This window comes from Phragmites australis, chromosome 22, assembly GCF_958298935.1.
Source record: "Phragmites australis chromosome 22, lpPhrAust1.1, whole genome shotgun sequence".
Classification (NCBI taxonomy): domain Eukaryota; kingdom Viridiplantae; phylum Streptophyta; class Magnoliopsida; order Poales; family Poaceae; genus Phragmites; species Phragmites australis.
The window spans coordinates 15,779,815-15,851,903 of NC_084942.1; the positions used below are offsets into that span (position 1 = coordinate 15,779,815).

Sequence of the window (72,089 nt, forward strand, 5' to 3'; positions counted from 1 at the left end):
TATCTATGGCTTACACTAAAGCCATTCAATCTGATTAATTTCTTTTGGCAGAATCTCCAACAATTTTAGATATATAGAGGTATTTTCTCAAGCATGTGATTGCCTTCTCCCAAAGGAAAGGGCTGAAAAGCATGACAGTAGAGATGATTTGTGATGGGAGAGGCCAATGGTCCTTCCATACCCCTGTAGAACGGAGGCCTAGCAATGGCAAACATGCCACTAACAGAACGAAGGAAAAAATGAGAGCCTGCAAAAACAAGCACCAGTCTAGTTTTTTAACCAGAAATTAGTTTAATATTTTGTTCAAAACAGTATAAAAAATTGGAACATGATGCCCAGAAAAACGTAGATCTACTAACTGCTCAAGGTTAATTCTTATTTTATTTCCCTCACAAAAATAGATTCTAACTATATCAAACTATCGTCACAAGTTACACAATAGGAAGTAAAGCCACAAGAGGAAACCTTGTTCAAAGCAACTATGTAGATAGAATAAGTTATTCAAAATAACTAATTAAAAAAGCATAAAGAAAGGCAGATATTGTTACTAAAGTCTGCATATCAAACTTCTTTTTAACGTACTCTTTCCGGTCACGAAAATATGACGTTTTGTACAAGGTTCCGTCAAACTTTTGAAACATTAATTATTCATAGCTTTTAAATTACAACACTCAATAAGATCTAAAACTTTTTATATCACAATTTTTCATTTTAATTAATTTTGATGTGCAAATAATCGTCAAAAGTTTCAGACAATAAAGGATAATCAGTGATAGAGAAGATGGTAAGAAGACTTCGTGTGAGGTGAGTAGTATTCAGGGACTGATTATCGTTATCAGTTTATGGCATAAATCGATAGTGATAATGATTATCACTGTTAATTTTATAATACCGGTTTAAAATCAGGTAATGATTGATGTCAGTTATGTACCAGCTATGATAGACTACTTTTAGTAGTAGATGCTTATGTCCGTGCATGGGACGACGCACGTACTGGTACACTGAAACAAGCCAAATTCATGCATCCTATCAAGGTTTGAGCGTTTGAGCTCGATGCGCATGAGCCTTACAAAACAACCAGCAGCTGTATATCGTCCTGGCCTGCACTGCACATGGACGTACACAAATCACACGTTCCATCTGGTCTCTTCCTTTTATTCTGATTGAATTGGCAACATTCTAAGCTAGACCTCAGATAGTTTTTCCAAGACCGCGCTGTGGACGTCGAAACTCGAAAGCGCCAGGTGTGACGAATGCAAAGTTACCGACATGCATGTGATCGTGGCCTCGGAGTGGGCGGCCTCGGGAAAACGTGTTCTAAAGCCCGGCTGGCTCGATTCCCTGTAGAGGATATTCACACATGTATCATGTATGAGCATGACTGAAAGGTCAGACGGCTTCTACGGCTTGCAAGTTCAGAAAGTGCTACCACAAGAACAGCGCTGCTCCGTTCTGTGCTGTTGCGCCACCAATCACCTTTACGCTTCTGCGGACCGGCAGATGGTCCAATGGCAACACCTCCATGAGGGAGGTGAGCCAGGGGTTCGATTCCCCCTCCCGCACCCTTCCTGTAAAATGTCTTCAAAGAAGGCTCCAGATAAATCAGGCCGTGTAAAAAAAAATCACCTTTATGCTTCTGAGTGCCACTATATGCTCACTGTACTTCCCTATTTGGCCGCACCACATAAACTCCGTGTTATATTGCAAAAGAACAGACAGTGCCCAGTATATGCTGTGATTCTTTTAAACCAGGCATGATCTGATTCTGAGGGCTATCCTACTCTTGTCCAAGCTTGATTGGTGCTTTAATTTTCTGCTTCTTAAATTTGCAACAAGCAGAAACTTCCCCAATTACGATGCATGTATTAGCTCTTTGGGAGTGAGCGGTCTCAAGAAGACGAATCTGACATTAGTTTTTTTTAAGGATGTATTTGACATTAGTTCGCACAGGGTTAATGGTGCTCGCATCGCATGCTCCATATTTTTTTTAGAAGAAGGTCCTTTACCCAGGCTTGTTTGAAGTTCGCACGGGGATCAAACCCCGCCGGCTCAATTCACCCTTGAGTGCTTTGCCATGGGGCTTCAAACCCATCTGCACATGCTCCATATTCGACGATGCCAAAGGCTGAATACATGGAACTATACAGTACCGAGGACAATCAGCTGACCACCCTCAAAGAAAAAGGAACCATCAGCTCATCACTCGTATTCTTTGGCCGCACATATCTTTCTTTACAGTTAAGTTTTCTCTCTCCTATTTTCTCTTTACTGAGTGACTCATTCATTTCAATAGTTGCTGCTGCGTGAAAGAGTGTAGTCCCAGCACACAATTCTCCATTAGTGCTCAGAAAAGACAAAAAAACAAAAACAAAAAAACTTCCCACAGCATTAATCTGATTGCGCTCATCCGATCTAACTTGTTTCATTTCTGTTTGGCTTTTGAAGGTTAAATCGGTCTCTGATGATGAAGTATATATACGGTGATGTTTGCACCGAGTGGCATCAGAATCAGCGAAAAATGGTTTGCGGCACAGCGAAACATCGTACGTAGTTGTTGGAGATATTCATAACCTGCACGATGCTCACTGACACACGATCGGCGAGTTTCATCCGGGCATTTTGAAGAAACTGTTTGATTTTTAGCTCAAAAGGATGAAATAACTGGTTGATGTTGTGCTCAACATGAAGGAAGGACGACCTCTCCAGCTCATGTCTTCCGCCACGCATGACACAAATCGGGTGCGTGCGTGGGGTGGGGATGAAATAGCTTCAGATAAACCATAAGCTTGATTGGTAATTAGGAATCTGATTGAGGATCACTGATGTTAATTCATGGGTTGTACAGCAAATTAACTCATGCATGCTTAAGAAGATTGAGCCATCAGGCTGATTTACTTGTCACATATTGGTTCCATCCTACCGAAATTGAGTTATATCGATCGATCTGAGCCTTCAATTCCGAAAGCAGCGGCCATACGACTTCACCAGTTGTACATGGGCTAATTTGTACGCTGCTCTGAGCCATGGCCAATATTCATAATGCAAATTTATGCCCTCTACAATTCATATTCACTCTCACATGCATATATTATCCTATCCATATGTATCTTTCATGCTAGTCATTTCGCATGCCTCTATATATTTTGAGGTGCAACCATGTCAAAGCCACTACGCACTACTACAGAACTAGTCATAAATACTAACTCATTAGTGTTGGTTCAGCCAAAACCGACACTACTAGTGTATCAGTATCGCTTTATAGCAAAACCAGGCAACTAACCATCCATTCAGACAAAACCGACACTGATAAGTAGTATCAGTGCCCGTTACTACTAAAAACTGACACTGATACTATTAATACCGGTTTTTAATACTAGCTGGCACTGATACTACTTTTGGACCCAAAATTTCATTTCACTTCCATTTTGGCTCATCAATCCTCGTCCATCGGCTCTTTCTCTCCCTTATCTCTTCGCTCTCCGCCGGCTCTCTCCATTCTCTCTCTCGCTCTCTATCAGCTCTCTCTCTCTCTCTCTCTCTCTCTCTCTCTCTCTCTCTCTCTCTCTCTCTCTCTCTCTCTCAGTCTCCACCAGCGAGGAAGGAGGTAGTGCTTGCTGCGACGGCGAAGACCGCTCGAGCTCAGCCTCTCATCCCCACGGTCGACTAGCGAGCTCGCCGACGTCGCACCGTCTAGATCTGGCCGACCACGAGCTCATGGTCGCCGGATCTGGTGACGGCAAGCTCGTGGCCGCCGGATCTGGTAGCAGCAGCTTTGAGGGGCTCTGACCGCCGCATTCCTCCCATGGGTTGGCTGCTGTCACCGGCGTAAGACCAAGCGGCCGGCCGAGGTGTGACACAAGGCAAAGAGCGATGGAGACGTTGGATCTGGTAGGTCACCACGCTAGATCCATTGGAATCGGAATCCTCATGTGTGAGCGTCGGAGGAAGGTAAGTCATATTACATTATACTTATCTTCAGTGCGTACTTCATCTGCTCTTCTTCTCCGTTTCATGGGCTGATGAGCAACTGTTGTTGATGGATGTCACATGCTCCTAGAGGAACGTGATGAAGGATGGCGCCCTTCTGTTGTGTTCTTCTTTTCGGCACCGAAATTGGAAGATCAACGCGTTGTTCAGGATGGTCGATTAGCAAAGTCATATTGTAATGGACAATACATGTTGAATCAATTCTTTTGTGTGATGTTGAATCGAGTTCTTTGTGTGATATCGAGCGACAGGAATCGGCAGCAACCGCGACGGGAATGATGGCGGGAGCAACATCCGAGTTGGCTCACGGAGCCAGCTCGGATGTCGCTCCCGCCACCGCCAATTTTCTTTTTTTATTCACTGAAAATGGCATCAGTGTCGGATAGGCAACCGACACTGATACTAGCTGAGTATCAATGCCGACTAAAGAGTGCCGGTTGCAAAACCGACAGTGAAGTCATTTTTCAACCGACACTAATATGCCTTTTTGCAGTAGTCACATTTGGTCTCATATGTTACTGTTTTTTAGGAAATACAATAAGGGAGACTTCAATTGTGAAATTGATGAGAACCAACATCGAGTTGGGCTCGAACGCGAGGAGTGTAGGTGTAACAACATGCTCTGGCCAACTACGCCAGACGCAACTTCTTATTACATACTTAGATTGCATAATAAGCACTCGCATGATGCCAATGAAACATGTACCTGCAGACCAATTTCAAAATGAGCAGCATCATAGGAGCAGTGGCAAAGCATGAGCGAAGAAGATCCCGGTGTACCACTTCATCATGTATACAGCAACCATTCATTTCAAGTAGTACACCATAAAATAGCATTGCAATTTTCTTAGCACCCTAGTGCATGTGCACCATATAGCGAAAATAGCTCTATTAGACCATGATTATAATTTTGGTGATTAATGACAACATAGTCAATGAGACTAACATGTTTGTTCAGAATATATGTTAGTAGGTCTTATGGATGCAATACATGAAGAAGTCACCGTAGCCAGTATAAACTTAGACTGAATTGAAGAAGTCCCAACAAGATTTGCCTCACCGGATGGTACAGTGCTCTGGGTGTTAAACTCACTTGAGCATGTTTGACAAAGGGGAAGAGAGGCCTGAAGACGTCACCAAAGCAATTCTTTTAGAGAATGGTGTTGTGCTAAATCATGAAGATAAGATGACTAGATAGTCCAGTGATGAAGGGTATAAAGCACCGGATTAAATCTTGCAGAGAAGAATCCAAGCACAGAAGACTGAAGATCATCTCACTGGAAGGTCCGGTGCCTGCGTTGTATACACCGGATGCTTCACACCGGAGTATTTTCTGCAAAAGCATTTACAAGAGTTGAAGATCAAAGAATATCTTACCGGATGGTCCGGTGATAGGTGTTGTATACACCGGAGGCTTACATCGAAGCAATTTACATAGAGAAGCTGCAAAGGTGCAGTATAGCTCAGGATAACTCACCGAATAGTCCGGTGATGGGGACGAAGTATACTGGAGTGTCCGGTGTTCAGAATGACTTTGAGTGAAAATTAAACGGCTAGTACCACGGTGTTAAGTACTGCTGTTAACATCATCCAGTGTTACTAATTTTTCTGAGCCATTAGGTTAACAGCTAGTGAGTGGGTTTGAGATTATAAATACCTCTCTGCTCAGTCATTTAAAGGTGTGGTATGCTGCTGGAGTTCTGAGAAGTTCATGTACACCTGAGAAGACATCAAAGCCACCAAAGTGTTTAAAGTGAACATCCAAGACGATGAAGCACAAGATTAGTGAGTAATTAGTGCTTATAGGCTTACAGAGAGTGTTGCTAGGTGATTGCTGTATAGAGAGTGGATCAAGAAGTGATCCAATCTTGTACCTCTTGGTACGCTAGTACCTTAGAGTCTTAGTGACTCGCTGACAAGTTTATTGACCCTCTGACTTGGTGTGGAGCGGCGGCAAGCGATTGTGCGGGGACACAAAGACCCTTGCCTTTGTGACTCAAGCTCTGAAGTGATCACTGCGGCAAGGGATCGAAAGAGAGGCTTGTGATAAGGTCTTACCTTGGTGGCTTGGTGTCTCATCCGGGTTGAGACCTTGTCTTTGTAACATGGTAGCTCAATAGCTGTGACCGGATGCCAACCGGGAGTATATCTTTGATGGAGCTCCAACGTAGACTAGGGATGGTATTCATGCTATCGATAAAAAATTATTATACTTTATTGTTCTAAGTTTACTCTCTCTACCTTATTTACGTTTCTGCATTTAATTACTTAGAATTTGCCTTCTTAGATATGTTACAAGAACTTTGATCCATAGAGTAGATATAATAGATAAATCTAAAGTGTATTTGAATAGAAATTAATAGAAATTTATCTTATATTATTTTTTGAATCGAATAGATTCTAAGTGTCCTAATTTATCATTTTTTATATATCACCGATCCCTACACATCATGGTTCATGAACCTGGCGTTGCCACTGATGAGGAGAATATATTTGACATCTCATCAGGATACATCAAATTCTGTTGTGAATGAAGCTCCACTTGTAATTCAGCTTCATGCTACACCAAATGTGAGGACAAGACTGGAAGCACATGTTCGTGTGCAGGGATGGACGGGACCAGGGAAGATCGATGCGTGGGAGAGTTTGACGAAGGAGGCAATATGCATGTTTTCATCTTTAGCATGCGTTGATGAGAAATAATAGACATTTGTACATGTATATCAGGTAGTTTTCAGAACTAATTAAGTCCGTTCTTTTTTTTAAAAAAAAAACAAAGTCCATTTCACACTCATAGACTGGAGATGTTTAAATGTCAAATATCCCACTATACACTTGCTTGACCGCACATTTATGGTTCCCACGTGCGAAGAAAGAGAGGAAGCAACATATCATTCATGTTAGTAAAGCTTGCTGATCTAAATTAAGCATAATATTACTGATCTGAATTAAGCATAGGTGTGATTTTGCCAATCTTTTTTATTTTGATAAAAAAAGTTTTATTGACTCTCATCTTTACATTAAAAGATACAACCATGTTAAAGTTCATCCTGGCATATATGATTTTATCGATGTAAAATTAACGTGTTTTCATAAAAATTATTATTCACCATATATAGCATGCACATGTGCAATGCCAACTGCTGGCCCATGAAACACTGCCAAATCATGAATTTTTTATTTATATATTTTTATTTTTAATATTTGTAAAAATATATGACTATTTTAAAATATTAAACATCCAAACTATATCATTCGTTAGAAGAGCAACACCGAAAGCAATGGTGTCGCCCATGACACCCGTAGAGTGCATGCATGCTCCAGAAGCAAGTACGCAAACGAAAGTGCATTTTCAGAATGAAAAGAGGTCGCACGTTGAATGGGATATCTTTTCTAGCGGGTTTACTAAAGGTGTCGTTTTTCCAGCGGTCGATAATAAAGGTGTTATCTATTGATCAGTGACATATTGACTGAAATTAATTAGAGTATTTAATTTCTGATTCATTGTACATAGACTTCACAAGCTGTCACTGATGGATGAAGGACACCTTTCTCTCACCTATTCAACGGATGATAATAGTCTAAATATGCAATATTTTAAAATAATCATATATTTTTACAAATATTAATATATATATATATATATATATATAATTCACCAAATCACCGGCAGATTGCATGAGGCTGGTGGCCCATTTGCACGTGGACAGACGAAGAGACGGAGCTCAACAGTTAATATTTTTGGATTTATTTATTTTTTTATTTCCGAAAATTACAAATATTTCTGCCCGTTTTTAAAGTTGTGTTCTAATACCTCAAAATTTAAAAAACCATCAAAATAGTCATGAAATATTCTAAATAAAAATTTTGTTTTAGAGGATGCTATTATCTAACTCTCTAAAAAAATTCAGACAAAAATATGACCTATAAGATGAGAAACAAAAAGACAAATTTTAGGGATGCTTAAATTTGTCTTATTCGTTTCTCAGTGTAAAAATAATTGTTTGAGTTAAAAAATTTTAGAGAGCTAGATGATATACACCATAGATTTTTTTCAAAATTGTTTATTACTATTTCGATAGTGTTTTGAATTTTTAAATATTAGAATGTAATATTTTTTATTTTTAAACTTATCGCTCGTTGGATGTGCATGTGCTGACACCCATCCAACTGGTGAGAGCCGTATACATCTATAAATTTTCAAAACGAATACATATTTTTGTAATTTTCAGAATTAAAAAATATATAAATAAAAAATTTCGTTAATATTTTTGTGCTCTACGCACAATCTCTGAGTTATCCAAACAGTCAATAATTTTGTACGGAAGTTGCTATATAAGGATAGGTGTGATCCCTGGTGGCCTTGCCTCGATTCAGAATTTACATGTTTAGTCCTGCCTCTTTTCTTTTGATCAGGTTTTATGCTAGCTAATTAACTAGAGCTCAGGTAATTTCTCGGGTTCCATTTCATGGACGCCGAACATCGAGAGCAAAATTGTCTCTAGACGAGACCTCGGCTTCGGAACAAGAGGCGTCGGGAAAATGCGTTCCAGAATCTGGCGACCTTCTCGAGTTGTTGTTCAAGCCGATGGATGGACGATCCGATGGGGCAGCTAGCGCCTAAACAAGTGAGCTGGCGAGCGGGGACACTCGGCTTCCAACTCCAATGGCTGCTTGCGAGTAGGCTGTTGCCGCCGTCATGTACTTTTCCGTGCTCATTTGTAGAACTACAAAGGGATCGCTCGACGTGCATGAGCTGTTGCTCCATGTTATTGACCTTCGTTTGTTGGAGGGTGTCGTGGAACAATTCTTTTCTGCAGTAAACAGGTCTAGCGGGGGCCACAATTACATATTAGTAATTTTAGTCTCGTATTGCTTGGTTGACATATAAGGGTGTGATTCGTTTACTGTGTAAATATAAAGTACTGATTGTTCTCAAGCGCTTCAGTTTGTTTTTTTGTTTACTCAACGTTCGAAGTTATGAGATCAGTTTAGAGTGTAGTGTGATAACCTGAGTCATTAATCATGTTGTTTAGGTCTGTTTGGTAGAGCTCTGGGAGCTGATTTCGCGCTAGAATCGCTCTCAGTGTTGCCAAACGGGCTGGTCGGGAAGTGATTTTGCGCGGGAATCACTTTTCTGTTTTGTATAGCGAGGTGGGAGCTGAAAAAACTAGTTTCTACCTGATTTTTGACTGATTCTTTTGGATTTCAACACAATATTATATTCTTTCAGGGATCACTTCCACCACTAGCATACCAAACGATTTTACAAATAAAATCACTTCCATTACAAAATTACTTTCACCCTACTTACACCACAGAATCACTCTCACTACAGAATCAGAGCTCTACCAAACGACCCCACTGCTACAAAAATTATTTTTAGAGGCGGATGGTAACTTATTTTCACAGGCGTTTAGTGCACCCGCCTGCGATCGAAGGCCTGTAGAAATGAATGATTTCCACAGGCGCAAAAGTGACCGCCTGTGGAAATCTATTACCACAGGCGGTTCACTTAAGGAACCGCCTGTGAAAATAGGTTTTTCACAGGCGGTTCCTTAAGCGGACCGCCTGTGGAAATTGACTTACTTAAGCAGACCGCCTGCGATAATCGGTCCCTCAATCGATATTTTTTGAACAAAAAAAAAGCAAAAACAAATTTTTTTTGACCGACCAGGAACCCCACGCGGTCGCGAAATCACAAGTCACGCGTTTTTTCACGCGAAATACGCGCGCTACGTGGTTTTTGGCACTCGAACTCGAAACCTGTCGGGTCGCGTGAACCCTCCCCACCATCACACTAGAGAACGACTTCTGAACAAATGAGCATTCGTAATTCTTTTGATATCTGTAATCTGAAACTTCAAACGATTATTTAGGCATCTAAATGACTTCAAATGAAAAACTTTTTAACTACAAAGTTGTAGATCTCATCGAGGGCTACAATTTTTATATAAACTTTATCCTCATCCGACTTCGTATGAAAAAGTTATGAATTTTTAAAAATAAGCTGTCACTCATTTCTATAGGGAGTTCTTTATACGGACCGCCTGCAATAATATGGTCATTTCTACTAGCAGTTCACATAAGTAATCGCCTGTGGAAATAAGTGATATTTTATTTTTAAAAATTCATAACGTTTTCATACAAAGTTGGATGAGGATAAAGTTTATATAAAAATTGTAGCCCTTGACGAGATCTACAACTTTGTAGTTGAAAAGTTTTTCATTTGAAGTCATTTAGGTGCCCAAATAATTGTTTTAAATTTCAAACGATTATTTAGGCATCTAAATAACTTCAAATAAAAAAAATATCAACTACAAAGATATAGATCTCATCGAGAGCTACAATTTCATATAGATTTTTTCCTCATCCGACTTTATATATAAAAGTTATAAATTTTTTAATGGATGGTCATTTCCAGAGGCGGTTCCTTCACATAAGGAACCGCCTGTGGAAATGACTATTTTTAATAATCTATTATCACAGGCGGTTTCTTATGTAAACCGCTTGTGAAAATATATTTTCACAGGTGGTCTGTAACCGTAGGAGGTCCTCATCAATTGTTCAGACGATTTATTTAAAAAATTACCTGTAGAAAATTACTCTAAATATCTTGAAAAATAGTTTTTATAATACCCTTATTTAATTTTGAATCAAGGGATCACTACCGGACAAAGGCTCATCTCACACTGACTCGGAAATCCTTTGTCTCAGATGCTTTTAAAGCCGTCACAGGTTTATAGTGAGGGATAACGGATGACTATCTTGGACAAGTAAAAAGTCATGTGAGATAAATGTTATCTCAAATGATTCTATGCTGGAACCCTTAGAGACAAGACGTCTAGGATATTTAGTTCTAAAGCCTGAAAAAATGTTAAGATTTGTCAAAAAATAAAAAAAGATTGGATGATTGAAAGGCCATCTCTGCAAATCATCCACTATTTTTTTCAGCTTATTTTCTCACCATTTTCGCCATTGCGTCACAGGACTAGAATTGACAAAATTATGCTTGTTACTCAACCCTGCTATCAACTGAGCTAGCTTGTGTTTCATACCAGCATTCCAGGGTATATTCTTTTTATCTGTACGTGATGCATTCGCTTAGAGCCAAAATTTAAACACAATAATGAAGTTAAAAACAATCAAATTTAAATCATACATTCACTGAAAAAAATTAAACACAACAATCAGTATTCCTAACACAGCTTGTTTTACTGAGGAAGCTCCATTGGATCTTGTCATATGCCTTTTCAAAATCTAGCTTTAAAAAGACACCAGATTGTTTTTTTAACTCTAAGTGGATGAAGAATTTCATTAAGCCATCAAAAATGTGTCTACCAGGAATAAAAGTTGTCTTAGATTGACTAATCAGTTTGCTTGCTACAGGGGTTAATCTCAAAGTCAACACTTTGGTAGAAATTTATAGCATACCCTAGTAAGCAAATAGGTCAATATTGTCTTATGTTATTAGCTTCTTTCATCTTAGGAATAAGTGAAATCAGTCTATAGTTCAGCCTGCTTAGATTGAACTCACCTCTATGAAAAAGATTAAACATCTCTAAAGAAAGGAGATTTCATATACTCCCAAAATTCTTTATAAAAGGTTACTGAGAAACCATCTAGACCTGGAGCTGTGTTGGTTTTCATCTCCTTGAGAGTGTTTTCTAATTCCTCCATAGTGAAAGGTGCAATAAGTGAGTCTGCCTCCTCTGTAGTCAAAGCACCGTGCTCACTCTAGATATTTTGTTGTGAAGTCATACTACCTCTTGTTTCTTTACCAAACAACTGTTTATAACAATCTTCTATATGAAGCTTCAAATCTTTCTCATCTCTTTGTCACCATCTTCAGAGAAAAATGATGCACTTCCTTTATCTGCCACTAGCAACCCCATGAAAACAACTAGTGTTTGCATCACCTTTCGGGATCCATGTTTCACCACATCTTATGTTAGAAATAAAGCATGATAGGATCGAACACGAGACATGATTTTGACGTGAAAAACTTTTGTGGGAAAAAAACCACGGATGCCAATCGACAATATTTACTATATCAGAGATATGTACAATACATAGGATTACAAATGAGCGTCTTAACTCCCCTTACAGCTTGTAAGATATATTTATATAGGTGAACACATACAACTCGAGTCTAATACGGACTGTTTTAGAACGTGGACTAAAGGCGTCCCTTATATGACTCAACAAGAATTCAGATCATAATAAAAAAAACTCCACCTTGAGATGAATTTTATCTTGTAGCAAATGAAGAATCATCAAAGAACTCTCTTCAATAATAAATATCACCAGCGCCAAAATTGTCTAGGACTTAAACTATAATACCAACTAAACTTGAGCATAGCTCAAATTTAATAGTAGGAACTAGCTTTGTCATCATATTAGCAAGACTATCATGAGTACTTATCTTGCATATTTTAATATCACCTTGAACAATAACATCTCGAATATAAGTGTACCTCATATAAATATGTTTTGTTCTTTCATGAAATATCTGATCCTTTGTAAGGCAAATAGCACTCTGACTATCAAAAAAATATTAACACAAGAATTATCTCCACAAAGCTCAATGTACAAACCTCTAAGCCAATCAACTTATTTACATATTTCAGAAATATGTCATATATTCAGCTTCAGTAGTTGATAAAGCAACAGTAACCTACAAGCATGCTTTCCGACTAACATCACAATCTAGTGAAAATATAACATGCGAGAGATCTCCTCTTATCCAAATCATCCACATAATTTGAGTCAACATAACCAACAAGTCCATCTCCAGATTTCCTAAACTGCAATCAAGCATTAGAAGTACCACGCAGATATCTGAAAATCAACTGAACAACTTTCTAATGCTCTTTGCCAAGATTAGCCATGAATCTACTAACAACACTCAGTGTATGAGATAAATCAGGATGAGAGCAGACCATGGTATACATAAGTGAATCAACTGCACTTGAATATGCAACTCTAGACATGTACTCAATATCAACTCTGACTCAAGACATGACGTTGAAGATAATTTGAAATACGTAGCTAATGGAGTACACATTGATTTTGCATCATGCATATTAAAACGATGAAGGACCATTCTCAATATAACCTTGCTGACTAAGATATAACTTGCCAGCTTTCCTATCTCTAATGATCTCCATACCAAAAATTTTCTTTGTTGTACTTAAATCCTTCATCTCAAATTCATTACTCAACTATGATTTCAATTTAGCTATTTCTAATTTATCCTTTGCAACAATCAACATATCATCAACATAGAGAAGCAAATAAATAGTTGAACCATTAACAATCTTCAAATAGACACAGCTATCATAATCATAACGCTTAAACCATTAGAGAGCATAAAGAAATCAAACCTCTTGTACCATTATCTTGGGGATTGCTTCAAATCATAAAGAGATTTCTTTAATTTACATATAAGGTCTTCTTTTCCAGGAATAACAAAACCTTCAGGCTGGTACATATAAATATCTTCATCCAACTCCCCATGTAAGAATGCAGTTTTAACATCTAATTACTCAAGTTCATAGTCACACATAGCAACAATACTAAGTAAAATGCGAATAGAGCTATGCTTCACAACAAAGGAGAAGACATCATTATAATCAATACATGAAATCTAGCTATAGCCTTTTGCAACCAACCTTGCTTTATGTCACATCCCAAAATGCTAATTGCATAATTAAGCATGCATAAGCATTATGGTGTTTTAAAATCGTGTTTTAAGTGTTTAAAATGTTTTGGAGATGTATGTCTTTAGCTCATACGTGTTCCACCATATGTGTTGGGTCTTCCTAACCAATCCAAAACTCTTTAGGAAGGAATTGGGAAAAGACTCCCCGGCGGTCCAACCGCGCCATCGTCGGTCTGACTGCCAGAGGCGAGCAGAGCCATTTTGGCCTCTCTCCTGGGGCGTTCTAATCTCCCGAGCTTGCAGTTTGACCGCCACTGTCCAGAACCGCCACTTAAGTCATTGAACAAACTCCTATCCGCTGAACCACCCACTTGGTCGTTCTTCCCCATTAAAGTGAGAGATAAGGGGGGGGGGAGAGAGAGAGAGAGGATAAAGAAGGGAGAGAGAGACGAGGAGGGAAAGGAGATCCTCCACCTGAGCTTAACGAAGGTCGGAGATCGAAGGAGGAGATCGTCCACGAGTCCCTCACATCATCCCCGAGCTCACCCCCAAGCTTCCCCTTTGTTGGAGCAAGCCCCAAGCAAGAGGAGACAAGAGAGCTCCACCTCGACCACCACGACATCCGGAGATAGCTTCCCCGAGCTCCTCAGAGGCTTCCACAAGTTAATCCCCATCATCTTCTTTCTGGAGAGGCCTCCCGCATCTTCGTCCACCTTTTTGGCTAGTCTGAGCATCTCGAAGCTGATCTCCAAATCGGAGCCTCTCCGGATCGAATCCGATAGGAAGCTCCCCCGTGCCAAGGTGAGCTTTCCCATACCTTTTTCCCATTGTTCCCGAGATTGACAGATACCCTTTTGTTGTTAAAGAACCCGAGCCAAAACCCTAGTCTAGATCTCATCCATAGGGTTTTTCAAGTTTGGTCCATGTACGTCGTTCGAGCCAACCAAGAAAATGCTCCCTAGGTCTCATGGAGTGTTTCGGCACCCTTCGTGTTTGAAGGCGTCACCGGAGCCTTCACCAGTGGCCTCACCGAAGTGGCACTGCCTGTTCCCAACAGTCTGACCGCCACTTGGCCGGTCTAACCGCCAGTTCTAATTTGGAATGTCTGGTTGAACTCTACAATCAGGTGTCAGACAAACATATAGCCGATTTGACCGCTGAACCTCGCGGTCAGTACAGGCGGCCAGTCTTGTCCGATCGCCAAGCATCAAACCTCTCTGTCCGCCCATGATTTGACTGCCCAGTCACTTAGAAACCTACCGATCTGACCGCGACCCCTCCACAATCCGACCACCGTTATACCCTGGTCTAACTACCAGCTAGTTCAAAGTTTTGTGCACTTAGGTTATCTTATCCGAGGATTCAAACTTCGGAACCCTAATCATTTGGCGGTCTTTTGCAAATGTTTTTGAAACACGACACTCTATTATTATTCAAGCGTGCATCGTTTGCACATTTTTTGATCGTTCATTTGTTTATGCAATGCATTCTTATTTCGTTTAGAGAGTGCCGTGTTAGCGATCCAAGCGAATGAAGGCAATAACAATCTACTAGAGTTCTATGAGTGTTGCGCCGGGAGTATCAGCCAACTGTTGGAGCAGCAAGGCAAGCATCTAAGTATATTCCATCTTTTTTTTGAATTCAATGGAGTCTAAATTGATAAGTTGTCACTTATGTACATTTGCATGGTGAGCAAGTCGATGTCGGACTTATATGTGTAGAACCTATATTGATTTGCATTACCTCTACCTTGAGTTGTTGATTATCCATATCCTTGTAGCCTTGATCACATGGTTAATATCCAACTTACAAACTATTCAAAAAGTTTAGAAATGCATAGTCCTCGATAGAAGACGAGTAATGGTTCAACCATTGTCCGCGAGCTTAGGGTTTACTTATTGTTTACCAACACAATGACAATGATGTGAGTTGTATGATATGTGAGAATGAGGCAAGATGTGAGCGGTGTGAGTGGTATCTTCTGCACCGGAGGAGTTCCTCGGTGTAGTTTAGGAGACGAGCCGGGGTGCCATAGAGCACTTGCATTGTTTTAGCACCGTACGTCAGTGCAATTAGGTTTAGCACTTTCCGTACTTACTACATGTCGCATATGAGATCAATAAGCCAAATACCTTTATAGTTGTGGCCTTTTGGCATGTGAGTCGATGGTGTCGTGAGCATAATAGGCTTGTAGGGGTATCCAGTTTACTCCGGAAGTAGTTCTGGATGACCCCGCACCTATTGGCGCATGATCAAACGGTTAGAGCTTATTGAGAAAGGTTGACACGAGTACCCCCTTATGTGGGCATGTGTAGACATGTGAGCCGTATGGTCCTCGAGTAGTGTAGGTAAAGGAATACCCCCTGCAGGGTGTAAAAACGATTCGAATTGCCACGCTCTTGGTCATAAACGTACTTCTATTCATTTGCATCAGTCGTAGAGTTTTCGAATTTGGGGATATGGCATAGTATGTTGGGTTTGGTTGTTGGGGATTGTTGATTAGATGAGATGGTTCCATTTACATTTATGTGTAGTTGGCTCAGGGTAGGAAGATTTTTTTTTTGTATAGGTGCTCACACATAAGTGGTAAGGTTGCTTATGCATGGGAGTTTACTTAACCTTATGGACTACTCCTTGCTAATGACTTAAATGCATAATATTTAGAGTTGGGTTATTATATGTACCCATTATGGATTAAGTCTTGCGAGTATCTTCGTACTCACGCTGCTCTTTCAGGTTCTACCGGTGAGAAGGAGCTCGTGTTTGGCTATTTCACGCCCACCGGTGTAGGTGGCGAAAATGAGTAGTGCAAACTACTCGTGTAGCATGCTTTTGTGTAGAGCCTAAGGGAATATGGCTTCACCTAGCTTTTGAGTGTTGATAGGTGTTAATCTTCCACTGCATAATTTCTAATTTAGTTAGGAGGTAATCTGTTATTTATCCTCCTAGCTCCATTTTGATGTAAATAATTGTAAATGGTTAAATGCTTAAGAACTTGTAATATAATTTAATTACTTGTTCTTTCTTAAGCTTTGTTATGATGTATGTGTTGGAAAGGCATGTGTTCCAATTTTGGGCACAAAACATATGCCGGGACTATCGGGATAGTATTCCGGTTAATCATCGTGGTTGTGATTAAGCAAAGGGTCATCCTGATGATCAATTGGAATACTATTTTGATGATTCCTCACAACGTGATATCAGAGCTTTGTTTAATGAAGTAGCCTAAAAACACTTAAAGACATGGGTTAGTAAAGGGTGTCAACCTCACTAAGCAACCCATTAAATTTTCTTTGTACCTCTTCATGCTAAGGGTATAAACTTGCTATATTATTTCCCTAAGTGTAATTAACAGTTTATTGTTACATTGAGTGTTTATTTCTGCATAGTGATGTCTTTATGAATTTTGTTGCATTGACGAAAAAGGTAAGGAACGCATCTTGATGGCGGTAAATATCAGGAGCTCAACCAGTGCTAGGCAGGGGCCTGGTATGTCCCGTAAGGTGATGGTACGAGAAGTGAATATGTTAGCAATAACGTATGGACATTCACTATACGATGGTAGTTATAGTCGTCTACTAATGTGACGATTACATGGGGTGTCCCATAAGGCGATGGTACGGGAAGTGAATACATTGTAACAACATATGAAATGTCACTTGTGCAGTGAGATGCACAAGCACCAGTGTGGGAGAATGAAAAAGTAGCACGAAGGGTGATGATTGGTAGTCGTGGTATGTATGGGTTCCTGAGATCATGATGCTTGTTGCAGAGTGATGCGCCCGAGAAAGAAATGCGTAGATAAGGATCTATCGTGTGTGGAACAAGGTGGAAAGGCCACTGCTGCTGGCGCTAGACTTCTAGCAGTCTAACCGCCAGGTAGGCAGCAATCTGACTGCCATATTGCCTACAGTATGACCACCAGCAACGGACTGACTGTTGGCATTTGCATAGAAAATATTGCGAGGGTGAGCTAGTCCATATTTTTTCCATGCTCTACTAAACCTTTTGATCATGCATACTCATTACTATAAGGTGATGCTCTAGTGTGCATCGTTTGTCTTGGTTCGGCCATTGCCATTTCCAACTAAAGTTTGGATTTAATCTTTCGTCTTCTCTCATTTTTTCCATCTCCAGCAAGTTGAGAACCCGCCAAAGTCTCTTAGATCTTCTCAAGAGTTCTAATGAGAACAATCGTGTACCACCTCTACCGCCAAGCATGACGGATGTTCTCATGCCAATAGAATAAAATCGTCAAGCTCAGACGATGCTCCCCGAAGCTCTCATGCGTAACATGGCCCCTCATGGAGGAGGTGGAGCTGGACACTGGGACGACTTCTAGGATTTCCTTAGGACTCAGCCACCCACTTGCATGCGGGTTGAGGATCCTCTCGATACCAACCACTGACTCTGAACCATCAAGCAGAAGCTCACGCTTCTCCGGTGTGAGGACCATGAGAAGGCTCTCTTCACCACCCATTAGCTTCAGGGTGCTGTTGGCGCATGGTGGTGCAACTTTTTGGCCATGCACGCCACCAACCACGTGGTGTCTTGGACGGAGTTCTGTCAAGCCTTCAGTGATTATCATATTCCTAAGGGGACTATGGAGATCAAAAGACGGGAGTTTCTAGACCTCAAGCAGGGAAGCAGGTCGGTGATGGAGTATGTGTAGGTGTTCAACCACCTTGCACAATATGTGCCAGAAGAGGTCAACACCAATGAGCGGAAGCAATGCTGCTTTGTGAATGGTCTATCTTCCAAGATACAAGACCGCTTGTTAGCTCATGAGTTCGCTAACTTCAACAAGCTAGTGAGCACTCCTTCACTATCGAGTTCAAGCTGAAGAACCACCAGGAGGAGAAGAATCGCAAGAGGGTTCTGTCGCCTTCCATGGGTGGGAGCCCTCAACGTGCACGGATGGAGAGTTAACCTCCTCCATCTCACATATCAGCTTCGACTGCTCCACGAACAATGTGAATAGTGCAATGCTCATCTTTCTTCGCCCCGCAAGGACAACCTCCAAGACCCGCTAGTTCTCAAGAGAGTGTGACAGGTGGCCCCGGTGGCTCATGTTACAATTGCATCCATGTCGGTCACTATTTGTGGGATTGCCATTTCCCGAAGCCAGGAGCCATGCTAACTGCTCCAAAGCCGCCACTATTAGCTCAACCCCCTCCACAAGACTCCAAGGTTGATCAAGTTCCCAAGCATGATTGAGTCAATTACACCACCACCGAGGAAGCTCACAGGAGAGACAACATATTGATGGGGTATGTTGCTTGTGAATTCTTACCCTACAACTGTACTTTTTGATTCTGGTGCATCTCATTCATTTGTCAAGGAGAATTACGTCTCGAGTCACAACATGTTCACCACGACTCTCCCTACCTCTTAACATATTGATGCACCCGGTGCCCGATTACAAACCAACCAGCTCATTCCTTTGGCCGAGATTCTTATTGAGGGAGTTCAGTTTTCTGCAACCTTGATTTTGCTTGATACTAGGGGAGTGAATGTCATATTGGGAATGAATTAGCTTGCCAAGAAAAAGGTTGTCATTGATTGTGCTCATAGGACTGTCACTCTTAACGACATGTTCGGTACCCAAGTCCATTTGAGGCTTAAGAAAGTTAATCATTGCCTTTATGCCCTAAAGGTTGTCGTAGTCACGGATCTCTTGAACATTCGCGTCGTGTGTGAGTTTCCTGATGTCTTCCTAGGGGAATTGCCAGGAATACCACCGGACAAAGCAGTGGAATTATCTATTGATCTCTTGCCCGCTACAGCCCCGATTTCAAAGAGGTCTTATAAGATGCCTCCAATGAGTTGGTAGAGTTGAAGAAGTAAATTTAGGAGTTGCTCTCAAAGGGTTTGATTCATCCGAGCTCCTCACCCTGGGGATGCTTGATACTCTTTGTGAAGAAGAAAGATCAGACTCTACGGATGTATATTGATTACCGTTCACTGAACGAGGTCACTATCAAGAACAAATATCTGCTTCCCAGAATGAATGTCTTGTTTGATCAACTAACCAGTGCCCAGGTTATCTCCAAGATTGACTTGAGGTTGGGCTATCACCAAATAAAGGTCTGACCGGAGGATATTCTAAAGACGGTTTTCTCTACCCATTACAGGATTTATGAATTCACTGTAATGTCCTTTAGCCTTACCAATGCACCGGTATTCTTCATGTACTTGATGAACACAGTCTTCATGGAGGAGCTTGACAAGTTTGTCGTTGTTTTCACCAATGACATTCTTATATACTCCAAGACTAAAGAGGAATATTTTGAGCATCTCTGTGTTGTTCTTGGTCGACTTCGAGATCACAAACTATATGCTAAGTTCAGCAAATGCGAGTTCTAGCTCAAAGAAATCACTTTTTTGGGGCATATTTTGTCTGAGAATGGTGTTGTCGTTGATCCGAGCAAAGTATAAGAAGTCCTCAATTGGGTTCAACCCAAGAATGTCACCAATATTCAGAGTTTTCTCAGACTCATGGGTTATTACCACTGATTCATCGAGAACTTCTCCAAGATTGCTAAGTCAATGACTAAGCTATTGAAGCAAGTAAGTGTATTCGAGTGATCAAGTGAGTGTTAGCCAGTTTTCCAAACTTTGAAGAAACTGCTCACAACCTCTCCCATTCTTGCTCAACCCGAAGTGGACAAGGGTTTTGACGTCTATTGCGATGCTTCCTTCATAGGCTTCAGATGTGTCCTCATGTAAGAAGGTCAGGTTGTTGCTTATGCCTCATGGCAGTTGAAGTGCCATGAGGAAAACTACCCAACTCATGACTTAGAGTTTGCGGTAGTTGTGCACGCTCTGAAGATTTGACGCCACTATCTGCTAGAAAATCTATGTCGGATCTATACAGATCACAAAAGTCTCAAATACATTTTCACTCAAGTCGATCTGAATATGAGACAGAGAAGATGGCTCAAGTTAATCAAAGACTATGAGCTAGAAGTCCATTATCATCCTGGCAAGTCGAATGTGGTCGCCGATGCACTGAGTTGAAAGGCCCGATGCAATTGCCTTATGGTCAAACCTGAAAATGCCACACTTTGTGATGATTTTTAAAGACTTGGACTCGAAATGGTCCCAGAGGGATTTCTTGCAAACTTGGAGATCAAATCCACCCTCCTAGATCAAATAAAAAAAGCTCAAAGGAACGACAAGGGCATGACCCGAATCCAAGAGAAAATGAAGGGAGGCGAGGCCATATGTTTTTCTAAGGATGATCAGGATGTCTTATGATTTAAGAAGAGGCTAGTGGTTCTGAAGGTTGATACACTGTGGAAGAAATTTCTAGATGAAGCTCATAATTCATTGTTGTCCATTCATCCGGGAAGTACCAAGATGTACCAAGACCTTAAGCCAATATTCTGGTGGACTCGCATGAAGTGAGAAATCACTCGATATATTGCCGAGTGTGATGTCTGCTGAAGAGTAAAGGCTAAGCATCTTAGGTCGATTAGTACGCTCAAACCATTGCCTATTCCCTCCTGGAAGTGGGAGGAGATCGGAATGGACTTCACTACTGGATTGCCAAAGGCCTCTCATGGATATGACTCAATCTGGGTCATTGTGGACCGGTTGACAAAGTCCACTCATTTCTTTTCTGTCAAGACCACGTATTTGGTCAAGTAATATGCAGAGTTATACCTTACTAGAATTATTTTCCTTCATGGAATTTCGAAGAAGATCATCTCCGATCGAGGCACTCAGTTTACCTCACATTTTTGGATGAGCCTTCATGAAGCTATGGGAACCGTGCTCTTCTATAGTATCACCTACCTCCCTCAAACCAATGGTCAAACCAAGAGGATGAATCAGATTCTAGAAGATATATTGCGAGCTTGTGCTCTCACAAATGGGAAGATGTGGAAAATTTACTTACCATTCACCGAGTTCTCCTACAACAACAGTTATCAGTCGAGCATTGAAATGTCGTCGTTTGAAGCTCTCTATGGCCGAAGATGCCGAATGCTATTGAATTGGCCTGAATTTGGTGAAAGGTTTTTCTAGGCCCAGATTTGGTCAAAAAGGCAGAAGAGCTTGTTCAGGCTATTCGCAAGTGCCTTCTCATGGCTCAGTCCCAACAAAAGAGCTATGTAGACCATCGCCGATGAGAACTTGTGTTTGATAAGGAACTTTGTATATCTCAAGGTATCGCCTCTCAAATAGGTTCCACGCTTTCAAGTCCGAGGGAAGTTAGCGCCTCACTATGTAGGGCCTTTCCAAATCATTGGTCGACGTGGAAAGGTGGCCTATCAATTAGACTTAACTCCGTCCCTCTCCGCTATCCACAATGTGTTTCATGTCTTGCAACTAAAGAAATGTCTTCGAGTTCTAACCGAAGTCATTCAATTTGCAAATCAAGAATTGCAACTGGATCTCTCATATTGCGAGCGACCAATTCGAATCTTGGATGAAATGGAACGCAAGACTCGATGGCACTCTATTAAATTCATTAAAGTCCAATGGAGCAACCACACCGAGGATGAAGCAACTTGGGAGTGTGAGAATAAAATCTCCGAATACCCCAAACTTTTTGAGAACTCATAAATATCATTGTAGTTTTGTAAATATCATTGAGAACTTTTTTAGAACTTGTAAATATCATCATCATCACCATATTGATTGGAAAGTTGTCCCCAAAGGATTGCACTTAGAAACCTTTCAAACTGAGAGAACATACTCCTGGCAGTCTAACCGCTGTGGGTCTATAGGTCTGACCACCAGAGGCATTTAGAGCCCAAAACTCTCTGTATAGATTTCGGTCCAACTGCCATTTTCTGGTCTAATCGAGCCGTGGTCTGACCGGGCCTAGTTGTGGTCTGACCGCCAGCTCTTGTGGAAGGCCAATAGTTGTCTTTCCATTCCGTTGATGGATTTCGACGAAATTCATTTCCATTTATGGAAAAAATCTTTCTTGTTCCACCATCGTCACTTTCTCCCTTAGTTTGCCAAATCTCGGGACGAAGGGGGAGGTTTGTCCCATCCCAAAATGCTAATTTCATAATTAAGCATGCATAAGCATCATGGCACTTTAAAATCCTGTTTTAAATGTTTAAAACATTTCAAAAATGTATGTCTTTAACTTATAGACATTCCACCATATATGTTGGGTCTTCCTAACCAATCCAAAACCCTTTAAGAAGGAATTAGGAAAAGACCCCCTGGTGATCCAACCGTGCCACTGTCAGTCTGACCGCCAGAGGCAAGTATAGCCATTTTGGCCTCTGTCCCAGGGAGGTCTGACCGCCTGAGCTTGTGGTCTGACCACCACTATCCAGAACCATCACTTAATCCATCGACAAAACTATTATCCCCTCAACCACTCACTCGGTCGTTCTTCCCCATCCGAGTGAGAGATAAGGGAGATAGAGAAAGGAGAAAGATGGGAGAGAGAGAGAGAGGAGGAGTGAGAGGATATCCTCTACCCGAGCTTAATGGAGGTCGGAGATTGAAGGAGGAGATTATCCATGAGTCCCCCACGACGTTCTTGAGCTCGTTCCCAAGCTTCCCCTTCACCGGAGCAAGCCCAGAGCCGGAGGAGCGAAGAGAGCTCCACCTCAACCACCACACGTCTGAAGATCGGCAGAGATGGCTTCCCCGAGCTCCCCACAGGCTTCCACAAGTTCATCCTTGTCATCTTCTCACCGGAGAGGCCTCTCGCATCTTTGTCTACCTTTTTGGCCGATTGGAGCATCCTGAAGCTGATCTGCAAATCGGAGCCCCTCCGGATCAAACCAATCCAATAGGAAGTTCCCCGGACCAAGGTGAGCCTTCCCATAACTTTTTCTCGTTGTTCTTGAGCTCGAGCCAATCCCCTTTTGTTGTTAAACCAGGATGAACCCGAGCCAAAACCCTAGTCTAGATCTCATCCATATGGTTTCTAAAGTTTGGTCTGTGTATGTCGTCCAAGCCAACCAAGAAAACTCTCCCCAGGTCTCATGGAGTGTTTCAGCACCCCTCGTGTTTCAAGGCATCACCGGAGCCTTCGCCGGTGGCCTCGCTGATGTGGCACTGCCCCTTCCCAGCGGTCTGATCGCCACTTGGCCAATCTGACTACCAGTTGTAGTCTAGAATGTCCGGTTGAACTCCACAATCAGTTGACACACCAACATATGGCCGATCTGACCGCCAGACACCAAACCTCTCTGTCTGCCCGTAGTTTGACCGCCTGGCCACTTAGAAACCTACCAGTTTGACCACCACCCCTTCCATGGTTCGACTATCATTATACCCCGTTCTAATCGCCAGCGAGTTCCATGCTTTGTGCACTTAGATTATCTTATCCAGGGTTTCAAACTTTGGAACCCTAATCATTTGGTGGTATTTTGCAAATATTTCTGAAACACGACGCTCTATTATTATTCAAGCATGCATCATTTGCACATGTTTCGATCGTTTATTTCTTTGTGCAATGCATTCTTATTTCATTTAGAGAGTGCCACACCGGCAATCCAAGAGAGTGAAGACGACGCCAATCTACTGGAGTTTTGTGAGTGTTGCACCGAATGTATCAAGCAACCGCTGGAGCAGCATGGCAAGCATCTAAGCATATTGCACCTTTGTTTGAATTGAATGGAGTCTAAATTAATAAGTTATCGCTTATGTACATTTACATTTTTAGAAAGTTGATGTCAAACTTGTATTGGTTGAACCTATATTGATTTGCATTACCTCTAACTTGAGTTGTTGATTACCCATATCCTTGTAGCCTTGATCACATGGTTAATGTCTAACTTATAAATTATTTAAAATGCTTAGCAATGCATAGGTCCTCAGTAGAAGATGAGCAATGGTTAGCGAGCTTAGGGCTTACTTATTGTTTACCAACACAATGACAATGATGGAAGTTGTATGATATGTGAGAATGAGATGAGATGTGGGCGGTGCTAGGGGTTATCATCTGCACCGAAGGAGTTCCTCGGTTTAGTTCGAGAGAGGAGACTAGATGTCATAGACCGCTTGCATCGTTTAAGCACCGTTCGTCCATGCAGTTGGCTTTAGCACTTTTTGTACTTACTACATGTCGCATATGCAAATGATAAGCTGAATATCTTTATAACTATGGCCTTTTGGCATGTGAGTTGATGGTGCCATAGGCATAATAGGCTTGTAGGGGTATCCAGTTTGCTCCAGGAGTAGTTCTGGATAACCCCCACACCTATTGGCGTATGATCAAACGGTTAGGGTTTATTGGGACAGGTTGACACGAGTACCCCCTTATGTGGGCTTGTGTGGATATGTGAGTTGTATTGTCCTCAAGTCGTATAGGTAAAGTAGTACCCCCTGTAGAGTGTAAAAATAATTCGAATTGTCGCCCCCTCAGTCATGAACATACTTCTGTTCATTTGCATCGGTCGTAGAGTTTCCAAATTTAGGGATATGGTATATTATGTTGAGTTTGGTTATTGAGGATTGTTAATTACATGAGATGGTTCCATTTACATTTATGTGCAAGTAGTTGGTTCAGGATAAGAAGATTTTTTTTTGTCAAGTATAGGTGCTCACACATAAGTGGTAAGGTTGCTTATGCATAGGAGTTTACTTAACCTTATGGCCTACTCCTTGCTACTGACTTAAATGTATAATCCTTGAAGTCAGGTTATTACTTGTACCCATTATAGATTAAGTCTTTAAAGTACCTTCGTACTCATGCTACTCTTTCAAGTTCTACCGGTGAGGAGGAGCTCATGTTTGACTACTTTACACCCACCGATGTAGGTAGCGGGAATGAGTAGTGCAAACTACTCGTGTGACATGCTTTTGGGTGGATCCTAAGTGCATTAAGCTTCACCTAGCTTTTGGGTGTTGATAGGTGTTAATCTTCCGCTGTGTAATTTCTAATTTGGTTAGGAGGTAATTTGTTCTTTATCCTCCTAGCTCCCTTTTGATGTAAATCGTTGTAAATGGTTAAATGTTTAAGAACTTGTAATATAATTTAATTACTCATTCTTTCTTAAGATTTGTTGTGATGTTATATGTTGAAAATGTATGTGTTTCAATCTTGGGCACAAAACATGTGCCAGAACTATCGGGATGGTATTTCGATTAATCATCGTGGTCGTGATTAAGCAAAGGATCGTCCTGATGATTAATTAGAATGTTACTTGGATGGTTCTTCTCATTTTATACCTTGCTACTTCATTAGAATAAATATCCTCCTTTCTTTTGAAAATTGACTTGTAACGAACATGCTTCTTCTTCTTTGGTAATTTGACTAAATCTCAAGTACCATTCTTTTTAAGTGACTCCATCTCATCATGCATTGCAGTCATCCAATTGTTGCAATCAATAGAAGTATTAGCCTCATTATAATTAGAAGGTTATGCATGACCTTCAACTTCTTCTGCATAACTCAAAGCTTAAGCAACCATATTACACTCCTAAATTAACCTCTTGGATGGATTATTTTTCCATCTAGGCCTGTCAACTGCAATATAATATTGTGTAGGGTGCACAATGGGAGAAGAAGGTGTGACACTAGATGAATTATGATCAATAAATAAATTTTCAACAATAGGTGTATCTTGGATAGCAGCATCTGGTGTACTTTCTGCATTAATAAAATACTCCACCTGCACGCTAAAACTCTACTGACTCTGAACGTGAGCATTAGGCAACATAGCGGATTCATTAAAGACAACATTCCTGCTAATCACCACATTTTGTGTTGCAGGATTCCACAATTTATAACCTTTAACACCATATTTATAACCAAGAAAGATGCACTTAATAACTCTAGCTCCAATTTACCATTATCAACATGAGCATAAACAGGACAACTGAAAACTCTCAATTCTGAATAATCAGCTAGAGAACCAGACCATACCTCAATTAAAGTTTTCTTATCAATGACAATGTTAGGTGATCAATTAATAAGATAGCAAATGGTGGAAATGGCTTTAGCCTAAAAACGCCTATGCATACTATCAGTGTATGGAGTATAGGGGTACCCTGGCAGAGGGATCCCCTAAGGAACATAAGAACCAGGGATACGTATTTCTTAAAAACTAGGCGGTTGCACGGCTAGGATAGGAAGTCCCGCGACCAGTACGAGGCTTACGCAACCAGCCTCATTGGGACCTTGCCTCAACCCATGACCAGACCCACTGGTCGTGGGGCCGGACCTGACACAAACTGTCCAATCATATTTATTGATATCTACTCAAGTGTTTTTCCTTCCCCAAGCACCTTCCCATGCCAACAAAGTCATGGACGGTGTAGGAGGGCAGTGTCCCGTCCCATGGCATTAAATGCTATGGGGTGGGGAGGTGCAGACCAGCACGGCGCCACATGGGATGGTGTAAGCAGACCGATCAGGCAATTTGATAGCTCCACAAATAAGCGGCAAGCAGAGCACCCGGATGAGACGGTGTGACAATCAATGATCTACGGTGCACAACGAGGGAATGTATCAAACCCTCAGGGCAAGTGGGCACGCTTTGTCCTCTGTGATGATGGCTTGGGTTAGATATTAGGATGAGCAGGATTCCTCTGTTTAGACCCACGTGTATGTTCTCCTCCTCCCTCCTATATAAAGGGATGAGGTCCCCGTTTCTAAGGCAAGAGAAGAAGGGTGGCAACCGGCTAGAACACCATATGTAACCCATTCAGATCCTCCATAATAACAACACACATGACGTAGGGTTATTATCCTCCGGGAGGCTCGAACCTGTATAACTCCTCGCGTCTCAAAGTTCGTTACACATGCCATTCATCCTATGCTTCACTAAACGCTGGCTCATCAACTCCATGTGTTCCTGAGACGCCGTTCACGCACCCACCTTCCAACATACTCTGGAATCACACCCACCATCCAACATACTCAGGAATCACTATCAGGTATTAACCCTCGATATTTGGGCTAGGTAGGGGGTGCGTTTCGTCATTTTGACAAGTTCAAAGAAAATCAATCAGGCCACCCATTACCGAATCCACAGCAACCATAGAGTCCCGTTCTGAGGACCCCGGCCACCACGAGGAATTCATCATGGGGTACCATTCAGATGAACCTAATGTGCTCCAGGCATGGGACAACAAGCCAGAATCCAAGGGCTTTGAGACCCGACGCGAGGAATGCATGGCAGAACATACAGCAGGGGACACTGGAGGTCCTTTTATCCCAAACGCCGGTGGCGAACCCCTGGCTATACATCCAGACGGAAACCAGCCTAGCGCCGGACAGACATGCGCCTCAGGACAGCCCTCGCATCCCCAACACTATCCTGAGAAGCCCCTGCATAGAGCATGGTCTACGGTGGCATCGTCTCCTAGACCATCATGTCGTCTAGACGCCCGGGGCTCCCCTCCTTGTGACCTATCGCTGCTCTAGGCCCAACGTCTTGACTACAAGACCATGATACCGGTGCAAAAGCTACAGACCCTGCGAGTGCTCCTCAACCACCCACCAGTACATGTACCGGAGGGCTCGCTGGTAGCTCCATGGCTCCGTGATCTTGCCCTCCTGACCGAGACCGCCTGACGCCAGACCGCGTCAACTTGCACCACACCCACCTCAAGGGCCAGTGAGGGTCATGGTTGCCCAGGGTCAAGACAAGGCCTGCGGTGGAATAAATCCCTAGGAGTACTCAAGGACCACCGCCTTGTCGGGATAGCCAACCCTCTGACTTGCACGACTCCTTACACCAACATGACCTCTGTGGCGTGATCTGTAGCCAGGTGGCCACTAGAGAATAGGAGGATAGGGCTCGGTGGGAGTAGGGAAGGGGTAAGCAGGCATACCACATGCCTTTCCCTAGCAGGGAGGCATCAGACGTCTCCACCCCATCGCCACGACCCCAAGGCTACCGTCTCTCCCCCCGAACACGGGCCACCGCCCAACAACGAGTGCCCCTCCCTCCGCTATGGGACATGGTATAACACCCTATCCGCCCAGTTACGAGAGGTACGCTGGCCAAAAAAAGTCCAACCAGTCCTAGCCAAGAAGTACGATGGCTCGACTAACCTGAAAAGTTCCTGCAGATCTACACCACCATGGTGCAGGCCGCGGGAGGCCATGGGAAGGTCATGGCCAACTACTTCCTTATCGCCTTCATCGGTTCAGCTCAGTTTTGGCTGATGAACCTCCCCCATGGGTCGATTCGCTCTTGGGAAGACTTGTGCAACCAGTTCATCTCCAACTTTCAGGGGACCTATGCCTGACCAGGGGTCGAGGATGACCTATATCAAGTCAGTAAATAATAAGGAGAGTTGCTGCGAGACTTCATCCGGTGTTTCACTGAGCGCCAGAACACCATCCCAAGGATCACGGGAGAACTCATGATCATAGTGTTCAAACGGGGGGTCAAAGACTAGAAAGGGTCGAGAAGCTGGCGACCCAAGTAATCCAAAGCACCACTAAGCTATTTGAGCTCGCAGACAAGTGTGCGCAGGCCGCCGAGGCCCGAGAGCGGCAAATCGATGCCAGGCCACGTCCTGCCTCTAACCGATCCGCCTCTTCAAAAGGGATCGACGGGAAGGACAAGAAAAGCAAGTGCAAGGTCGGACCCCCTGAGCAGACCGGCCCCACGCGCCGTCGCTTCGAAAAGAAAGAAGGGGAAAAGGGTTAGGGCTACTACCCGACCCATCGAACAAACGCCCACAACCTGACCGGGTGCAAGGTCATGCAAAGCATCATCGACCAGGAGCTCAGGGAGCGCAAGCACAAGAGTGACAATGACGATAAGGACAGGGCTCCTCCTGACCAGTTGGCACTGGGCTACCAGCAAGCCGATCGCATGCTCCACCACATTCTCAGAGGTGTTGCGTAATATTCCTCTAACAGGGAATATAAGTCAGTGGTCCGGGGGGTATGGGCGACCTCATCAGACCCGAGCCCACGCCTAAGGTGGTCGAAGGTCCCGCTCGCATTCAGCAGGTCGACCACCCCATGTGCGTTAGACGCCCTGGTCGCTACCCCATCGTGGTCGAGCCCACGGTGTAGAACATTTGGCTAGGCCGCGTACTAGTCGACGGCAGGAGCTCTATCAACCTCCTCTTCACCGACTCGCTCGAGCCCCTACAGATTCCAAGGAGCTCGTTGAAGCCATCTACACTTTTCTTCAGAATCACCTCGAGCTCCTCGGCTAAACTGCTAGGGCAAATCGAGCTGCCCGTCACTTTAGGCTCCCCAAATAACTTCAGGACTGAAAGGGTCCTGTTCGATGTGGCTGACTTTGGGACTGTGTACAACGCGGTCCTCGGGTGACCAGCGATGGCCCAGTTCATGGACATTTCCCACTACGTGTATCAAGTGATAAAACTCCATAGACCAGCAGGGGCCATCACCGTTGTGGGCAACACAAAAACAACCCTGCACTGCGACAAGAGGAGCATCGACATGGTCGAACTAACTCCCAGGTCGCAACCCGTAACTACCGAACCCAGCGAGCGACCAGTGAAGGTTCATGTAGTAGCTAGCCCAGATAATTAGCTCAAGGCGGTAAGCCTGGATGACACCAATCCGTCCAAACGGTCCAGATTGGGGCCGCGTTGGACACCAAATAGGAACTCGCGCTCATCGCCTTCCTTCGGGCAAACGCTGACGTTTTCTCATGGAGTCCATCTGATATGCTCGAAGTCCCCAGGGATGTGATTGAGCACAAGTTGTCTATGCGACTAGACACGTGACCAGTAAGGCATAAGGCTCGTCGGTTCGCAGCCGATGGCAAGGAAGCACTTTGTCAGGAGATCGACAAGCTCTTGGAAGTAGGCTTCATCCGAGAGGTGTTGTATCCAGAGTGGCTTGCTAACCTACTCATTGTCCGAAATCACAATGGTAAGTGGAGAATGTGCGTCGACTTCGGTGCCACGTACTAGCGATGTATTCAACTCATTTTCCAACCACAACTCGAAAGAAACTTCGAGGAATATGTGGATGATGTGGTCTTCAAAAGTAGGACCGGGGCAGACCTGGTTGCAGACCTTCAAGGGACTTTCGACAACCTCTAGAAGTACCGCATGAATCTAAACTCAGAGAAATGTACATTTGGGGTACCATCAGGTAAGTTGCTCCGATTCCTAATATCTCATCGAGGAATAGAAGAGAACCCTGAGAAGATCAAGGCCATCAACAAAATGAGATCACCGACCAAGTTAAAAGAGGTTCAGAAGCTAACAGGATGCATTGCTGCTTTGAGTAGGTTCATCTCGAGGCTAGGGGAGAAGGGACGGCCACTCTTCAAACTCCTGAAGAAAAATGACCACTTTTAGTGGACGCCAAAGGCAAAGGCGGCTTTTGAAGAACTCAAAAGATACCTCTCCTCCCCTCCCGTACTAACCACACCTTGACCCGATGAGGAGCTTTTGCTCTATATTTCCTCAACGCCACAGGTCATTAGCATAGTACTAGTCATCGAGCGGGAAGGCCTCCAGTGACCAATAGATTATGTAAGTGAGGTCCTGCACGATGCAAAGGCTTGATACCCACAGGCTCAAAAACTGCTATATGCCATCATAATCTCCTCTCGTAAGCTCAGGCACTACTTTCAGGCTCACAGAGTTAAGGTGATTTTCTCATTCCCAATTAGAGAAACTCTCCATAATAAAGATGTGATGGGAAGAACAGCAAAGTGGGCAGTAGAGCTCAGGGGATTTGATCTCCGGTTCATCCCCCAAACCTCTATCAAGTCGCATGCGCTGGCTGACTTTGTGGCCAAGTAGTCGTCCTTCGAGCCGAAGCAGGTAGAGCGACCAGAGGCAGGCGAGCACTGGACCATGCACTTCGACGGATCATTCACACTAAAGGAAGTCGGGGCTAAAGTTGTTCTGACCTCGCCCACCGGTGACATCCTCAGGTACGTAGTTCAATTAGATTTTCCAACCACTAATAACACTGTTGAGTATAAGGGCCTCTTGTCTGAAATGCGAGCAGCCTCCACACTTAGGATTACACGACTACTAGCGATAGGGGACTCGCTACTAGTCGTGAACCAGGTGCAAAAGGAGTTTCAATGCTCTGACTCGACAATGGTAGCATACCTTACCGAAGTGAGAAGACTAGAGCAACGCTTCGTCAGTTTTGAGGTCAAACACGTCCCTCACAAGGACAACTTCCTAGCTAATGAGCTGGCCTATCTAGCTCTTCTTAAGAACCTGTCCTAGTCGAAATCTTTGAAGGAAGACTCTAACGACCATCCACTGCGGCCACAGGCCAGAGTGAAGGGGATGCTCCGCTCTGAAATGGAGCACCCAAGGCAACACCTCTTGAGGCAACGCCTCTTTCGATGCCATCGGCCTCGGGTGGCCATGTGGTCACCCTGCTCGATTCGTGTACGACCTAGATGGATCAGATCTTGAACTACCTTCAGAATTGAGCAGTCCATGATGATGATGTGTCAGCAGAAAAGGTCTCACGGTAAGCCCACAGATACTCCCTGGTAGAGGGACACCTCTACCGTCGAGGGAGCAATGACCTTTTATTGAAATGCATCACACAGGAAGAGGGGAGAACAGTGCTCTCTGATATCCATGGAGGCATATGTGGCAGCCATGCTTCATACCGCACCCTGGATGGAAAAGCATTCTGGCAAGGATTCTATTGAACCACTACCCTCCAGTATGCCTGCAAGTTGGTGAAACAGTGCGAGTCGTGTTAGTAACAGGGCCGAAATACCAACCTACCGACCCAAACACTACAAACCATACCACTCTCTTGGCCTTTCACCGTCTGGGGGCTCGATATCGTGGGACCATTCCTAAAGGCCCCAAGCAGTTTTGAATTCCTGTTCGTCGTTATCGAAAAATTCACTAAGTGGATCGAGGTCGAGCCCGTTAGGAAGATCACTACCACAACAGCGATTAAGTTCATACAAGGGCTAGTAGTGTGGTTTGGTAGTTCAAACTGCATAATCACGAACAACCGAACTCAATTTCCCAGTAGTGCTTTCTGAGATTACTGTGAAGAGATCGGGACCAAGGTTTGCTACGCATCTATGGCTCATCCACAAAGCAACAAACATGTCGAAAGGGCGAATGAAATGATACTACAAGGGATCAAAACTCGGGTCTTTGACCAGCTTAAAAGCTATTCGGGACGCTGGGTGAATGAACTCCACACAGTACTCTGGTTGCTACGAGCGACCCCTAGCCAAGTCACGGCCGAAACCCCTTTCTTCCTGGTTTTTGGCACCGAAGCAATGCTCCCCTCCGAAATCACCCTTCAGTCGCCCTGAGTCAGCAACTACTCGGACAACGACCATGTGGCATGATGGGAGGATGACATAAACCTAATCAAAGAGTTCTACGATCACGTTCTAATTTGAGCTGCCCGTTATCAGCAGAGCCTCAGACACTACCATGACCAAAAGGTGCAAAAACGAACGATGGTCGTAGGCGACCTCGTCCTTAGGCAAATCCAGAATATGGCAGGCTGAAATAATCTCTCCCCTAAATGGGAGGGACCCTACAAAGTGGTCGCCATTACCTGGCTTGGTGCGGTCAGACTAGCCTTGGAGGATGGCTGTGAATTACACAACTCCTAAAACATCGCCCTGTTGCGCAAGTTCTATGTGTGAGGTCACTCGAAGACGAGTCTATTTGTCTATTTTGCAGGACCTTATGGACGAGTGTGGAATACAACTTGTAAGTTCTTAAATTTCAAGAAACAAAAACCAGACTCTTTGTTTTGCATGACCTCATGACCAGCCACGAACTCCCCGACATATGGGTTCTCCGACCACAGCACACGACCACGCCCAGTGACCACTATGGGGGTTGGCGCCTAAGATGCCGAACAACCAGGCAGTCGGAGACAAAGACCGTAAGGCCACAAGTCCTTGCCAGGGCTAGGCATGGCCCGCCCCCAATGGACTTGCTAAGTTGTGGCTTGTTCTATGCACCAAGAGCCCAAAAAGCGTGAGGAATACAACAAGAACATGCGTTCGACCCCCATGCTTTTTTCTTATTCATAAAAATCAGTACAAAGTTAACGGAAAGGATCCGTCGAACTCACGCACTAGGGGGGGATCCATCACCTTCAGAAACTCAAAAACACGGGGATCCCTATTTACCCTTGAAATAGTCATAAAACCTCTTGTACTCATCCCAGGAGCGACAGCTTACCACTGTAGGGATCGAGCGACGGCCGGCTTAAGGACTAGGGAAGGTTGCCGACGCAAAGACCCTGCTAGAGCTATTGATCGGCACTGACGCCCCTAGCAGACCCTCCTTCCACTTTGTCTCCAAGTTCTCCTCTTCGTTGACCTCTTCCTCCAAAAGGTCCCAATCGATCTCCCCCTCGTCATCGAAGACTTCGATGACCTCAGGGGATCTGCCTGGGCTGGAGACCGAAATGAACCAGCAAGAGACAGTCCACGATGAAAGAGCGAAAGTATAATGGTCGCTGGCTCCAACTTGGCAAACACCGGCATTGACCTTGCAGGCATACCCGCAAAGTCGATTAACTCTGGAGGCACCACGGCGAGTGGGACCGGCGTCGTAGGTGACTCGGCCCTCACCAAGCCTTTCGGAGTCATCAAGCTCTCCGGCGAGGAAGGAAAGGAGCATGCCATGACCCCAGGGCTTGCCAACACTACTAAGCAGAGTGAAACAGGAAGAAAGATGAGAGGGCAGTTCAGAAGATCGTCAAACACTCCCCTTTTTAAAAGGTCCCTACAGCACCCCAACAGGCGCGGTGATCAAGCCGCTCAAAAATTGAGGGGCACACCAAAGGAACCAAGAGTCCTTCAGGGCCAGCAGCAATCAATGTCTCTCTCTCATGGATGCTTAAAAGCTCCCCCCCCCCCCAACACAAAAACTCAGACTTAAGCTCGAAAGACTGACGACGTCAAAATGACCGCTCCCCGGGCAGATTACGTTTGCCAGGGGCCCAAATGGTACGATCAGGACAGACCACGATCACGGGGAAGCTTGGGGGCTATTGTCGGTGTATGGAGTATAGGGGTACCTTGGCAGAGGGATCCCCCAAGGAATATAAGAACCAGGGATACGTATTTCCTAAAAATCAGTCAATCACATGGCTAGGGTAGGAAGTCCCGTGATCAGTACGAGGCTTACGCGACCAGCCTCATTGGGATCTTGCCTCAACCTGCAACCAGCCCCACTGGTCACGGGGTCGAATATGATACAAACTATCCAATCATATTTACTGATACCTACTCAAGTATTTTTCCTTCCCCAGGTGCCTTCCCTACGAACAAAGTCACGGACGGTGTAGGAGGACAATATCCTGTCCCGTGGCATTAAATGCTACGGAGTGGGGCAGTGCAAACCAGCACAGCACCGCGCAATAGATGGGACGGTGTCAGCAGGTCGGTCAGGCAAGTTGATAGCTCCACACATAAGCGTCAGGTAGAGCACCCGGACGAGACGGCGTGACAGTCGATGATCTACATTGCACGACGAGGGAATGTATCAAACCCTCAGGGTAAGTGGGCACGCTTTGTCCTCTGTGATGATGGCTTGGGTTAGATATTAGGATGAGCATGAGTCCTCTGTTTGGACCCACGTGTAAGTTCTCCTCCTCCCTCCTATATAAAGAGATGAGGACCCCATTTGTAAGGTAAGAGAAGAAGGCTGGCAACCGGCTAGAACACCCTTTGTAACCCATTTAGATCCTCTATAAACACAATACACAGGACGTAGGGTTATTATCCTCAGGGAGACCCAAACCTATATAATTCCTCGCGTCTCAGAGTTCGTTACACACGCCATTCATCCTGTGCTTCACCGAATGTCGGCTCATCAACTCCTTGTGTTCCCGAGACGCTGTTCACTCACCCACCGTCCAACATACTCTGGAATCACTGTCAGGGATTAACCCTCGACACATACCTGCATTAGATAACATGCAACGGGCCCTCGAGATGATAGTTTTATTCATACGTTCAATTACACCACTTTGTTGTGGAGTACTAGAAACAATGTAGTGCCTCACAATGCATTCAGACTTACAAAATTAATCAAATTCATCATAACAGAATTTCATCACATTATCAGTGCAAAATTTATTTACCTTCTTTCCTGATTGCCTTTCAACCATAACATTCCACTCTTTAAATGCTTCTAATTTATGCTTCCAAAAATAAAGACAAACTCTCCTCGAGTAATCATCAATAATAGTTAACATATAACAAGAACCACCTAGTGAAGGCATATGAGATGGTCCCTATAAATCAGAATGCACATAATCAAGAATACATTATGTTTTATGAACCGAAATGTTGAATTACACCCTCTTATGTTTGCTAAAAATACAATGCTCACAAAAATTTAGCATGCCGATGCTATGTCCATCAAGAAGACCTCTCTTGCTCAATTCTGCCAAACCAAATTCACTCATATGCCCAAGACGCATATGCCAAAGATTGGTAGTATCAGAATCTAATAATGAATGTGAACTTATAGCGGCATCACATGTGATTATAGTGCCTTAGAGATGATATAAATTATAGACTTCAAATCACCTTTCATTACAATAAGGGAACCTTTTTTCACCTTCAAAATATCAGCTCCACCTGACCAATCATACCCTTTATTACCAAGATTACTCAAAGGAATGAGGTTCCTTTCTATACCTGAAACGTGCCTCACATCTGTCAAGATTCTAATGATGCCATCATGCGTCTTTATCATAATTGATCCAATTCCAATAATTAGGCGTTGGTTATCATCACCAATCCTAACAGAACCAGCATCTTGAACAAAATTATAAGTAGTGAACCAATCTCTATATATGCATATATGGAAAGACGTAGCAGAGTCAATAATACATTCATCATTACTACTTGCACATCCAGCAAAAGCAATGAGAGTCTCTTGATTAGAACTATTATCGAAAGCAGCAACAAAAGCTTTACCTTTTTTATTAGATTTACCTTTCTCTTTTTCTTTATTCTTCAACTTGTAACATTCAGATATATTATGATTATCTTTCTTACAATACATGCAGAATTTTTCTTTACATCTGGACTTCCAACAATCATTGCAACCGTTCAAACTTTTACCTCTTTTGCTATTATGCGAATTCTTTTCCTTTATTCTACCACGCATAATTAAATATTTTCTATTGGAAGTCGAGCCATTAATAAACACCATTTATTTCATCTTTTCCTTTGCATGTAAGGCATCATAAACTTCTTTCAATATTAGAGTATCATAGTTGTATAATATGGTACCTCTAAAGTTTGTAAAAGAACTAGACAATGAGTACAAAAGAATAAGACTCAAGTCCTCATCATCATATTTTACCTCTATGGATTGTAAGTCAACAACAATCTCTTTAAAGACAAAAAAAAGATTCAATACAAAACCATCATCTTGTAATTTATGCGTGAATAACTTCATCTTTGTGACAAAGCCTTACGATTATTTGTCTTTTCTTTATTAGACTAAGATTTTTTATCTTTATTTCTAAAATTATCAAAAGCATCATCCAAATTAGTATGAAAAAATAGCTCACATCTTAACTTATTATAGAGAAAATCTTATATCTCGGTCTAATAGCAAAATATCATATTTTATAGAAACCGTGATCGTGCGTGCCAAGCAATATCAGCCAGAAGTGCTGAAATCCTGGTAAACCTTGTGTGTGCGTGTAGCAATGTAGCTAAATAGGATTTTCTGGTACAATTTCTTGGGTGCGCGTAGCAAAGACAACCAACTTTCTCCTTCACGTGACTGCAGAGGCAGAACGAATAGCGAAGCCTTCTCCTCGATTTCCGATCTCCTGGTTTGATACTCCGCGACTTCAATTTCAATCTGCAGCGGTGTAGGTGCTGCAGCTTTTGTAGATGGAAACTCGATTTATCGATTAGTTTTTCCGTATTGATCGTATTTTTTGGTAATCATTCAGTTTTCGAGATTTATCGAGAGGTATTTTTAGAATTTCAGTGAAGTTAAAAAACCAAAAAATAACTTAACCTTATAAAATCAATAACTAATTCATCTGAGCTTTAAATCAAGTAAAATAAATTTTTTCCTTATAACATGATCTACATGATAAAAATATTTATACTTATAAAAAAGTTAAATATTTTCTGTGAGAAAATGAATTTCTAAACCTAGTTAAATACATAGTTAACTCTTTGCTAATTTGCTAATCCAACAATCATGAAACCAATTTTTTTAGTCTTCTTATATGATCTTATGTCTTTTAAAAATAAACGAACTCATGAAATAGTTATTGTAACATACAGGATTATGTAAATGTGTTGCAACTAGATTAATTCATAACTAACCGATCACACCTCCAAAATTAGTGAAACTACTTTTATTAGTTTACTTAGACTATACTTTATGTAGAAAAATAATGTTAGATATGATAAAGTTAATTATAGTGATGTTTCTTAATATATTCACTTTATGCTTGTGAACTTTATAAAAATCATGGAGAAATTAATAAAACTCTAAATAAATTAAAACTAATTTTAAAGATCCTCTTAAGATACGCTCTATAAAAAAATATGTATTTGCATGTTAAGCTTTTCTTTAACATGAGTTAATAAATGAGGTTTCAACTTTTTTCTTTTTTTTTTTCAAACTTACTCCCTATAAAATATGATGCAATCAATATTATTTTTGAAAATAAAATCACATAAGGTCTTAGAATTGTCTCTAGTTTTTTAGGATTTTTGATTTTTTGATTTTTTTAATTCGAATTCAAAAACCATTCACATTATGAAATTGGTGCGGACCGGTAAGCTCGGTAACCGCGATAATTGTTCGATAACCGTCGCATTTTCGAACCCTGCCAGTAACTGCGATGAGAGGAATTTCGATCCAAACTGCCGCCGGCCCTAACAACAGCATGACGTACATAGACGGCAAAACCCTAATTTCTTTTCTCATACTCTTATTGTCGGAGGATGAACTCCACAAGCGGGGATCCGAAGGGATCCCCTTTGAGATTCGGCTGGGGGGATGATTCTGAATCTACCTCATACGTGAAATAAATGGGAGTCAATGAGATGCAGGTGGGTTGAATGATCAGATGCAGGAGGAAATAAATGCTCAAGGGATTTTAGACAGGTTCAGGCCGCACGGAGCGTAATACCCTACTCCTGTATGTATGCTATAAATGCTCTGAGAATACCTCTCTGAGAATCTGTTGTGTTACAAGGAATTTTGTCTGTCTAAGTCTAGAGCTTCGTGCTTCTTGTTCTTCGTCAGTTGAAGTTCTTCTAGCTTGGCCCTTCCAGACTTGTTGTTTTTTGTTCGGGGAGCCCGCCCCACTTTTATACCCCGTCGGAGCGGGTAGCGTGTCCAGAAAGGATGACGCGAGTTCGAAGGCATCATAAATGAAAAGCAACCATCATGGGCTGCAGCTTGATGTTACGGGGAGGGTTGAAAACGCGCCCTCGTCCGGTCCTATCGTCATCATCCCGCTTTTCAGCGGGTGCAGCGGGGAGGGCCCGTTGGGCAGCCACCGAGCAGCCCCGCATGCCCGCCCGGTCAGAGCGAGCCTAACACAGCAGAGCGGCAGGAGATATGCCTCGAGCCCTATGACGTTATCCCAAGGCGCGCCGGATGACGCGCGATGGGACCCGCCGCATTAAATATCCCCGCGCCTCCCTGCCAGGTAGTGGCAGGGACTGACAGCAGGCGTGGGGGGAGTGGTTGGAAGTGACAGGCCACGCGCCCTCTTAAATGCAGCATCGGGCCTCTCACCAATTAACACCTCACCGCTGAGCCCCTGTGGGGTCCACCAGCAGGGGGCTTCTCGGGGAACTGTGAGTGCTCGGGGACTACTGTTCATAGCCCCGAGCACTCTCTCTCGGATATACCCTTTTCTTGGTCCTCGGGGAACTCAGGTACTCGGGGACCACTGTTCATGGCTCCGAGCGCCCTCTCCTGGAACTGTGCATGCTCGGGTCATCGGGGAACTCAGGTGCTCGGGGACCATTGTTCATGGCCCCGAGCGCCTTCTCCCAGAACTTGTACTTCTCGGGTCCTCGGGGAACTTGGGTGCTCAGGGACCACTGTTTATAGCCCCGAGCGTCCTCTCCCGGAACTTTAGTCTTTTGGGATCTTCAGGGAACTCGAGTACTTGGGGACCACTGTTCATAGCCCCAAGCACCCTCTCCCGGAACTTGGACTTCTCGGACCTCAGGGAGATAATCCCTGAGGGAGAGCACCACGTGGCACTTTGCTGTCCTGGCTTCGGGACTCAGGGACCCCCAGTTCCTATGTCACCGACACTCATGTATCAATTCGACTTTGGTATCACTTGTAAGAATAAAGCACGACATGATAGAATATGAGATACGATTTTTATGTGAAAAATCTTTGAAAAAAAAAATCACAGATGCCAATCATCAATATTCACTATATCAAGAATGTGTACAATATATGGGATTACAAATGAGCGTCTCTACTTCTCTTGCAGCTTATAAGATATATTTATATAAGTGGACACATACAACTCGAATCTAATATAGACTGTTTCGAAATGTAGGCCAAAAACGTCCCTTATACAGCCTAACAAAAAATTCGGATCACAATCCAAACATATTTCTGGCCACAAAATCTCTTCATATTGATATATCCTGAGACTAAGTCCTCTTCTAGTTTGTACGTTAAACTCCATTCCTGAGGGCTGAAATTATCCAAGTCATATGCCTTAATGTTCTCTAATTTCTATTTCTTCATGACTCCCCAAGTTAGCCCCCAACCTTTACAAAATTTTCTGAGTGTAGGTTTTACAAGGTTCGAATAATCTCGACCCCCTGGTTCACCTCTAGATTCACCATGCAACATCCCATAGTAAGTTGTAGCAACTAGCTAAGCTGGAATGGAGGCTCGCACCAGAGGGAGTTCAATCTGTTGCTTACTGCGGCCCGATATGGATAGGAGGCACCAGGAAACAAGTAGGCCTGCTACATAATTATGTGTGTTGCCGCTAGATCCTACTATTAACTTGTGCAGTCAGCTTATTGTTGATCTCACAAACCTCAAGCACTAACTACAAGCGAGCCATAAAATGTACCACCTTTGCGCGCTTGTATCAGCCATGATGATGCGAAGAAGAGGATTGAGTCAAAAACAAAAAATAGGAGTGATTGAAATTAATGTATATTGTACTTGTTAGATGGTTCGGTTACTTGCTACATCATCTAATTTTAAGTCTTTTTTAATGTAAATTTGAATATCTATTTTTTTTAAAAAAATGGATATGTATATCTAGATATCTAGATATCTTAATGTTTTGTTGATGCAGAGACTACCTATATATGGGGATCAGTGGTTCGAGCACTACTGGGACGTGTAGCATTTACCTTCTCCTGTCTTTGTTAGCCGCATGTCCCATGCAGTCTCTAGATTGCCATTTGTTTAAGGTGTCTCCTCCATTAAGCTTTATGTGGTTTTGTGTAGACTTGTAATGAATTTTCAAAATTTTCATGTACGTAGTAATCTGGAAAATTAGAAAAAGGACAGCTCACCCGAGCACTCATCGAATCGTAATCAGGATTGCTGTGTTGTCCTTTGCAACACTTCAATTTTAGGTTGTTGCGAATATGTGAAAGTGCAGTTGTGAAAAAAATAGGCACGTTATTTGGCAAATCATATTGTGGTTTAATAAATTCTGTTGCCTATTGGTCAATCATCTCGATTTTCTTTCGTGTGTTTTTCTTTAGAAACTAAAACATACTTTATGGCATTTGAAAAGCAACAATTACTAATTTTAGAAAAAAAGTTAAACAAACACTGAATCTACATACTCTAAACGCGGGCGCGTTCGGCCCTTGTGAGGCTATCCACGTTGGCATAAAAAAGACATCCGTCCGATCTACACACAGGTTGTTCAGAACCGTCGGATCTGGTTCGTCACCTATGGCTTCGTGAGAGTTCCAGCTTGGTTCCCAACTCGTTCGCCTCCTAGATTCCCCACATCGACATCCGCCTCCACCCATGCACCACCTCCGCTCACTGTCCGTCGTCTCCGCCGCCGCCGGGTTCCCGCTCCACCACCAGGCGGACCCAGTTCTCGCTACCCCGCAGCTCAACTTTGCCTCCACCGGCGAGGACGAGGGCGGCTACGCGGCGGCGTTCGACGCGGCGGCCGGGAGCTCAACCTCCGCTACCGCATTCCCTTGCAGGTGGCCCCCCTAGCGGAGTCAAACGCCCCTTTACGGTCTTGCGTTGCCTGAATCGAATCTGGTGATGCGTAACCAGCTCCGATGCGACCTGTACAGTCAATGGGAGGAAGTTCCATATGGGCTCGGAGAAGTTGGCGGCAGCGACGGTGGCGAGACATGGGTGTCGTCCATGGAATTACCACGTAGACGTTCGCGAAGCGCTTCACCTTGCCGGTTTCCAAGGCGATGGTGCGGCCCGATATCGAGCTCAACGCAGAAGCTCTTTAGCACCTCCCGTAAAGATGTCTAACCCAGCTGAAAAAATGTTGTTGCTGTCACCAGGATAATTTTCTTTCATTCTCCTGATGACTTACACCGAGATTTTCTCTCTTTTCTGAAGGACCTGTTGAGATTTTTTCTATTGGCTGCAACTTGCAAGGATAATTGAGACATGAGACAACGATGGCCTTTTGATGACGCTAAACCATTTTGAAAGTGAAAAGAGGCTTGCTTTTCTTATGCTCCTCTGCCTCAATTCTGAATTAGGAGAAATTGGGGAATGAGCCGTCGTACAAGCAGCTGGCACAATCGCTACAGATGTCAGCTCTGCAAGCGAGGATGCGCGAGTCTTTTCTCACGAGGGAAATGCTAACAATGAGCAACAACCGTTTGGTCATATCTATTGCCCAGAAGTATGACAACCTCGATGTCGAGTTTGCAGACCTTATTCAGGTATTGACATAAGCTACGTAGATTTGATCATCTGAGCTGTTCCTGCTTATTCCAATTGTCTATTTCTTGCACTAGGCCAGTTGAACATGACATGTCTTGTAACCTCCGTTAATTTTGCAGGGTGGTCTGATAGGGCTACTCCATGGGATCGAAAAGTTTGATGTGTTAAGGCGTTTAGGATTTCCACTTATGTATACTGGTGGATTCATCAGGTTAGCAAGTTTTCTCAGTTCATTAGTACTTCGTGTTCATACAGATGGTTAGGAGCTGCTATTGTCTTGCTATTCCGACCTACTCAGACCACAGCTGAATTGAGACCTCCATTCATTTGCTTGTTACCAGGTCGTTTCAAGAGCATTGGCTGAGAACTCAAAAACATTTAGGCTTCCTACTTATTTGCATGAGAGGCTGATTGCGATTCGTGGTGCAAAGTATGCGTTGGAAGATCAAGGAATTTTGCTCCAACAATAGAGGTGGGGAGGCTATATAAATGTGATTTTTTTTTCTACTTTTTTAAACAAACTGCAATGTATTTGATCATTTGCAATGTATATGAATCTATATGTTCTTCCTTGATCACTTGACTAAACATGGGTAACATTGACATATATGTTCTCGGGATAAGAAAGACGATTAGAAGGATGATGAACATAAGGTTGGTTCTGATCCAGAGGTTGACAAGCACAGACGTTACTCTTTCTTTTCCATTTCCTCATTTCCAATTATTGTTCTTCTGCCCCCCCCCCCCCCTCCTGATCCATGGTATGGTCGACCTTTCGAGGATGAGACGAGGTTGCATTCGTGCCATGGTCAGGGCTTGTTACCGCTGTTTGTACCAACTTTTGCAATCGGTCAAGCTAGAACAGGGTAGAAGAGGATCCATGATATTCTCTCTTTCTTTATGGATGCTGCCAATATAAATGGGGAATAATCAAACCCTTTTCATTGGATGACATTGAGACTTCGAACAGCCATTTAGCTTGGCTTTGTCAGTTTTTGACTACTATTACCTGATGCCACTTCATGTGAAACTTCTTTTTTACGTGTGCCATGCCTATATGATCAATTAATATTTGTTCTTCTTAGTTTCACCTACTGAACTTTGGGGAGGTCGGATTGTATTGCACTACCTCCTATTATGCTTTTGTGGTTTATATCACTGTCCTTGGCAACGGGCTATATAGCGCGCCGTTGGTGCGTTATTTTCTATATATATCTAGACGCTTTCTCAGCAAATAATTAATAATATAATAATCCTCACATCGCTAGAGCATATTTATCATGTTAGGGGCGGACCCACCATGATGCAAGGGTATTCAACTGAATACTTAATTCTTTGCTAAAAAAATAAGTATATAGCATATATATATATATATATATATATATATATATATATATACTTGCTTGCTTGCTGTTTAAATCCATCTGATCACCTAGCAAAACAGGAGCCCAAGCTACCATCCATCCTCCACTCGACCTGTTAACTAGAAAGAGCCCATATTCTCACATTTTTAATTACAGTTTTTTATTTGTGAATAGTTAATAGCTAACTCCAAATCCTAGGTCTGTCACCGGCCTGCAGTGATTAATATCAGACACATTTTCAAAAATACAAGAAAAGGTAGAGAACTGGAGAACGAGGGTAGGCTTCGACACACAGGAATTATTGTGAAGATTCTGTCGATGGCAATAATAAAAAAATATAACAAGAAATTGACTAATAGAAGATCCACCAACCTCGTAGTACTGAAGAACATTTAAGCACTAACCTTAGAAACCCACATATATAATAGCACTACATTTTTTAGTATTCAGTGCTACTCTACTGCACTTCATCAGGCAACACACCATACTACGTAGTAGAAACCAGGAAGAGAGAAAGAATGGAAGGAGGTTAAGAGAGTTTTATTAGGTTGTTTCATATTGCAACGCAATATGGATAGGAGGCATCGGGAACAGGTGGCCATGCTAGTTTATTCTGCGAGTCCCTAAACTCTAGCATCTTATGCAGATATATCATTGTGCGTAGGCCATCTCTCAAACGTTAAGCTTGGGTTTCATACCAATCAGTTGTGCCAACTCTGTGCAAGTAAGTCTCCAAAAGCCCTGCTTATGATCCAAACGGTAGTGCAAACCTTTTACTTATGTTTTTGGAGATTTAACCCCTAAATGTTGACGCAATAGCTACATGTAACCGCTGATTCGGCCACTCCCTTCCACACTTTCTATTTTGACAGAGATAAATTGCCCTATAGGTATAACAAGCCATGATGTGGATGCAACTAAGTCGTATCACTTAAAAGTAACTCAAAAAGATCATCACTTGTGTAATCGGTGCATGGTGGTCAAATGCACCACCATATGCAAATGAAGGCACAAATGGCACTGACTGCGTTTCTGCGTGCTTAGGGCCGGCGCGAGGGGGTGCTGAGGGGGCCTGGCCTACATGTACACCATTAATACACACAAAATTTGATCATATAAATAAGTAAAAAATTGAGTTGGTCCCCCTAATAACCTAGAAAAATTGAGTTCTTGCTTCGCCCCTAGTGGTTAGCTTGTCTTTTTGTAAATACTTACAAATAATCTTCTGTTCAACCTCTTACTCTCCCATGTCATTCCGACAATGCAGGTGGCTTAGGCCTGCTGACCACACTGTGCACCTTTCCATCCCTGGAAGGAGAGTGAGAGGAATAGGGGACAGCAAGGAAAAAGTTGATGTGAACACTAGATCAGTGCCACGCACGCGTGGTGTGCCACCTTGTGCGACTTTAAGCTACCATGAACCACTTTGAATACATTATTATCACTTGTTTGAGAAAATGTCAACTTTGATTTTAATTTTGCTAGATCCGTTTGGCATATTGTCGAAGTCGCATTTGATATAAACATGCATAGGAGTATTACTCACATCATGGGTGATTGGCTAGTGGGTGTAGGGTATGCACACAAGAGGAAAATCTTTGTTGGAGTAGCTGCTCTATGTTAGGTTATATGGTGATGTCACACTAATATTACTTTTTGACAACACAAGACAATCATATCTTTTTTGCACGCACTCTTCAAGAACGCATACTAATTAAGGCAGTGGACCTTGAAAGAGGGAAGATATGCATAAGGTGTGCCAAATATTGGAGGTCGTGGCTATGGAAGGTCCTCGCAATTTAATAACATGCTAGGTGGTGAATGACATTTCAAAAATCATGCAGTTTCTTAATTTACTTTTCTATTTGACATTCTAGCTTCATGCTGTAATATGTAATAATAAATCAGGTTGGGTACACTATTTGTGGTGCAGAGAAATCTTGTTTCCATTATTAAAAAAAAGTTGTACGCACTTTTTAAATTGCTGTATGCACCTTTGGTGCAATATACTCATTTGAGAGTTATACCACCTTACAAATTATGATGGATGGTCCACATGGTTATTTTGGATGCTCATTTTGTTCAAGCAGTAGTGCGCCAAGCCTTCATGCTAGCATGGAGCAGCATATGTACAAGTAGCGATTGATTTGTGCCTGGCAAGCTTAGCCGTGTTCAATCTCGCAAACCATTTCCCACTGGTGGGGTGATCTAATTTCTATTTTAGACAAATTAGGCAGAAGAGTTGATATAGGAGCTTCTAAGGAAAAATTTATGTTCCTCACCAAAATAAGTTTGCAATTGTTGTGTTATCCTGTATAACTCTTGCTTGTAGCAATGGTGTTTTGGTCATTGCGGAAAAGAAATAGCACCGTGTTTTTTATTTGCGAGAAAAACTAGCACCATGTTTGGTAAATCACATTCTTTATTGTTTACAAAATTCTTCATCCAACTACCAGTCATTCTCTATTTCTTCCATGTGGATATTTTTCTTAAAAAACATATTTCTTGTTATTTGAAATGCAACAATATTCCGCAACATGCTTAGAAAAAAACAATTAATCTTATTATCATAATCTACTGTAATGGAAAACGAGGTCTCCACAAGCTAGTCCGCCGTTTATTTAATTATATCATACTTAGATAACTTGGTATTGGTTACATTCATCTTTGAGAAGCCAACGATGTTTCAAAAGACCAATGAGGGTCCTTTGTCGCCAGCAATGTCCACATAGAGAACCATGGGAGGCTTCTACAACGTTGTTTGCTTCGGCGCATCACATCCCTGAAATCTCTCTTGCGGAAGGCATCACTAGAACAAGTTTAATTTGTACGTTAACGCAACGGCGAGCCTCCAAACATCCACCATGCTGTCATGTTGCATTGGGGAAGGCAACCGCCACGCACCAACTGGTAGAGGCGTGGTCTCAATAGGCGTCACTGCGAAACGTACTATCCGTATCAATTAAAATAAATCTATGGCACCCTTAAAAAGTCATCTCTGCATGTCAGAGTGGGGTAGGATCGACGATATTTGGGAACATACTTTGAGACAATGGAATAAATGTGAAGATTCTATCAATGGCCGCAATATATGTGTATGTGTCTCAACAAATTGACCAATTATGAGGAACCCACTAATATTCGAATGCAGAAGTGTGGAACAGTAAGATTAAACCTTAGCGATGCACTTCTCTCACTCTTTTATATACCACCCCATATGTGAGTTTTCACTGGTAATTTTCTGAACTTCATCACGCAACACCTCATTGTAAGTACCAACCAAGTAGAATGGAGGATTAAAATGGGCCTAGAACTAGAGAGACTTCTTACGACCCAATATGAATAGGAGGCATCAGGGAACACGTGGTCATGTCAGCTTATGGTATGTGCTGCTAGACTCTACCATAACGCATGGATAGTACGTTTGATTCGTTTTGGGGGATTGTGAGCACAGGATGCAAGTGAACAATCAGATGGACCAACTTGGTGCTAGTAAGTCTCCTAAATCTCTGTGTATATATGATCCAAATGATAGCAAATTAGACAAAATGTTTATTCAATATATATGTAGTGCACATTTCATAGAGAGAAACATTATTGTTAAATTTTTTGATGACCCATCAGAGCAAAAGTTTTATAAGTTAGATTTGAATGCTGATGCAAGAGCAATCTCTCCAGGGACCTTGTCTACAAGGTCATCCAACTCCAATCTTTTCACGTAATCCACTTGCTTTAAGCTTTGGAAGCCATCCTTGTGTCTTCTCTGCATCCAAGAAAGATATTTAAATCTCGGCTCAAATCTTCGAATCCTAAGAATCTACAGCTCTAAGGAGCCATGTCGATCTGAGTCTCACGTTGAATCGCATCAGAATAGAATCCCGATCCTAGTCATCGATGCACCTACGATCCAAATTCGATCTTAAGTCCAATTTGATTCAATAAAGATTATCTTCTAAGGGTCATAACATTCATACATAAATGTCAATTTTCGTGATGCATGTACGAAAACTGACATTAATGGCATAAATTTTTCTTGAGACAATTACAAAGAAATCACTACTTCTAGTGTCATTGCAAGCTTGCTACTAAAATCTTGCAAAAATACCATTAAAATTATGATTCGAGTGGCATTCTTGTAAAAAATAAAAAATCAGAGAGATATTTGCAGATGCCCTGTTTTTCTTTATAAGATTTATTTCCTATCCAAAATTTTGGTAATTCTGGCAACTTGTATTAGTGCCCCAGGTATATACATAACAAATTTATTAATTTTTAGTTGCATCATAACAGCTCTGACTGGATCCCTCCTCTGACTATGTTGCAACCAAGAACAAGATGCAGCAGGAGTATTTTCTTTTAATTTTAAATGAATAAGGGAGGAGAACTGATTGTTATATTAGCAGAGAGAGAACATTGAGAAATTGTCATCCATTATGGTATATTTACTCAATTTTCATTTTAAATTAACTACACAGGAGACTGGTTGTTATATTAGTATAGAAAGGTTCTAAGAAAATTGTTGTGTGTGAATGATTTTAGCTGAAATATACATTGTCTCACCGGAGTCAGTCTGCAGGGGGCGGCGCTGCCCCTTCTTCGCATCCGGAAAACCTCAATGAGGATCCAATATCCCCAACTTTCTGTTGTTAAAAACAGCAGTTCTGGAAGGGATATAGCCCAGCACAACATAAACTCTTGTTTCAATGATCACCTCTGATCTTCCGTTATGACCAGTCCACTAAGTCAGGTATCTCTGAAAAGTCCGACCGTCCTCTTGCCTTTGTCAATAGAAAACTCTAACTATGCTTCCTTGAATCATAAACTATATCATAGATATAATGGGGACGATCTTTTCACTCAAGTAAAACTTTCTGCATCAGGGCCATCTAATTAGTAATACAAGTAAAAAAAATTATCAGAAATGTGCCCACGAATTCAGCAGCAGATGCCTAAACAGTTGAGTTTTGAAACAAGCTTTAGAGAAAAGCAATTAACATCAGGGAAAATTGCAAAAACCCACATACATCTCAATTACTTACGGTCTAACATCTGCATGTTTTATGCATTTTTAAATACCCCCTATGCCCATTGACCGAGTAATAAGGATACAAGTTACGTATTTTTTGGGTCATTGAGTCGATCCAAAACTAAAAAAAAATCTAGAGATTCACTCATACCTAATTAAGTTAATAAAAAATAAACTAAGTAATGACCCAAAATTACCTATTGTATAGCTATTTGCATCCCTACCGAGCACGATAGCCTTTCCAGCATTCACCTAAGTGCTTAACTTGCTAAGGGAGACTCGCATATGCGTTTTGTCAGAGTTTGGTTCAGCTACCACCGAGAATATTCATCCCTAAATCTGACCGTCATAGTTGTCCTTTATCATTTTCCACTTGGGCGAGCTTTGTTATATTTTCTTCTAGAGCATCTCTAGCACCTCCCAAGATGTTATGCTTGGAGGCCATGTGACAGCTACATTGGTTGGTCAAAGAACACATGGAAATCTAAAAACACATAAAACTTAAAAGGTGTTAAATCGGAAGGAATTAAGGTGTAGGTGGGTATTTGACAACTCCTAACTTGCAAGTGGGTTTTTGCAATTTTCCATTAATATTATCATGATCAACTGCAATACCACATCATGATCACCTTAGACCACGATCAATTCATATCACACATATGAGTGCAACCATACTCATAGATTGGTTAATTTCACATTTTTGCAATAATGATGTTGGCGTACAAGATCAATGAGGATCCTTCGTCTCATAGTGGGGTAGGATGATCTTTCCGCACATGCTTTGACACATTGGAATAAATGTGAATATTATCTCAATGAATAAAATTCAAGTTACTTATGTCTAGAAATTGACTAAGAGAAAACCCACCAACCTTCCACGTTAGCAGTGCTTTTCTCTCAATCTTTTATATACAACCACACATCCATATGTACTAGTTTTCACTGCTTGTCTCCTGCACCGCACCGCGCATCATCTCATAGTAAGTAGTAGAAAGAGTAATGGAGGATGAAAAGGAGGTTAGAACCAAACAGAGTTCAATTTCAAACTGTTTCATATTTCGGTGCAGTGTGAATAGGAGACATTCGGAAGCGATTGACCATGCTAGGTATGCTCGTTTGGTTGGTAACTAGTTTTGTCATAAAACTTTGGCTAAGGTTAGTCTTGTCATCCTTTCTGTGGCAGGAAAAATGACCGACTAAGATTAAAAGCTTTGAAAAAAAATATTTTATGACGAGTGAGCTAGGAGGCTAAGAATTAGACAAGTTAGAATTATGACAGTAGCCAAACACTGAGGACGAAGGGGGTTTTGCTTTGAGATGTCACGTAGGGAAGCAAGGTCCTACACATAAGAAAATGATCTGGGTCCTGTGTAATTTCCTTCCAATAAAATGGTAGGCTATTTGTACACTCACTGTACCCAACAAAATGATCTTAACAATAATTCAATGTATCTAACAAAATCAACCACCAACCTTCTACTGCATAAATAAAAACGTAACTCAGCAATGCACACCTTCTAGTTCTATTTTGTATGGCCTCATGTTGGAGTATTCAGTGTCCACTTCATCGCACCGCACCACGCATTAACCGACAAGAAAATGAGGAGGAAGAGGAGATAAAAACCATATAGTTCTGGGTTGCATTTTATAGTGATGGATGGGAATACAAGGCAACGATAAAAAAAATACAAGTTATACAACTCCACATGGTTGAAATATGAACGCTTGAAAGATACATGAGATCAGATGAATATTGGCGACAATAAATGCGAGAAGCAATGCAAGAAAGATCTGCTGAGGAGATTATCCTTATAGATTGAAAATTCTTGAATAAATTTATGCAATCCGTGGGAAGAAAACATGTGAGCCAAGAGTCGGATGTTCATGAACATAGGAGCAATTTGTATTTATCATCACTTGTCTCTAATTTCACTATTTTTTCCATTTTCTCATATCATGATATCTGGATTGCTTGACATATCAGATATATATGCTCTCCTTCGAGTGCAAATTAGCTCCATCTTTTTACGATCTTCTGGGTGCCGTTGGCTTCTGTAGGGTCACAAAATAAATTACCGTCATGTAATTTCCCATTACCAAGTGCGAATAGGCATGGTGCCCACTGGTAGAGCTCCCGGCGTGCTGAGCCAACCTTGTTCGATCCCCTGATGTCGTAGCCCTCCGTCAAAAAGCCTTCAATGAAGACTCCGAGAAGGGATCCGGTGTTAAAATAAAATTGGAACACCGGTTACCGCTGCAAGATGTTCACAATCAGTTACTTTTCTCTCTGGTTACATATTTTCAAGGTCTTGTGTTCCGTTCTTCTTATAATGAATTGCATGAAGACAGAAGGAAAATAAATTTTCATTGAGAGCAGCATAAAACCACCCTTCATCGGTAGTTCAGAATTTTTGCAACATGGAACCGAAGAAAGAGTAGTAGATCAACTAACTTTGTGTCCGACTCTCAGTGAAAATATTTCATTGTTCAATGCTTGCCTGGAAGACGATATTCCACTGTCAGTTAGCACATCTTTGTCGAGGACGGAAATCGTTTGACTTCACTTCACCATGAGCCATTGGATCATGAATGAATATATTATCGAGCATGGTCTTTTTGACGGGTGAGCCGTTAATCCGTTTGAGCACCGAATTCTCTTCCCCTGGGTCTTTATTGGAGGCCTTTTAATGGGGATGCAAGTTCACAGTTTAAACCCCAGGACCGGTAAGAACACACCTGTCTTACTCCTGACTTTAACAAAAATTATCATCGCAAGTTATATAGTTCAGAGCAGAAGCAAAATAACCCCTTATTCAAAAGCAACTTAATCAGGAGGATTAATTATCTGAACTAAAACAACGGGGCGCCGGGCGTAAAAACACATATTGTTAGTAATATATCTATGGCACATCTCTTTATGCAGGATGACATCCTTTCCAGCTGTAAAATAAGGAACCATGGAGTAACATGAAGTGTACTACTAAAAATTATACAATAATAGTATTTTTCATAACTAGGAATGATTACCCGATAAAAAAACATAAGTTTAATTTGAAACATATTAGGGGGATCAACGGCAATGGTCTTTGGAATCAATGTTGGATGATCGCGAATCATGCACTTTAACACATTAGCATAAAGAAAAAATTCTCTCTCAAAGATGAGAGTTCAATGTATGTCGAGAAATAGATGAAGGGACAATTGCAGCCAAGAGCCGTCAAATGTATATCAATGCGTGTTGACTCGGCATCTTCTTTAACCCTCGTATACCACCTCGTCTTTGAGCTACCAGGATTCCTCTCTGAGAGAGCTTGTAGATTGCTTTGAAGCCAGCGTGCATTTAACCATATATATAAATAGAGTACATGACACGCACAAGTCTATCTCTATCCCAACTAAATACAAATACATAGCATCCTACCATGTGTATATATACAGATGTGCACGGGATATATGCAAGCTTAATACTCTCGACCACATCCAAACAACACATCCATCAACGGATGCAGGATCTGGACGAAAAACAAATAGTTTTGGTGCAGTGTGCAAATGTGGTGTGAATAGGAGGCATCGGGGAAGAAGAGGCTGTGCTACCTCCAAGCCAAAATAGACCATCTTCAACCTCCGTTGGAGAAACCATCAGCAGCACACGCTCTGCTGATCACATTGGAGTCAGTCATGGAGCAGCCCTAGGTTCTTCCACATTAAGGAAGGAAACCACAATGGGAAAGGCATGCACACCAACCAATGGAGGTGGGGTCTCAACAAGTAGGCATGACAGACTTTCTTGTAATTCTCCACATCTCCAATTGAATCAGCCTCGTTAAGAAGATGTACTCTCCTTTACAGTTAATATGGATCCAGGACACCTTTAAAAAAAATAATCTGCTAGTGTCAAAAGCAGAGTGAGGTAGGATTCCTTCCACACATGTTTTTTGACACATTGGAATAAGTGTGAAGATTATCTCAGCGACAAGAATTCAAGTTAATTATGTTTAAAAATTGACTAAGAGAAAACCCACCAAACTTCCAGTTCAAAACAATAAGTATTCACCTACCTAAGCCGTGTACTTCTCCCATGCTTTTTTATACAATCCCATCGCGCATCATCTCATAGTAAGCAGTAGCAACTTGATAGAATGGAGGACGAAAAGGAGGTTAATTAGAAACAGACTTTCAAATTGTTTCATATTATGGTGCAGTGTGAATAGGAGGCATCAGGAAACAATTGACCATACTAGCTTACGGTGTGAGTTGAAGGAGTCTGATGATCCGCGCAAATGGATCATTGTAGTCTGTCTATCTCTAAAACGTTAAGGGTTGGCTGCAGGAAAACTATCTGATGTGCAAAGTTGTACTTGTGAGTCTCCTAAATCCCTGCTTATGATCCAAATGGAAGAAATTTGGGAAGATTAGTATTCAATGTCCCCATAATACAGGTTATAAAAAGATCTGTAGTTAAATTTCTAACGAATAATTTTGACATTGGGATGACAAAAGTTTGAGGAATTAGATCTTAAAGTCTGATGCAACAGCAGCATGTAATCACTGATTTGGTCATTCCCTTCCCCATTTTCTATTTTTTGCAATTGCCACCTTAATTATGAATTACTGTCGGTACAGGAAGCTAAGTCTCCACTATATATGATATATAACAGAAACACACCTTCGGGCAGAGATGGAATTGTGCCCGTCAAACTTAGCCATTTCCAATGTCACATAAAATTTCCTAATGCGGCGTAATTAGTTTTTGTTATTTACACAAACTAGGCAGGAGAACTGTAAGTTTATTTCGAAGATTTTTTTTTGCGTGAGGGAGCTTTGAGGTATGTAAGTTGTGTCACCAAACTGTATAAGTGACACAAAAAACAAAATGGTCATGAATGTGTGTACGAGTAAGTGGCAAATGCCCAAATAAATGCAAGTCTTCTGTTCCGATCAAATGTTGAGCACCTTGGTTCAAATTTTGCCTTACATAGGTATTATGATACAGTTTACAACCTAGATTTTTTTCCTTTTTTTTTTTTGAAATGGTTTAGAAACTGACTGATCACATATAACGCTGAGGTTGCATTTCTTCCGGTCACTCCCATCTACCAGCGTGGCACGTGGGCCCAGCTCACTCGTGCCCCACCTGCAGCGTCCCTCTCGCTCCACCCAATCCATACCGTCTGATGGTGATCGGACAGCTGGGAAGAGACCCCCAGCGCGCATCTCAAACCGATCTAGTACAACCCATTCCGATCTCGCTCGCTCGCCGCCGCTGCCGCCGCCGCCGCCGTCGCTACCCCCTTCTCTGCGCCTCCCATGCGTGCGCTCTTGCCCCGCGCGGCCTCGCTCCTCCGCGTCGCCGCCGCCGCGGGGCCGGCGTCGAGGCCTCCTTGCCCCGCGCTGCACTGCCTCCGCGACGCCGTCTGCGGCGGCAAGGTCCGACTCCTAGCTCCCTCTCACGCCCTCTATACCGCTTCTAATTTTCGTTTCCTCTTCGGCGCCGAGCCCGGGCGCGTCGTAGCAGTGTCCGGCGAGGTCTCTGCATCGCCATTTGCTAGGGTTTAGTGGTGGTTTAGGGCGGTGTTTCCACTGAGCCAAGCCTTTCTGTGAAGGTACGGGAGGGAGCTGATGAGAAACGCCGCGTTGATTCTCTCCGATCCCAGTGTACCATGATTTATTTGAGCACGATTGAAGCGTGGTTGGATGATTGTTTAGTCACTCACTCACTATGGTACTGTTCTTTAGCAATGTTGTTTTGGTTGGGGACTGATATTAAGCTGTGTTTTTCTTTTTTAATCGAGTTAAGCTCTAAGAAACAGAGATGGCGCAGGGTGAAGGAACTTGGACTGTAGTTCATCATTTGTGGGCATGTTTTTATATTTATTTTTTGAGAAGGTAGAAATGCATATCTTGATAGTTGTGCATTGCCTTACTTCCATTGTTACACGGATTACATGGACACGGGGTGCGCCCAAAATTTCTGACGCATGGACTCATGTGCGACACATGACGCGACACGTATGTAATACGTGTCGGAGCAGTCGCAGTCAAGTAGTGCTAAGTCGATGAGGTTGGGGCAGGGGGCGATGACATCCCTCGCCATGGCGTCCTGTAGCAGCGTGCTGACCACCTCTAGCACACAGAGCAGCTCCATCCACCCCCAGGCTGGCACAACCATGAGTGACATCCCAGAGCTGGAGCTCTTCCAGGTTTGCCGCAAGGCCGATGCAGTCTAGGTGGCCTCTATCGGCCCCCGCCTTGTCGGTAGCGGCAACGACGGCGATGTCGATCCTTAGCTCGAGCACCTAGAGCATGGTGCTCCGCACATCGAGCCAGTCTGGGAGGCGGGCTATGGAGAAGGGGCAATAGATGACTAGAACCCTGAGGCGCACAATGACGGAAACCATCCAGCCAATGGCATCATCCCTAGCTGACCCATCCAACTCACATCAGCGTTAACTTGCCCTAACCAGTGGCAGGCATGTGTTGATGCAACAGCACGACATGACATAAACGCACGCGGCTGCCATATCTCATTCCTGCTCATAGTTTCTTTCTTCTTTCCACAGAGTAGCATCGTCGCTGCTAAAATCACAACCCGGTGATCACCATCTCGCACCGGCAAACAACAAAATTGCTCCCTGTGCTCTTCTTCCCACGGAACATGTTCGATGTGGCGGCCACCGCTAGGGACAACACCATCGGCCGGATGGTTCCGCTGTCATGCACCTCAGGGACCTAGTCATCTACTGCACCTTCTCCATGGCATGCCTCCAAGACTAGCTCAACACACAGAGCGCCACTCTCGAGTGCTCGAGCTACGGATGGACGCTGCCGCCGAGAAGGCGGGGGCTGACGGAGGCCACCTCGACTGCATCGGCCTCGCGGCAAACCTAGATGAGCTCCGGCTCTAGGGGTGTTGCTCATGGCCACGTAGACCTAAGGGCGAATGTCGTAGCCTGCCCCAACCTCACTGACCCGGTGCTGCTTGGTTGCCACTTCTTCGACGCGTGTCAGATACATGTCGCACCGTGTCCAACGCTAGTCGACGCACCAAAAATTTTTAGACACGCGTGTCTGTGTAATACTGGTCTGAACTTGATGGGCGCCATTCTGGCATTGAACATGATCCATTATGGAGCAGTTTGTTGCTAGGCTTCCTAATTTGGCAAATGAAACTCATTTGTAAATATTCCCTCCGGTCATAAATACATGTCGTTTACTATAACATATGATCTTTCATGCACAACTTTGACTACTATTTTATATTAGAATATATTTATAAAATCCATTGAATTTGTGATATCATGAAATAATTTTTCAAGAAAAATCTACCCATGATTTTAAGATTTTCAAACTAAATATTTTGAAAGCTATTTTGTCAAAGTTTTAAAAGTTTGATCGAATATTTTTCAAAACAACATGTATTTATGACCCGGGAGTACAAATAGACAATAGCTCATATGCTATTTTCCAACATCATCAAAAAACAATACTTATCCTTCTTTTTGAAACAAACATAATGGATGATATTTTTCTCTGTATAATTCGCGGACCAATTTTTTTGCTCCAGATCATTTTTACGGGATTTTAAATGTCTCTGGTTTTTAATGTTCATGAACTTACCGAATTTTTCCTTTTTGCAATATGTAATGTTGGGTGATGCGCAAGCATTTCCTGTACATGAATATAATGTTTAAATGCATATAAGTCAAATATTTGCACATTACACTTCATGTGTAACTGTTTTGATCCTGCCCAGCAAAACTTACATCCTTGAGCTTTCTGGTTTGGTTATTTAAAGTTGTATGGTTCTTTGATAGCTGCTGGTCTTGGAGGACCTGGAGGTTCCTAGCCACAAGGCAAAGAACATTGTGAACTATATAAGTCAAATGGACAACACAGAGAAGGTGATGTTGGTTGATGGAGGTGATATCGATAAAAAGTTAAAGCTGGCTACTCAAAATCTCCATTACGTGAATGTGCTTCCTTCAATTGTAAGTGACTTGCTACTGCTTGCTTTCTGAATCTTGAACAACATCTATGCTTCGCATGTGAGTTTTTTTCCAGCGTCCCAAGAGCAATAACCTGATACTTAGCAATTTTTTTTTTAATTCAGGGCCTCAAAGTTTACAGTATCCTCCAGCATGACACCCTTATAATGACTCGAGATGTTGTGCATAGGATTGTTGAGAGGATGCATACCCCCATCAACCGCTAGCACTGCGGATGGAGGACTCAATTCATGTAATGAAAGTTAATTCCACCAATCTCTTGGTAAACCCTTCGTTTTGGGTGCTGAAGTGATGGTGGCTCCAACAGTTAACCGAGAAGGAATGCTTATTGTTAGGAATAGCAACTTGTATTCTCTAGAGACCCTAGGTCAGTATATATACATGTACATATTATAACAAATAACCATTTATACATTGGAGATATTACACAGAGTTATATATATATATATATTGTTAGGAATAGCAACTTGTATTTCCTGAAGATCCTAGTCCAGTATATATATATGCACATGTTACAATATGCAAATAACCCTTTATACATTGGGGATATTACACAAAGTTATATATATACACCCCTCTCAAACTCATGGGGATATATCACATTGAGTTTTGATATATATAACTTGTGCTAAGCTGTACTCTATGTCTTTGTAAAGAAATCAACCAACTGAAGCTCAGAAGGAACATACTAAAGAGTAATCACCTCATCATGTACCTGTGTATGTGTGTAAGAAACATTAACACCAATATGTTTGGTGAGCTCATACTTCATCGGATCCCGAGCAATACTGATAGAAACTCTATTGTCTGAGTAAAGAGTACAAGCAAGAGAAGAGACACCAAAAAATCCAAGTAACCACCATAACTAACTAAGCTCTGCTTTTAACAACGCCATAACCCACAACTCAGCCTTTACACTAGAACGAGAAATTGTGGTCTGCTTTTTAATCTTCCAAATAATGAGAGAACCAAAAAAAAAAACACAGTAGGCAGAAATAAATCAGCGATCAAAATGATCACTAGCCCAAGTAGCATCAGGATAAGCATGAAGTTCTAAAGAGTTAGAGTGTGGAAAGAAGAGACGGCGAGAGATAGTACCATAAAGATAGCGCTAAACATGCAAGAGATGACTATAGTGGAGCTGAGTGTGAGCAGAAATGAACTAACTGAGGATGTGCATTGCATGAGAAATGTGAGGACAAGTGACACTAAGGTAAACAAGACTCCTAACTAGATGATGGTAGCGAGTGGGATCCGTAAGAGGCTCACCATCAGTGGACTAAAAATGAAGGTTAAGCTTCATGGGAGTCTCAACAGTGCGCCTATCAGTGAGAGAAGCACGATGAAGAAGATGCTGAATATACTTTTCTTGGGACAGAAAAAATCCCTAAGAAGCAGAAGAAATCTCAATCCCAATAATGTAGCAAAGAGGACCGAGATCGTACATAAGAAACTGCTCATTGAGACGAGCCTTCACAAAAGCAATATACTCAGAATCATTTCATGTAATGATCATGTCATCAACATACAAGAAAAGAAGAGTCCGACCACGAGAGAAAGTATGAACAAAGAGTGCAGAATCATAAACACTAGCAGAAAAACTAGTGACAATGACCATATAAGAAAAACGCTCAAACCCGGCTCGAGGAGCTTGCTTAAGGCCATAAAGAAAGCGACGGAGACAACAAACTATACCTTCAGGAACAGAATACCCCTACGGTGAGTGTATGTAGACCTCTTCACACAACTCACCATTAATAAAGGCATTCTTGGCATCAAGCTGGGAGATAGACCACTGACGCACAGAGGTAATAGCAAGAAGAGTGCATTGTGGTAATGTGGGCCACCAGAGCAAAAGTCTCATCATAGTCGTGACCATGCTCTTGCTGAAAATCACGGATGATATGACGAGCCTTTTAACACTCAAGAGAACTATCAGATAAGGTCTTAACCTTATAGACCCACTTGCACGTGATAGGATGAATATGTGGAGGAAGAGGAACAAGATCCCACATGCCAGTGTGTTCAAGAGCAGTAAGCTCCTTTGACATCGCATGCTGCCATTCCTGATGAACAATAGCATCACAGTAAGAAGACGGCTTGGCATGAACATCACTAACAAAGCTAAAACGATCAGGAGGTCAAATCGAATGGTGATCACGAGGAGAATAGCAAGGAGGAACTGAATCACCAGAAGGAGATGGCTCATCAGACAACGACATAATAGGATGTGAGATGGCATGGAAAAAACGACGAGTGTACTAGAAAGGAAAAGGTTCAACAACACCAAAAGGATGAGGAGCATGTGTGGTGGGAGCCAAAGGTGTGGAAGGCACCAAAGAAGGCGTAACAGGTGTCACACCCGGTTTTGTAAAGGGACAAAACCAAATGTAAACCACATGTATGCCATGATCGAGTTTCATACATGCAGCGACTTCATTAGTGCATCACACACAGTGTCATTATTATAACATTTAACTTAAACAAAATAGGAAGATCTCAAGACCTTTAACTAAAGCACACTAGCAAAACACAACGAATTTCCCATCTTCCACAGGCAATCGACCGGGGGTTCACTAGCCTAACAATCTTCATATTCATCGACATAGTAGTCTGTCTCTCCTTCATTATCTGAGCAGTGTTTGATATACATTTGGATGGAAATAGCAAGTGTGAGTACGTGTCGTACTCCGCAAGTGTGGGAAATAAATAACATGCAAGCTTAAATAAAGGAACAGGCTGTAATATGTTAAATTTGCATAAAGGCCAACTAAGCTAACGTAAGAGTTATAAAAGCAACATATTTAACAAGGTAAATCATCACTAGACTTCCAACTCCTAAAATTATCTCCATAGGTATTCCCAAGTCCTTGAATCCCACATCAGGTTCCCAAACCAACCAACCAAACCAAACCCATATATCTATTCATGTGAGGATCCAAGTCTCTCTTGATCGTGAGCACGACTGATATATCAGATTTTACACTCTGCAGAGGTTGTCCAGCTTTCTCCACGAGTCATGAATTTCTTGTTGCCGTGTCCACGAAACACTTAACACACGCCCATGGTGTGTCATCCGGAATATCACCGCAAGGCCGTTACAAAGTTTCATCCAGTATGTGCACGCCCGCTAGGTTTCATCGCCGTCAAAGTGATTTTCACGCCACCCAGAAGCCCCCTTTTACGCCTTGTAGTTTCCAGCAAGTTTTCACCATTCTCTTCTACTGCACATCTCATACCACTAACTAAATAGTTCTGGCCTTAGCCGTCCCCACACATCCACTCTTCTGTTTGGGACGCACAAAAACTGGAATCAACTAATTAATAGGCTAGGCTTATCACATACTAGGTCTCGTGGTTGGTACGATATTTCTTGGGTTGTCGCTCCATGAACCAATCCTCACCTAGGTCACTTGAGCAAACACTAAACCAACTACATAACCATCATCATCAATGACACTACTTTTCTCAAGCCTAAGGTTCTATATTGCTATAACATTACCAGAATTTCCAACTCATAGTTGCATAGTAGATTAGTCATATTTAACCAACAACCCAACCATACCCTTGTACAAAGCTAAGCATAAGTTACCCTTCATAACCACTACTGACAACTAGGCGACAAGGAATATATAAACATGGTACTACAAGTAAATAGGATTCAATATTAACATCATGCATGTTTGAAATAAATAACGCATTTGAAAAACTAGGATCCAAATGTTCAAGGACACTTGCCTCTTCCAACTTGCTACTCAGACTCTTCAAAGACTTGGTCCTAGAGATTCTTGAACTGTTCTTCGTCTGCTCTCGACACACACCAGAAAATTACACAACAAAACTAACTAAGAATAGTATACCAAACATTAAAACACTTTAAAAATACTTTGGTTAGATAAGTATGATTTTAGAAGAATTTAGATGCAAGAATCACCTAAATCAGAGTTAGAATGAAAAAGAACAAACTTTTGGAAGATGGATTAGGTTGAAAAGGAAAGACTGGTTTACTGGAGTTATCTTCCTATGGGAATAGGTATTATCACATAATCATTGCGTCAGGCTTGATAACATTATTGCACAAGGTTAAAAAAGTATAGGCCTGACTAGACTTTGCTGACTGGCTAAGGAGAATGATGTGATGTTAACTTGGCATGTTATGTAAGCACTGTCTTTGGTTAAAGAAGGGGTACACTGAGATCTAGTCTCGACCACCTATGATGAATAAAAGGCCAGAGGTTGCACTTCCAGGATAAGGATATTGTCAGCAACTCTGCGTAGTGGCGGCGGCTCAGGTTTCGTCGAAGACGGTGATCGGGCACGTGGCCACTGATATTGATGTTGGGCTTCAGTGGCGTTTCAGCGAAACTAGGGAAACATAATGTAGAACATGGAAAGACTAACTCAAAAGTATGGTTGGTTTTCGAAGGGGTCATTTGAGGTAGCGGCAAAACAGCGATAAACACTCACAACTTCGATTGTGGCCACGTCCAGATGCAGCGACGAAGATGCATGCGTTTCTAGAGATTGGCTATGAAATTTTAGAAACCGTTTGAATAGAGACGTTCATATATCCCGGGAACACAATTCTATAGCATGAGTTTGGGTAGATCATCCCCTGAGAGGAAGAATGATCAGCGAAGATGAGATGGGTGACGGTTGCGATATGCTGCAGTTGGCAATTACGTTCCGGTCGAAGTCACTGCACAACCCGTCAAAGGCTCCTAGGGTCACGTAGAAGTCTTCATGTGACATGTAGTGACACAAATGGCACATCCATACGGCTTCCAGATTGACTGGGAATGCGATAGCAAACTCGGTGCACACTCAAAACGCGTCTAGAAACTGGACAACGGGCATGTTGACCTTAATTCCAGCGGTTTGGCTGCTCTAATAGACGACCCAGTTGGTGAGGGTGTGGGCAACATCATGGGTCATGCGCTGGTGAAAGGGAATGGCGATTTGACCTCTGGTCAGCTGACAACGTCGATGCCAATTGGCAACAGCATGGTTGTCCATGACGGTGATGACCTTGGCAGCGTAGATCGGGCTTTTGTTGGGGCTAGGGCTTGGCTAGGGACATAGTATAATGGTAAAACAGGGGTAAGGAAGGAGAAGGAGGGTTCATCACCTTGCTTTGACGATCGGGGAAGGTGGATTCACGGATACGACGATGGCACCGGCGGTGCACGGACAGGGCAGCTATGGCGGCTAGGGCATGGAGGCATGGAAAGAGGGTAAGGAAGGACGTTCAACACCTATTTATAGTGCTAGGGGCGGCTGGTTGAGGTGGAGTCAAAGCAGGACACGATTTGGGTTCGAGTTCGAGTCAGTTATGATTTCTTTTTCCACAGCTCTCTTTCCGTGGATGATACCTCCACTGTCCAGACTCCAAATTGAACGTTTCTGGACTCTAAATTATATTACTCAAAAAGATCTACAACTTTGGTATTCATTGTAACTTCTGGAAACGTCATTTTTTATTTCCAAAAATGTCACAAGATAAACTGTTCGAACTAAGACTTATCTCCGTATTACAGATTTCGTGGATCTTTTGTGTTGGGCTTTCTAGATGACTTGTGTGCCAGCCAAGAGCTTGAGCTTTTGCAGGATTGGATTTAATGACACCTTAGGCATATCTAGGGTTTTAGAAAAGAAACTTTTGTAGAGAAATTCAAATAGGGTTTGAATTTGAATTGAGCTTGAACTGAATTTAAGAGAAATAAAAAATGAGGTTGAACAAGAATGCGAGTAGATAAGGAATTTGAATTTAGATTTGGGTAGAATTTGAGAAAGAGGAGAGATTGGCTTTAAACAAGTATTTGGATAAGATTTGAATTGAACTAGAGAAGGATCAGGTACGATCAAGGATTGAATAGATGATGAATTCAAAGATTTTGAATTCCAACCATTCAGATCCTTAACTAATTTACTACTGAGTCCTGTAAAAACCTTTTCAAAATCTTTTTCACTCAAAACACCAAAGAGAAAGAAAAAGAAAAGGAACTCTAATGCATTTACCTGGTTCCTAGGAAAGCTCAGCATACAATGCACATAAAATGGTGAAGCTACTTACTAATGTTGGAAATTTTTAAAACAAAGTTGCAAATTCTAAAAACCAGGGTGTTACAACAGGAGAATGCGCCATTGGTGCTCGGGGGAGGGAAGAAGAAACAATGTTGGGTGTGACAAGAAAAGTGAGAAAAGACAGTGGCTTGACCAAGGAAGCTAAAGTAGTGGAAGGAGAGGTTTGAGGATAGAAAAGGACAAGACTCATCAAAAGTAACATCCTGAGAAATAAGCATCTAGTGAGCAACAGAGTCTCAACACAGATAACCTTTATGCTCGGCATTGTAGCCAAGAAAGACGCTTAACAGATTGAGCTGTTAGTTTGGTATATTCACTGGGGGCAAGAAGAACGTAACAAACACAACAACAAATGAAGAGAAGAGTAATTAAAAAAGCATCCGCATAGACGCTCAAAAGGAATCCCACTCTAGAGAGCAGAGGGTTAGATGTTGACTAAGTTTGTGACAGTGTAGACTGCCTCAACATAAAAATGAGGTGGAACAGAAGATGTAATCATAAGTGTGCGAACTGTCTCAAGAAGATGACGATGCTTGCGCTCAGCAATGCCATTTTGAGAATGAGCTCTAGGATAGGAGAACTGAGACAACGTAGCCTATTCAGCAAGAAAGGAACGAAGATGCCCAAAAAGATATTTGTTGTAGAATCAGCACGAAAAACACAAATGAGAGTGTCAAACTAAGTGCTAATCATAGTGGCAAAGCACTTATATATGGATAACACCTTGCTATGAGAAGGCATTAAATAAATCCAAGTGTGGTGAAACAAATCATATATAAAGATAACATAGTAACTATGACTCCCTTTCAAAACGAAGGGAGTCAGACCTTAAACATCTAAGTGAACAAATTTAAAAGGACATTCAGACACAAACTCACTATAAGGATAAGGAAGTCGAATTTGTTTACCAAGCTTCCAACCATAACAATCTAAAGACGCATCTCCTGAAACGGATCATAAAAGGTCACAATGAACTAATGAAAATAGACAGACCCACAAATATGACCAAGATGATGATGTCACTGCTAAAAGGAGCCAATAGTTGAGGAAGCAGAGAGGCCAGTGATAGCAGTGAAAGGACGACGTAGCCAGTCAAGATCCATGAGACACTGAGAATCATGGCACCGGGGGGCAGTACCAACCAGAGCACATGTGCGATGATCTTGAACACAACAATAGTCAGAATCTAGAATAACGTGACAACCATAGTAAGCTGACCAGCTGACATGAGTTGCATGGTGAGTTGGAGAATATGAGCAACAAAAGGAACATTAAAAGAAGAAGTTCTAAGGGTGTCTCGACTAGCAACAGAAAGAGAAGTATTATCCGTGGCATCGATATGAGTAGGAGAAACAAGAGAATGAAGCAAAGACAGACTAGAAGAATCAGAAGTCATATGAAAAGATTCTTTGAGTTAATAATCTAAGGTGAAGTACATGACTGTATAGAAAGTGATCTCTCAGTGATAGAAGAGGGAGTAGGAGAACCTATTAGTGCAGAGCCAACAGTAGCAACTAGGCGGTGAAGCAACGTCACAATTTTTTGCTGAGTGTCAAACGAAGAGGTAGTTGAGGAGGTAACCGTGGTAGAATGTTGAGACTGATACAAGGAAAATACCAATCTCACCTATGTGCTGAGCTCAGGAATCAATTTCAATACATAGTGACTTCATAGATGAATATCATTACAATATCACACTTAATCATCATTAAACGTCTTACAAAAGTGATCTTAGAGGGCTAAGATCCAAATAAAACAGCAGCGTAGCATGTATACTCTAATACTTCACGACGATTCCATAGACATGATCGACGTAGAAAATATCTTAGAATGATCCATCATCAGCGAATTCTTCAATTCCTTTTCCAATTAAGTATTTGGTAATAGCAAGAGTGAGCACATATCATACTCAATAAGTTGTGAGGAAATAATATGCATATGAAGGCTTGACAACAATATAACAATATGACTCTTTTGCATGAAACAACATTTATGTAAAAAAAATTTGAAAAGTAATAATAATTAAGTGAATAACTGTAAATAAACAAGCACATTAAGATTCTAAACATCTTGACTTAACCAACTTTCCATCACCCTAACCAAAATTCGCACAACCAAGGTTGAACAACACCTCAATTGTAGTTCCCGCCATCATTATTGACCAAACTAATAAAATTATCAAGTTCTAATTATGTGAGGTTTTTCTTGCAACTCATAACCATGAGTGTGATTGATTAACAAGTTTTACATTTTGCAGATGTCATACATTTTACTCACAAGTCATGATCATACTCCTTTGCCGGTACCTGTACCTTACACACTTCCAAGGTGTGCGTTGAATGACCCCTTCAAAGCCTCTGCAATGCCCTCAACATGTGCATGCCCGTTAAGGTTTAACACACCTCATCAACGAAAACCCTCTTGCGCCAATGGAACACCCTGGAAGTACATCTTTTTGTTCCACACAAAAGGGTGGTCTACATGGTGCAAATTAATTGGCCAGGTCTGTCTCATTTCAAGCTTTTGGTTGTATTGTTAACTCGGAAAGATCACTCTATGAACTGTCCTTAGATTTGAGCAATACTACCACATTCCAACAGTACAACCGGTACCGGCCTCATCAAACTATTGCTCAAATCCCTATACTATGTTGTTACAAAAATTATACCATCATCTTTTATCATTGTTGCATAGGACCATTATCAAGTTTTTTCTATTATCATGATCACCATCCCAAAAGCAAAGCTAACCTTTATCTACCCGTCCATTATTGAATCCAAAACTATGGCGACAAGGATGATAAGGGAAAACTAGGGTAAAGCCTAATTCTTGAAATTCCTGATAAAATTATTAGCATGCATATTTGTAAAACAAAATATTTTAAAAATTAGGATAAATATGTTCAAGAACATAATTTTCCTTCACTGTACTCAGTTCAGTCTTCAAAGTCTTGATCCTGTTGTCCTTCTAGCTCCTCCGGAACGCTAGCATCTACTCACAAACATAAACGAAAAGGCAACACATAAATACCAAGATAAAAAAAAACCAAATATCACATAACAAACATCATCACACACAAGATCACACTTTTTCAAACAATCCGTCAAAAGAATGATCACACACATGAGCTACTGTTAACAAGTTACGTCTTTGGAAAGATTAAAATAGGATTAAAAAGATTATCTATAGATGAATTATGTTGCTAGGAATTTTCTAGAGTCATCAATGATTTTTTGGGATTTTCTAACATTTATTTGAATTATAAAACTATATAAAGATTAAATAGAATTATAAAACTATTAAAATATTATTGAAATTATTTTCCAAATGATTCCTATTTTTAGAATTATTTTTTATACTGAGAAACTAATTATTGTGCAATATATATTTTATATGACATCACCAAGGTATTAAAAAATGAAAAACTAATGCTGACTATGTAGGCTGACTCAGCACCTGATGACGAGGTGCCAGGACACATCGGCAAAGCGGCTGGGCCTGCCAAATCTGCATGTTGACATGGCGACTGACGGCGTTAATGGACGAATTGACAATGTTAGGGTTTCATTAAATCCTGGCCATTGATCAGGCGATGGACGGCTCTGATTAATCTGCCGAATCGGGATGTGTTATTCTAACTGTGACTCTGCACTAGAGATCGACCGACTCACCTTCTTCGACTTTGTCCCCGATGCACGAGACAACGGCGCGTCACTGGAATCTCGTTGGAACATCGTCGTCGTGCTCTAAATTCACCGATGAGTGGAGGAATAGAACCACCTTCTCATGGCATACACATCTGGGCTACGGGTTGACGTCGGCGATGCCTCGATGAAGCTAGCTACGGTGAGTGGCGGATTTGAGCTTTAGAGCTCGTCGAAGATGGATCTCCTGTTGCACTCCTAGCTTGGTGAGTTGGAAAAAGGTTTGTGATGCCTTTGCGGAGGCTCTATGGGTTGCTTTATATACACGAGAGGCAGAGAGGAGATGTAATCGAGCCGAATTCATTTTGCGGCGGTGGAGGGGATTCAAACTCGATTTTCCCAATTCAAACCAGCTCAGCTGCTAATAGAACGGGAAAAAGCTCATGTATAGCTCTAGGTTTCTTTCCCCTCTTATCTCTTAGCCTATCCCTTTCCAATTTGCACAAATTTGAATGAGTTCCCGTGCGGCTGGCAAATTCTTCTTTAAGGCCTTATCGTGTTCTTCTCGAGCTCGACCGGATTTAGCACGGGCCATATCTTCTATAGTCCCTCTTGAACCCATTATGGCGATCACTTGATGAACTCTGGCTCGGTTACAGCAAATCCCATCTTGTTCCCTCAGTTAGTTGTTGCCGAACAAAAACTGAGAGAAGGGAGGAGGGAGCAAGGAAGAAGAAAGGGAGATGGGTTGGACCGGAAGAGGAGAACAAAGAGAGTGGGCCATAATAGTTGAACTCGGGCCAATGAGGTTTTCTCTTTTTCTCTTTTTTCTTTTTCTCTCTCTTCCTATTTCTATGTATTCTCTTATATATACAAGTATATATGTATATATATATAGCATATACTCTATACATATATATGTATCAACTCACATAAGCAATCAAACTAGCAATCATTTATTTATTGGTATATACATACTTATATATTCTCAAAAAATAAAAAGAAAAGCATATCCCTTTACACAAACATATATATATACATATATACATGTGTATACACACTCATATATGTATGTATACAAACATGTATGCTTATATATATATACACACTTAGGGTTTATTTGATTTTGCAGAAGTTTTGATTTTCCTTTTAAAATAGTTAATTGTTTCTTTTGGGTTTAGAATTTGGGTTGGTACATAGAAGCACCTGAGGAATGTCAAAAATGTTTCTTTTTCCAGTAGTAGGTTGTCTCAATATGACTTTCCTTACTACAGTAGGAGCAACGAGGGCAACCACCACCACTGGAAGAGGTCGTAGAATGCAAAGGAGTCGCACGAGAAGCAGGCGGCGGTGTAGATGAAGAGCAGCCAATATTAAAGGAAGTGGCATTAATCTAGAACCATGCAGACGAGTCTCCTTCGAGCGCAAATCCGTAAGAGCCTCTACAAGCACGATACGGGGATGTCATGCAAGTAGTTGATCCTGACGCAGCTCAAATTCCGGACGAAAGTGAGCCAGGAACTCTAGAGGGGTCGAAAATCATGTTCAGCACACAGATCCAAGAAGCACTGACAAGAGTGGCAACCAGCAACACAAAAAGGGTCCAATTGAAGCCACACAACCAACATATGAGCATAGAACACATCAATTGTGGTATCATCCTACTAAAATGGCTGCTCCAGGTGAACAACAGACAGATAGAGAGCATCCCCAGAAGGCACATAGGTCTGACGAAGATGAGTTCACATCTGAAAGGTAGTAGAGAAACTAACAATCTCAGAAGAAATCCTAGGCTTCACACTAGCAGCCAGAATAGACGCTACACTAGCATCATCATCCATCCACTGAGCACAATCAGACAACTGATAACGATATAGCTCCAAAGCTTTCTGATAGGTAGATATAGCATTTTCATAGGCAGCGGTGGCAATGTCGATTGTTGCTTTATCTCCTTTATCAACAGTTGGCTACACGAGCTCCATCGGAAGCTTAGGGGAAGACAGACAAGGAACATTGCCAAAGAGAACACCCCAAAGATGAAGCCTGCACATGTGAATGTGCATATGATGCGCGAAGTCCCTGTAGTTGGCACGATCAAAGATCACTGAGTACTAAGGAACTGAAATGGTGCTCAACAACATCCTAAAGAAGTGATGAATGATGATGAGACTGCAAACAAGAAGCAGCGGTTGACGGCAAGAGAGCAAAGATAGCAGCAAGCAACAACAGGAGTGCAAACGAGTAGGGACAAGCAACGGTGAGAGCGCAAAAGAGAAGCAGCAGTTGACGACGAGAGCAGGAAGAAAGCATCAGCTGCTACAAATTTTTTTTCTTTCTTTTTCTTTGTTCTGTTGAGACATGGCACAAAAATCGGTTTTGACTCGGGATAGAAGAGGCAGGTGATGATGAGTTCGGATGGGCAGGGCGGGCGGCCAGCGGCCAAAAGGCGTAAAGAGTCGAGATGCGCGACATCCACTGGATCAGGGCATGTTCGAATCGGGCAAGGAAAGCGGGCGACTAGTCGACTAGGAGGCGAAAAGGTCTGGCTAGGAGCCAGAGGGGTGATGAACGGCGGTGCATCGAGGCAAATCGCTGTGGGATTTGGTGGATCAAGCTGGGAGGCAGTAGCTGGTGGTGCACCAAGGTGAATCAACGCGTCTCAAGGTGGTTCGACACCGCAGCGAAGCGACCTGCATGTTGTGGGGGGTTTGATCCGGGAGGCAATGGCCGGAGACGCGCCAAGATATATCGGGGTAGTGAACCTAGTAGCATGACCGGTGGCATGTCGAGCCAATCAAGAACAAGGGGAGGAGACAGAGCCAACCGATACGACAGGTGGGTGGGAAGAACACTGACGAATAGGAAGAACATCGACGGGAAGAGGTGGGTGGATGTAGATCTAGATCAGATGAGCTGTGTCCTAAAAGAAACTTAGCCCTAATATCATGTTAGGAATAGCAACTTGTATTCTCAGGAGGCTCTTGGCTAGTATATATACATTTATAGGTTATAATATGCAAAGAACTCCTTATACTCTAGGGATATTATACAGAGCTACATATATGTCTAACATGTATAGCCTCCAAGGCAAAAATAAAATGACCCATCGGTTATGCTACCTCGTCTACTGATAGGTGGATAGTCTGAAACATTTCACACCATCCTTGTTGCAAACAGCCACAGTTTGATATAATAGGCAAGTCCACGCTTGTCTTTCTGAATCCTGTTAGAATCTAGTGTTCAAAGTAGTATTTTCACTATAACAGAGCAGGTCATTCGCGCCGAGTCATCAATGTCAGTTAGGCAAGAACCAGCACTGATGAAATATCAATGTCGGTTCGTAACATCCTGTGCTCGATCATTGATTGAACCGACATCGATACTCAGTATTAGTGTCGGCTCTTGACACAAACCGGCATTGATACTCAATATCAGTGCTGACTCTGGACACAAACCGACACTGATACTATCAATGCTGGTTTATAACTTGAATCGGTAGTGAATCTTGGAGTAGACTCGAAATTTTGATGCACTCTGATTTTGGCTCGTGCGCTCAGGTCTGGCTCGATCTCTCTTTCTGTCTCCCTTATCTCTTCAGGCTGGCCGTACGATCGCACTCCAACCAATTTTCTAAGTCCCAACCTCCCTCACTGACATCTCTCTCTCCCCCCCTCACCAGACTCCTCCAGCCTCCCCAATCGGCAACTCCGCTCTTTGCGAGATCTACAATGGGATCTGGTGGATCCGGCCATGTATCTCACTAGGGTCAGAGATCCACAACTGGATCTTGCTAGTGGAGGTGGTGGTGGCTCCTCGATGCGGTGGCGGCCACATGTGCAATGGCTCCTCAGTGCAGTGGCGGCGCAAGTGGGGTCGCAGGTGAGGTCGTAGGTGCAGTGGCTCCTTGTGTGGTAGCGTGGCAGGTGAGGCCGCATGTGCGGTGGCAGCGCAAGTAAGGTCATAGGTGAGGTCATGGCTCGTGGCGCTGCTAGGAGCAAGGAGAGGAGCCGCTGAGGAGCTCGTAGTGGATGTCAGGCTCGAGGGTGGCGCCGTCAGCTTTGGCTCAAGCGAGTCTAGCTCGATTTCCTTTTTTTTGTTCCCTAGAAATGGCTTTAGTGTCGGTTGTGAACCTAGCAGTGATAGTTATGGACTATCACTGCCGCTTATGCAGTGCCTCTTCCAAAACCGGCACTAATGACGATTTGGAACCGGCACTGATCACGCTTTTTGTAGTAGTGTTTGGAGTTTGTGTTTTGTCCAAATGAACTATATTTACTGAAAGAGGAAGTATCATAACCTCTATTTTAGAGACATAAAAACAATGCCTCAACTCGGTTGGTAAAAATTCTCCATTTTAACTGATATGTTTCCCAGTACAAAACATATCTGAACAACAATAATTCGGTGTAGTGATGTCTTCTACAGAGTGGTAATAGAAATCCTCCAACCTATTGTAAAAGTTTATGTAACCAATTAGATTAATTCTGCAATGCAATGTAAAAAAACACTACACTATGCAAAAAAAATTGCCAAGTACTGGTTTGACTAAATATTATATATTTTTTTGCATATATTTCTTACCTCAGATAAATATATATGAAATACAAATGACTTTGCCATCTCGCCAGGGGGCAATATTAGTCAACCATTGTCATTCTCTCATTTCCCCTTCCAGTAAACGCTCATCTTGCTAACTATGCCACACTTGCCAAAAAAGCAATAAAATAAGAATAAAAAAGGAAAATATTTCCTAAACAAAATGTAGGCCCTACTGGCCCATACTGAAGAGGAGGACCCAATGGAGTCTTGGGCTGTGGTTTTGAGCCAAAGGGCCACTCACACCTTGCGCGCATATTTATCGTGTCACTCTCTCCCTTTTTCTCTCTCTCCTCTCCTTCTGTCTGTCTCCCCCTCTCGCTCGCTTGCTAGATCTCCGCCTCCTTGCTCTACTTCAACTCAGCATCCTTTTGCTGCATTGCGTCGCCATGTCCGCTAGCACCAGCTTCCACTGATGTCCTACCAGCGGTCGTGTTGAGGAACTCCTGCTTCTTCACCCTTCATGGTAAACTCTGTATCCACTCCTAGGGTTATAGATCTGCCGCTAGATCTACATGGTTATTTATATATCCAAGTTAGTACTATCTAGATCCATGTGCTTAGTTGTTAGATGTATAGCCTTAGAGATGAAACAACTCTTGATTTGTAGATCTGCCGCTTTTTTCTCGTGACTATTGTCTTGTTTAGCAGAGCTCTGGATAGGTATCTCTAGCTCCCAAAATTCATGGGACTGGAGGTAAGAGCTAGGGCCCTTCCAAACAGAACCTATTTAACATTGAAGTCATTATGATCTAGATGCATGTGCTTGAATCTGTGACCTTAGAGATTAAATTTTATTTCTGGAGTTGTTTCCCTACGATTTGGGTCAAATCATAAATGCTACATTGGTGTAGCAAATAGGATACTGTAGTATTCTTATTAATTGTTGACTTGATTTGCCTGCAAAACAAAAAAAACTAAGCATAGATT

The 72,089-nt window shown here is 42.3% G+C and overlaps 1 protein-coding gene across 1 annotated transcript; it reads left to right on the forward strand.

The window, feature by feature from the left end:
* Positions 1 to 54,073: 54,073 nt before the first annotated feature.
* On the forward strand, positions 54,074 to 57,209 carry LOC133905563 (uncharacterized). Its single transcript, XM_062347384.1, has 3 exons — positions 54,074 to 54,256; positions 56,644 to 56,817; positions 56,940 to 57,209. The coding sequence occupies exons 1-3, from the start codon at positions 54,137 to 54,139 to the stop codon at positions 57,039 to 57,041; spliced, it is 396 nt and encodes a 131-aa protein (XP_062203368.1). The 5' UTR covers positions 54,074 to 54,136; the 3' UTR covers positions 57,042 to 57,209.
* The last annotated feature ends 14,880 nt before the right edge of the window (positions 57,210 to 72,089 follow it).

Excerpts from the sequence above, each read along its gene's own strand:
- LOC133905563 (XM_062347384.1), top strand. The coding sequence starts at position 54,137 with ATGCGTGCGCTCTTGCCCCGCGCGGCCTCGCTCCTCCGCGTCGCCGCC. Across the intron at positions 54,257-56,643 it reads ACGCCGTCTGCGGCGGCAAG|CTGCTGGTCTTGGAGGACCT; the intron begins GTCCGACTCCTA and ends GTTCTTTGATAG. Across the intron at positions 56,818-56,939 it reads TGAATGTGCTTCCTTCAATT|GGCCTCAAAGTTTACAGTAT; the intron begins GTAAGTGACTTG and ends TTTTTAATTCAG.